The sequence below is a fragment of the Calidris pugnax genome, unplaced genomic scaffold (assembly GCF_001431845.1).
Source record: "Calidris pugnax isolate Ruff unplaced genomic scaffold, ASM143184v1 scaffold123, whole genome shotgun sequence".
Lineage (NCBI taxonomy): Eukaryota > Metazoa > Chordata > Aves > Charadriiformes > Scolopacidae > Calidris > Calidris pugnax.
In genome coordinates, this window is record NW_015090876.1 from 827,295 (window position 1) to 892,353 (window position 65,059).

Here is a 65,059-nt window from a genome sequence, read left to right on the forward strand (position 1 = left end):
GGAAAACACAGAATGTGAAGTCCAGAAGCAGTTGCTAATTAATTTTTTGCATTCTGTATGTTTATTTATTGACCCAAGGTGATCTGTTCCTTTATGAACCTAAAGAGAAGACACAACCTTACTGACATCCACTAAGGTTTTGGAGACCCACTCTGTGGACTGCTGGGTTTTGTGAATTAACAAATGCTCTAAATGAATGCAATATAAATCAGGGATGCTGCTTTGCAAAATGGGCTTTGTTCATTTATTTCTGACACGAATGGTTTAGTTTTAATTATTTATAATACTTCACAGTGCATTGGTAAATGTGCTGCGACGTATTTTGTGAAAGTAATGAAGTCTTTGAAATAGCAGCCAACAGTAGAGCTATCGTACCCATTCTGTACAGCGGGGAGTGACCGCTGCAGGGAAGCAGAGAGAGAGAGGGAGGTCGTGTTTGCTGTAATTTCCTTGTGGTGTGGAAAAAACTGCACCCACAGACTTTGTCTCTGTTCCCACTGGCAGATAGAACTGGCCCATCAGGTACAAATAAGAGCTGAGGGATCACGCTGATGGAGCTGATGGAAGGAGAGCTGCTGCTGGCCCTCCGAGCCCCAGCTCTGAAGCACACTCAGGGGCTGAATAAATCAGTGTCACACCTGCAGATGGGAGAAAGAAAGCAGTAATACCAAAGCAGCTGAGACAGTTCTACTGCTGGTTTTGCGGGATGACTAAACGGAGACAGCGAACACCGCGAGTGAGTGGGCACATACGGGAATGAGAAGTTTGAAATTGCAAAGTGTATGCATTCTCTGGTTTCACATTTTCAGATCGTTGCCTGCTCTCTTAAGTCAACATTGGGAAACAAATAAGGACCTGGGTTTGGAGGCAAAGTTACCTTAAATAACCCCAAATCTCTTTCATATGGTTTTGCACATGAGCTGGGGAGTAGAATTGTCTCTTCTGTGCAGGCCCAGTGTCTATACCATGTACTCATTCCACTACATAACCTGGTACTTCCCTCTATCACCCCTCCTCTCTTCAAGGACAATGAGTTCCTACAAGGTCTCCTGTGCTGATCACGCTTTCCTCTAGGCTTGTGACAGCAGACATTGTGTTCCTGCTTCCCTGTTGTAAAACTGTTGAGATTTATATAAACAAAAGTAGCCATCCCTGCTGCACTGATTCATCCAGCTGATGTAAAGCTAAAATGGTACAGATAAGCCTGCAGTAGTTTTGTGGGGGTACCATGTAATGGGCCGATAAACCACACAGTTACTGCATTCTCAGATGTCATTTACTTTCTCCAGGGCAGGGAAAGCCAATATGGGGTGAGCAGTAATGGTCTCCAGCAACTATAAAAGCAAAATGAAAAGTGACACTTTTCAACTCAGCAAAAAATAAAAGTGAGCTCTCCTTCTCCACTCCCCTGAACACTTGAGTTTTAGCTTCCAGTCAGGGCTGTCAGTTTAGACTAGACTCAGCAAAGTGAAATACCCTGCTGAAAGCATTATATCATCTTCTTACTCTTTCTCCTTGCTTTTTCTTTCTTGTTAATTCATCTCTACTGCGCCTTTATTTACTTACTATCATATTTATTTTGTTTCTTGTACCTAAGGCATCCACAGTGGTTTCCCATATGGAAAAAAGTTTGGCCCTTGATTTTAATGTAATAAGGATCAAGTTGTGCCGTGTCTTATAAGGCCACTTCTGGTTTGCCTGCAGTAATTCTCGCTGTAAATGATGTAAAATTTCAAGTCCTATTTTTTGTCTGCATGTGCAGGTCAATATTACTGAGCTCCATTCTTTGGGAAGAACAGTAACTGTTGAGAACCGCAAATGAAGGGCTCACAGAAGCCTATGGTACTATTTAAAGCAAATGTCTATTTCTTAGTTTTTGCTGAAAGCAGGAACACTACCAGTGTCTTTAGTAATGAAAACTAATTCCTGGTCTGTTTAAAGAAATCAGTACACAATCTTGCCCATTGACCACATATTTGTCCTCTCACTATTACTGGTTCTTCTACACCTGCAGAGCAGCCCATCCCACCAGCGCTTTGTGTCCAAGGTTTAGTTTTCTGTTCTGCCCTTTCACTTCCATCATCTCAAGTGCAATATTCATGTATGATTTTTTTGACTCCCTGCAGATTCCATATTTAGAGCTTTCTCTTTTCCCTTGCTGTCACCTCTATTATTCTCTAGGAAGCCATCAAGTACCGGAGTGTTTCTCATGCAGGTCTCAGGCCAGTGACTACTGTGTAGTTTTGGGACTAGGACAGTGTTCTATTGTATGAAATAGTTATAAGACAATTTCATTACCCTCCTTTTTCCATTAAGTTGTTTTTGCTTCCTTGTCTATACAGAACTATGGAGAGCTATAGCATTTGGCCAGCAGATCTTCATCTACTGGCTACCGATGGCTGGTACGTTTGTCTTTGCAAAGAGTTAAGTTTTCTGAAACTTATGTACCCTTCTTCACTACTCTGCTCACCTCCAAATCCTGCCTGATTCCTACAGTATTACGTAGTTACTTTGCTTATATTTCCATACACAGGCTGTGTCTAAATGGAAACATTTTCTAGATCTTCTGTATTAAAAAATAAATTAAATGGGATTATACCTCAATATGGAGGATTACCCACCCTCTTTCTCATCCTTCATTAGATTCCAGAAAATTGCAGTCTGTCTCTTTGTTACTGTCGTGTACTGTGTTAACTCTATGCAGAGTATTTTACTTACGCTCGCTATTAGGGTAGGATATTATTTACCAACGTTAATTTTGCTTGTACTACAGCACACTTGAAAGCAAATACTTAACTTTTAAAAGTGCATAGGGATCCTCCAGCAATTAGTAATTTTAACTAAGTTACAAATATCTGAGAAGAGTCATACGTTAAAGAGGTGACCAGCAATATCTTGCTGGCCAAAGCTGGGCTCTGATACAGCCCTGTACCAGACCCCTGCTTGTTCCAGGGCTCTCCTAGGAGGGTATCTCCATCCCAGTGCCTGTCCAGGCTTTGTGTAGTGGTTTTGCTTCAGTTTCGGAAGCCGGTCACTGTTCTGCCATCTGTCTTATTCTCCTCTCTGGCAGGCAGAACTAAAGATAGCATCGGTATCAAGGTTTCCAGCCTGTTAGAAATGCAAGCCTTCTTGTTTCCTTCCCGTTTTACCCTTCCTGCTCCTCTTGCCTGCACATGGTCAGAGCGCCAGATGGAGACTTCATGATTTTCTGTAGCGTTCTGCTTCCTGAAAGTGGCCCCTGAGGTGCTTAAGCTCTGCTGAACTCTGACCCCAGTCACAGGCACGAAACCAGTTCAGTTTAATTGCCTCAGGCAACCACCTTGTTTTCCTTTTTATTTACTTACTTTTGAATTCATTCTCGTATGGGAAAGAATATGTGCTTAATATAAGAATGTACTATAACTGAAATAAATTTTTATATAAAAAGACAATTTCTAAAACTAAAAGCTAGGGAAAAAAATCAGATTCTGTGTTTCAACTCCTCCTTCTAACATTTTAGGAGCATCTTACATGTAGCAGCCACCAGAGTCAGGCTCTGCAAGAACAGAATGGGACGCAGATTTCAGAGAACCCTTACCAGGAAACCAATTCCCTCCTGTGGCAGCGTAAGAGTGATGGTTTTCTGAGTACCTCGGCTCTCAGCCTTCATGACAACCTCTCATCAATTTATTGGTCTCTCCAGACCCCAACCACAGTATTGTTCCAACACTTGGCTTTTTCCCTGGGAAGCAAGCACAGCTAGACGTGGATTACTGACCGTTCTTGAAGGAAGTTTTCCATCTTGTTTGTTAAGTGGATGATGCTAAAAAAAAAACTTGACTCACCTATTGGTGAGCTCTTAAATACAGTGAAAGCAAATATTCTCCCACACACACACTCATTTTTCATGGCCAGAGAAATACAGCAACCTGCGGTGTACGACATGCATGACTTCTGCTCAAAAGAAAGGAAGGCAATTCTCTAACAACAGGTATATAATTAGTAGAAGACTGTATGGTGATATATTTGAGAAAGAACTATTTCATTGTAGATAAATCTTCAGGATTAGTGTGACTAGCAGTTAAATTCCTCAATTATATTGGAGTAGAAAAAGAGCTCAACAGATCCATGATAGAATATAGAATATAGTTTGTTTCATCATGTAAGGATAAGAATTTGATGCAGTAGCTGCAAGGGGAATATCTAATTCCCTAAATCCTAATATATCCTATATATCCTCTTTCTGTCAATACTCTTAACTTTATTGCTTCTTTGTCTCACTGAAATTCCAATTTAGGAGTCACTGGGGTTTCTTAAAATGTACGTTTTTTTACTCACTGGAAGTTTAAACCTAAAAGTTTCTAAGCAATTTTTTATATTTAAATGGTAGTTCCCTCTTTCTGTCAATACTCTTAACTTTATTGCTTCTTTGTCTCACTGAAATTCCAATTTAGGAGTCACTGGGGTTTCTTAAAATGTACGGTTTTCTACTTACTGGGAGTTTAAACCTAAAAGTTTCTAAGCAATTTTTTATATTTTGGTGAGCTAAAATAGGATAAATACATAATTTGATGTCTTTGCAGTAACAGACAATATTGGTTCTTTGTTTTGTCCAAGAATTTTAAAGGACACTGTGCAGTGCTGTAAATTTTAGACAATTTTTTTTTTCAGATAAAACTGAAGAGGGATGGACCATGTCCATCTCTGTGTTCTTTCCCTCCTACATACACAATCTAATGTCGCATGCTTCTGGGAATGAATGGGGGTCAGGGACCTCAGCAGTGGTCTTATGTGTTTTACACAAGAATCAGGTAATTTACACATTGAACCAGGTAATTTACACATTGAACCAGGTAATTAGTGCAATATCTTGTAAAATCAGACTTCAGTTTTATTAAAGATCTTTAGCTATTAATGTAATAAATTTAAGAAACTACTACAATCATGGCAAATTGGATCTACAGACAAAAACCTAGGCTTGGCCTGTATATGCTTAAATTAATTTCATGTCCATTACTTATTTTGATATGTGCTATCTGCATTCTATTACATCAGGTGGATCAGAAGTAACTCCATGAATGACAAGTGAATTACTGTTTATTACAAAGTTTATGGCCTGTAATGTGTGTGGGTATATGAGAATTGGAATGAAGTGAAATGAAAGTCCTATATATAGATGTAAGAGTATTTAATATTCTGACACAGAGTTGTCATGCAGTGAGAAAGCACAGCTTTCGGAAATCTATACCATTGTTTCAATGAGAAGTATTAAAAATTCAAAACCAGGTATTCATTTATGGATCAATAAATAGCAGTCATATAGTTTTATGGCTATGTTTAATCTCACATATGTAAAATCGTCAGTGATATATGACCACAATTTATATGCATTTTAAGAGCTCTTCTCCAAGACTGCTTGGCGTTTTTCCCTTGGGAGCTACACAGTTAAAAAGGAAAATGAACATGAGAGCCTGGAAGAACAAATACATCCAAAGATGAAAAAATAATTTATAAGTAACAAGTCATAGAGAAATCATGTGCACTGATCAAGTGTAACATCAAGACTTTTACAAGCTCAGGGCTGTGCTGTAAGACATGCAGCTACTTCAGTCTAACAGGCTGTTAAAAACCACTCCAGAATTCTCCTCTACCTGCTGCTTCTGCCCTCTCTTCCTGGGCTACAACTGCTCCCCCTTCAGTAGCCATTCCTGCCTCTTGCTTGGAACACATCATGTGTTCATAGCCTGCCTCTGAGACCTCAGCTTTCAAAAATGATCATTGCTGTTTTGGCAGAATATGCCTCCATATGACACTGGCTAAATCTTGTTCTGTTTAAAAGAAACAACAAGGAAAAATAAGGCATGACAACATGGGGATACCTCAGTCTGACTGCTGGTCTCTGAAAACTTTTCCATCAAATTACTCTTTTATACAACAGTTTCAGGTTCAAAGGTGCCATGGTTCTGTCTCCAGATGAGGACAGTGAAGCACTCTTAGGTGATGTGAATCCCAGAGGATGTCTGTGTAAGTTTAAAATTCCTTAACTTCCAGCTCTGTGCTGTGCTCACTGGATATTTAAACTATGGAAAATGTTTCCTTACCGTTCAAACTATGTGGATTAATCTATAATTTGTTTTAGCTATTGCATCATTTATATTATTAATTAACACTAATATGCTAATATTATTTTTTCTGTGAGGTATATTGCCTCTCTGAGCACAGCACTTAGTACAAATTTTCCTCCTTCTGACCTTTTAAAGAATAAAAAGGGAGAAAATGTTGAAGAATGCAAGCCATTAAAACTCTGCAGTTGTTTTCAATTTGTCTCTATTAAAAATCTGCATACGTTTTTAATTAGAATAAATGTTGACCTATAAAGAAGACAAGAAACCTTCCAATATAAGACAAACACGCAAGAATGAGTAACTCACCTCTCCTTCCATCTACTAAATTTCAGGTTTGACAGATTATCCTTCAGATTCCAGATATGTTAAATCCTTCACACTCTAATAAGCAGAACACATACCGACAATGCTACTATTGCATAAGTGGGGAAAGATGGTCTTGTGTTTTAAGCAAAAGCTGAGATATGGGACTGTTTAATATATTTATGAATTTTTTTAAAAAGTTCTTGAACTAAAATTTTTTTTTCAGTATTTTTTCTAGTGACAATAATCTGAACTCTGTTTTTTTTTTAAAAGTTGTTGAACAGAAATATTTTTTTTCAGTATTTTTTTCTAGTGACAATAATCTGAACTCTGTTGAAGGGTTTTTTTTTTAATAATAGTGATTAGATTCCCTCCTTTCCCCCTTTATTTTAACAAAAAAGCATTATAATTGTTTGCCTCAATTTTTTAACTTTTGCCAGTTTCTATTTAAATAGTCCATAAGAATTTTTTAAAAGTTGAACTATGTGAAAAAACTGTACTTTTGTCACTTTTCAGGGGAATAAATATTCCTTTCTTATCTTCCCAATACTTAATCTCATCCTCTGTTGAGTGTGGGTATGGATATGAATAGCTAACTCATTGATTGCTGTGAAACTCAATCATTTGTCCAGAAAGTTTAGAGATCCTTGGATTTTAAGCCCTATGGACATATAATTAAGAGCGTAAGGAACAGCACAAGGACCTGAGCTATGGCTCATACCCAGTTTTGATGAATAATATATGTATAATGAAAAGAGAATGGTTGGAATAATGACTTTTCTGACTTTTCTGGAAAGAGTGTCATAGAGTCGGGATCTTCCTTCCCTTTGGCCCCGAGGAGAGGCAGAGTTAATCTGGGTTCTTCACTTCAGTGGAGGGTTGGTCTTTTGGCCCCACACCATCCACTGTGCCGTGGGGTGTCAGCCCAGCTCCTGGAATGGATTTGAACCTGACTTTTTCATAAAAAAGAAAGTGAATATACTAACACAGAGACAGATAAATCCCATAATACTGTTGAACTTGGCAGAGGCTGTACATTTTGTGCAAAAATACGTAAGCCCCAGCGCTGTCAAATGAAAGAGAGAATTTTATACTATCTGTTCCCCACTGATATATGTTTGGCTGTCATCTTATTTCATAGTTCAGGCAATTGAAGCACTGTTTAAATGTGTATCATAAACCTATAGATGAGAACATTTCCCTACTGGATTTAAACCATTACCCCCAAAGGTGTTAAAGAAACCCTGCTGTGTGTCGCTTTTTAAGATCAAGGGGCATTTTTGATGTTAATGCCTAGAAAAGGCAGATGAACACTAACAGCTGCTTATCCACAGGCTGGTGAATTGAATAGGGAAATACTTCTGTTCTGGAAGTCAGATCTCCAGAGAAAAATGATAAAGTGTGAGCATCTATAAGTAAGAGTGATAGTCTCTAAGGATAGTTGAGCAAGGCTGATAATATAAAATATGTAAAACGTGGAAAATATTTAATATTTCTGTTTCTTTGCTCTAAAGAGTTGGAGGGCTTGTGTTGACAATATATACGGTGCTACTGTGCTCAGGCATGCAGGAGAAATGCAATATATTAATTCTCAAATCACTAGTTTGTGAAATGCGTTTCTGGTACCCAGGGATTTTCAGGACTGTTACGCTGATAAGGAGTCAAGGGCAGTCTCCTCATGGGCTGGGATGGCTCTCCTGGGAGAGGAAGGGAATAGAAGAAAAGGAACAGCAGATTAAGAGCTGGACAGTTTATAGAGTTTCTCTGCTTCCTAAAGCTGACATTTTTTCCCCCCAGCTCTTCAGTCTGCAAGTGCTTAAAGCTATCTGGCAGCTTCATTTCTGAGTTATGGCTGCCCATCTGAGCACTGATGGATCAACTCTGTGAAAAGGCATTCTATAGGAAGTCATGGTGTACAAGGAGAACCCTCCATTGGATAAAAAAATTTTACATAATTCCTGTGGGACAAGACAGAAGCTTTCCCTGTAGAGCCTAAGAACATTGTTATTGTAAGGAAGTCACTATGAGCAAAATACTTAGGAGGCCAGCAACAATGTGGAGGAATTTCTAAGATGCCAAGTCTTCCCCACTGTTTGATCCCCCTGAGAGAATCATAGAATAAGCTTGAAATGTTGCTGGCTTTTTAATGCAAGGATCTCAAAGTAAAAGCCTGGAGGAAGGGAAGGTGCAGCACCATCAAAGAGCTTAAGAAGCTCTTTTTATTCAGGTTCTACCATCAGGGCTCAAATCATGCCGGATTAGGGCAATTGGATGGAACTAAATATGCTCCCCTTCTCTGAAGTCTCTTTGAAAGAGGGAGACAGCAAACACTCCAGGTGTGTCCTGCCAGGCGACTTTCATGTGAGGCCGAGGAGCAATTTGTGGTTTCTTCTACCAGGTTTAATAAAAGAAGACAGAGAAGCCATAAGAAAAACAAACGAACGAACAAACAAAGCAAAGAAATAAATATTGTCACCCCTTTACAGGTAGCTAAGCTGAAAGTTCCAGTGGACTTTTGTTTTGTTATTAAAAAAAAAAAAGAAGAAAAAAAGAAAAAAAGATGACAAAGCCAGATATCTCCTTGAGGAAAAAAAAAAAAAAAAAAAAAAAGAGGAAAATTTCCTGCTTCCCAGTGGAATGGGTCAAAAATACCAACAGAGAGTTTAATCAAACTTCCAAGTGTTCTTTTCCTCAGCCAGACAGCGTAGGAAAACTCTTCTTGAACTTTTTCTTAATACCATGTTTCCAGTATATGTTTCAGATGTCTTTCTAGTTTTCAACTTTGTAGCTAACTCCCTTGTTGCTGCTCCCTATCAGGTATGAAATTACCAGTCCAGGTCCTAGACCCTCCATTTAGGTCAGGAAACCCCTTTGACTCAAGTTCTGCAGCCTTTTTCTGCCACATGCACCTGTATATTAGGTGGAGCATCTGGATTTTCCTGAATTTTCTAGTTGTCTAACGGAACATAGTTACTTTCTACACTTACATTGTGTGAAACACAGCACTTCAGCTACCAGCCTCGAGGAACAGTAACCTCAACCATAACATTTTAATAGCTTGAGAGAATTTTTTAAAACTGAAAATGGGGATTGAGATTGTAAATTCTTACAAAAGAAAGGTGATATGCAGTTACTTACGGCTTTGTGATTGATGACTGGATCCTGCTCAGCTAATCTCAGTTTGCCAGTAAAGTCTTTATGATTAGGAGAATTTTAGGTCCTTGATTTTCAGTGATAGATTCCTTAAAGCAGCTCAAGCCCTGCCGGATGATTGCTTCACCTCAAGGGCATCACTTTAGGCTGAGGGAAACGTGGTGTCTTCTTTAAAGCAGTTGTTGCTCTTTTGAAAGCTGTTTATAATCTACAACGTTAAGCAAAACAAAAGCAGAACCAGGAACATACAATATCTCATGACTTGCTTCACTCTGGAGGGCAGTTTTTTAGCCTGTACTGGCTGATATCCCATTTGCTGAAGAAATCAAGGACAGAAGGAGAAATCTATAATAAGACTTGGTGAGTTTTGACTTGAATTTCTAGCATGTTTTTCCTCTCAGGTTAGGATCTTCCTCTTGTGTGGAAGATCCATGGTTTTAAATCCAAGTGAAGGCACAAAGCCTCCTGCCAGCAGAGTTAATTTCTCTGTTCTTAAAATGGTTCCTCTGTTGCGGGCGCAAATCAGCTTCCTCTAGGAAAGCAGTAGAAAGCTTGGCTCAGAAATCACTTATATTGGTTTTGATGGAATAGTTGTAGGCCACAATTCTTAGAGCTATATTTCACAGTTTTTCTCCAAAGTATCCCTGGCTTTGCCCCAGCATGAAGTGGCAGAGCCTCACCCATGCCTTTGTCACACGGACGGACTTTTGGCTGCTCAGAGCAGGGAGAGTTCCTGCACCTTGTCACACGCAGCCCACAGGTTTGCTCAAAGGTGATTTTTGGTGAAGTTGCACAAGAATTTAAGTAGCACATAAAAGTATTAGTCCTCACTGGAAAAGAGCACTGCTGTTGTTCAGTGGGAGAGAGAAATTCCTGCCTTCCCTAGTCTTTGAGCTGTTGTTTTAGAGAACTGGAAACCCTTCCAGAATCCCTTTCAATAGCATCCTTATGGCTAAACTTAGGCCCTCGTCAGTCCAGGTACAGGTGCAAACATGTGAAATCACAGGAATGATATGGGAGAATTAGAGCAGAGCTGCCCCACACATTTTGCTGCCTGGAATATATTCTGGTCCCTCATGTTTTTCACGAGGTTCAGGTTTTCAGTTTGGTAAGAACACTTTTAAGTGTTTTTGTAATGCCACTTTGAGCCATGTATTTTCTTCCTTACATTTCTTCTTTTCATTTGATCATCTCACTTCCTCCACTCTGTATCCTTTGATGCTGCTGTATCCTTCGATTGTTTTTCCACTGTACTTTTATACTGACTTTCCATTCGTTGTGTTTTCCTTTATTCTCAACTATTTTTTCCTCTCCCATTCTCTCACTCCATTACTATCATCATGCTTTTTGCCTTCCCACAATCCTGAATTATCTGTCATTGTTCACTTATGCTTATTACTCCTAGTGTTTCTGCTTTTTCTATTAGTTTCTCTCATGAGATAAAACCATACCCATGCACATATAGATACACAAGTAATTTGGGCTGAGGATCCCTGAGCAAGGTGGCAACTGAGGGATGTTTCTAGCAGTGGTGGTGACTCCTGGTCCTGCAGAACTGGGAGAACTGGAAGGGAGAGGGCTGACTGGCTCTGCTCTTAGGAGGGAGGCTCTTAGTTGCAGCCTGGCAGGGAAATGTCCTCAGTGAGATCCGACAACGGTTGGATTTGCACATGTGGCCTTGAGCCTGGAGTCCAGCACTAAAGCAATACAAGAGCCCTGGCTTCTTTATGTCAGCAGAGACTCCCTTTGGAAAATACATTGTTTAAAGTACCATTCAACTGCAAAATCATAGAATCAAAGAATCATAGAATGGTTTTGGCTGGAAGGGACCCTAAAGATCATCCAGTGCCACCCCCTGCCCTGGGCAGGGACACCTCCCACCAGAGCAGGTTGCTTAAAGCCCCGTCCAACCTGGCCTTGAACCCCTCCAGGGATGGGGCAGCCACAGCTTCTCTGGGCAGAAATCTAATAATCATCTAATGCTGGCATAAAGTAAACTTTATTGACTACCGTTTTAGCAAAAGCAACTATTAATAAAATTGTTGCTTTCTTGAAAAGCCCTTGAAACCTTGGGAAAACCCAGAACTCCTTCTGCCTGGAACTATTGTTCTTGAAACTCTGTTTTTTTCAGTCCTTTCTTTCTTTTTTCTTTCCTGCCTGCTTTCCAGCCTGCATGTGCCCTGAGAAGCTGCTGCTTTGTGGTCGGAGAGCCATAGCACCAGCAAGGCTGGAGTTCAGCGTGTCCCCTTTTGCCTGAGGCAAAGAGGCACTAAAAGTCTGGAGAACTAGAGGTGAGGCAGCTCAGACAGCCTGGGTTTTTTTCTGTCTGAGCCCGTAGCTTGTGCTGCTGCCGACTCTGCCCACTGCTCTTCCTGGGGAAGGGGCAAAAGTGCCTCTTCATTTGCTTACAGTAGCACCTCAGGGCTCTGCTGTCACCTGCGTGCAGAGTCATTTGCAAACAGGCTGCATCGCTGGGGAGCAGAAATGTGTTTTTTTTAAACCCTAAGCAGATTTATAGTCTGATTTCCTGTCAGATCTTTGCATTTTCCTTCTCCGCCCCTCCCCGCCTCTGACACACTTTTTCTTACTTTCTGTGTCGCTCTTTGCTCGTTCTGACACCGGCGCATTTGCTTCCTTCATTCCTCATTCTCCCTAAACTTTTGGCACTTTAGGGGCCGGGGGGTGTTTTGCTGCTTGTGTTTCCTTGACTTTTCAGCATCTGCTGAGCACAAATAACCCCTCCGAGCCTCCTGGAGAGACACCAGCAATTGCATGGAGGCGACATAGGGCGTTTGAGCCTTGCAGCACCCGCAGCGAGACAGCCCGGTCACTCATGAGCACCCAAGGTAAGGAAAGCAGCTGTCAGATCAGCTCCACCTCACTGCTGCCCAGGACAGCACTTGACTCTAATCACTACAAGTTCCACTTTCACCTATTTTGTGTTCATTTTCAAGAGCATGTTTCTTTGAAAATGATCGCGTTGGCGCCTTCCTTGCCCTCAACAGGTCTCATCCTACTTGGCACGCGCCGATACTTGGAGCCCGGGGTTGAGGGAGGTGAAGGGGCTGTGAAGTGCAAATGTCTCCTTAAACAAAGTGTGCACCAGGAAGGAGAGTTGAAATAGAGATCTGGAGAGGGGACATGAAAGGACTGAGCATCAGCACTGGTCTCCAGGGAATTTCTGGTTCTACCCATGGTGTGTTGTGCCCTAGCCTTTTCTTTAAATCTCTTCACTGGGGATTTATGTTTTCTGTTTAATAAAACCTTCGTTCTATGTTTTTTTTTTAATATTTTAATTTGCTCTTCTCACTTCCTTTATTCTTTTCTCAACCAACTAATAAAACCTTCGTTCTGTGGTTTTTTTTTTAATATTTTAATTTGATCTTCTCACTTCCTTTATTCTTTTCTCAACCCTAATATATCTCTTACTATCTTTTTCACCATCTTTTTGTGCTTGTTTTTCATCAAGCATATTTTCTGTGTGACAAATGTTCCCCATGTTCGTTCCTCTCCTTTCCCTCCGCCTTCTCTTTCTGTGCAATAGACTGTGCATCCTCCCCCATGTTCTTAATCTTTCTCTCCTTCCCCTCTGCCAGTTCCCTCTCTGTTTTGTGTTCCCCTTTCCCGTCACTCCTCTAGCTTCTCACATGCACTCCTACTTCCTCCGCTCTCTCGTGCACACAGCGTACGCTGCTGCCCTGCAAGGCTGCTTTTGCACACACACACTGCTGTTGCCTCTCCACTGGACTGTCCTTGCACACACAAGCTGCTTCCCCGTCTGCCCCTTTCAGGTACACATGCAGGATTTGGGGTTGCATCCCCAAATACAAGACTTACACACTTGCACAGCTTCCTTCCAATTCTCAGACTCCTATTTAGTCATTCACAACAAATAACCGCTGTCATCCTGTCTCTCTCTTTCTTTCTGTCTCACAAACAGAATTTTCTAACACCCGTAACGTGCCGTAGCTTCCTCTCCGCTCACAAATGCAGCCTCCCCTGACTTTGTCTTCCATCCCTTCTCTTTCTATCATCCCACTCCTTCCTAAGTCCTTACCGCAACTCTCCACCAGGTTTCTCTGTCTGTTTTATCTTGATGTTGCATTCATACTGGGAGGAACTGCTGATGCAGAAGGTCTTACTCTCCGCTGTCTTAGCATCCCCATTGAGTACCTGTTGGGGAACTGGAGTCTCTCAGCTCCTCTTTCCTTTGCAGAATGTTTAGGCTGCAGCAGTGTAAGACCTTACTGATGGGACTGAAGGTAGATGCAAAAAATGAGGCAGCACAATCCAAAATGGCTTTGGAAAACTGTAAAAAGAGTTCTAGTTTATCATAAACCTTTTGTCATGGTTTAACCCCAGCCAGCAGCCTGGACCATGCAGTTGCTCACACAGTTCTCCCCCTTCACGCAGAGGAGCAGGGAGAGGAGGGAGAAAAAGAGGGGAGAGGGAAAGAAAAAACTTCATGGGTCAAGATAAAGAAAGTTTAATAGAAAAGTAACAGAAAAGGGGGGTTAATAATAATAATAATACTAACAGTAATGATGACACAAGTAATTCTCACCACCCAGTGAATTGTTTCATTCCTGAGCAGTGACTGTGGATTCCCCCCTGGCCAACCCTCATTTACATACTGAGCACAACATCTATGGTACGGAATATTCCATTGGCCGTTCCGTTGTTCTGCGTATATACTGAGCACAACATCTATGGTACAGAATATTCCATTGGCCGTTCCGTTGTTCTGCCTATGCTCCTTCTCAGCTTCTATGGGAAGCTGAAAAGAGTCCTTGAAAGGTATAAACATCACTTAGCAACAACTAAAACAATATGCACTATTGACATTCCTTTAGCAGCAATCACTAGAAAGAAAACTAACTCTTTCCTCACTGAAACCAGGACACCTTTTTGCTAAACTTAATAAAGTTTTAAACTTCCTGCCCCACAGCAGAACTTCTGGTCTGACACTGATGTAGTTTTTGTGCTGTTGATTCCTATGGGATTCCAGATCTCAGAGGTAGAGGTTCTCAACTCTAGTGCTGTAGTGGGAGTAACTTTGCTAGGATCTGGAAACAGCTCATTTCTTTTATACCAGTTATCTTGGTGACTCACCAAGATCAGGCATGGCTAAAAACTGCATCCAAGGACAATATCTGGTATTATTCCTTGCTTAAGTCTATAAGCTTTGAACCAGATATGACAAATAAGTACGTTTCTTTGATGAAGCCTTTTAGCCTCACCTTCTTAAGCAGGACTATTGAGACTGAAGATTTATTTCTAGGGATGTTCTGATGTGGGCTTTTGGGGATTGAATAAGGATCACTTATTAAACTCAGCTGAATTAATAAGAGAATTATTATGTGGGAGAATTCTCTTAGCGATCTGTCCTGCTCTCTCAAATTGTCCATCTCCTTATGAGTGAAAGGAGCTTAAATTTTACGTTTGCAATTATAATATATCCTTTCTGATTCAGAGCTAGCAAACTGTGGCCTTTGAGCTGTGAGCATTCTCTTCTGAATACAGAAGTAGGTACATTAAAATATCTTCGTCTCTTGGATCTTGTGAAAAGTCCACAAGCCTAGAACAATAAAATATGAGGTGTTCGTTTTATACCTACTAATATGAGTCTTTCTTACTCTGTTACAACTCATTTGTGATATGAAAAGTACTTGTGTTCCTTTTAGTCATTCTGCAAAACTTGTATGATGAATTTGTGCTTTGTTTTTTCAGTATTCTGTGCCCCCATTACTGGTTCTTTTTGTAAGGCCTTGATGTCTCCCAGAAATAAATAGGCTGAGACAACAACTCTTCTCTCCCTCTCTCTTCCACTCCCTCCTTTTTTTTTTCCATCATACTAGTTTGCTGTATGTTGAGTTAAAAATGGGCATTGTCAAAGTTGGGTTGTGATGGTTGCAAGGGGACCTGGGGAAACCAGAGCCAGAAATGCTTTGTGCATGTGTGTCCAGGTACTTGAGTCACGGGTCTGACAGAGGAGAAACTTCAGCTGGAAAGAGCCTGGAAACTTTCCATCCTACCCAGCAAATTGCTATAGTGAGAGGGCTGACAGCAGAACACAAATTCAGAACCACGTATTTGACTCCCTGTTCTTATGCAAATAGGTACTTCCAATCAGATTTAATTGAATTAAGAGAAAAATAAGCTTTCAACACGAGTGAAAAGAGGACCATCTGACTACATGTAGACTTCCAATTAGATTTAACTCTGAATTAAGAGAAAAATAAGCTTTCAACAAGAGTGAAAAGAGGACCATCTGACTACATGTATCTATTAAAATTAAAGGCAATTTGAACCTTCTCTAGAAGGATGCGACCCAAACAACTGGGATATGCCTACGAAATCTGAATGCAATATGTTAAATGACCTTGGTTTATATCTAGTTTCTTGGTGAAATTTTTAATCAGATATATGGAATAATTGCTCACAGAGGATGAAATTTATAGGTACCCTTATTTCTCCCAATATTATGCCTATATTATTGAAAGAGAACAAGCATCCCACTTATTAGCAGATGTCTCAACTGTCTCTTTGATATTGAAATGCATGTTATGTGAAATACGAATGATTTGCTTAGATGTGGTCATTAAGGTTGTGTAACTGATGGTGGAACTTGACCTGTGGCAGCTTTCTTTGCAAGTAGCCTCCATAGCAATCTAAGCTTAAAAGAACAAGGAATAGGGAACCAGGTCTTGTGACTTTCAAACTGGAGGGTAAAACCATAAACCTTACCAAGTTTAGTCGAGTTTTGCCACTGATAGCGAGAAATTATTTCTGTCTGGGCTGTTTTGCCACTGCTGTGTGTAGGATTTGCATTCTCAGAACACTGTCCGCTTTGCTGAGAATACAATATCTGCAGCAAATCTCCAATTCCTTTTTCAGAACAAATGATGGGGTTTTCTCAGGTGTATGTGTAATAAGATTCTCCATCTCCTCCCTTCACCCAAACTCGTTCTTAAGTGCTGCCTTTACCCTCTAGTCTGGGTCAGTTATTTAATGGCAATGAACATTTTCAGGAAGGTAACCTTTCTGCTTGTGATTTGTTCAAGGACTCTGGAATTATAATAGTTGCTGTCAAATGTATATAATTGGTCTCTGTGGCACGCATCCAACGAGTGATAAAAGCTCCTTTCTCTCTACTTTTTAGTCAGTATTCTCTCCCTATATTACCCTCTCACTTTTGCTCCTCTCAGGCAAAAGGAGAATACGGTGTCAGGGTGTTTAAAGTGCAATGTGACAAAACAGCAGATCTGCTGTATATCCTGTCACGGTGTGTCCCAGCTGTGGGCAGTGGATTACTTCTTGGCCAGAGTGAAACATAAAGGTCTTCTCTGAACTTTCCTTTTGAGCACCTCTTTTCCTTCATAATCTTCTGCCAAATATTTGGGCTCTGGGAATGGTGATAGCTTGTGAGTACCGCGAATTCACCTGCTTAATGATCTACAGGGGGTGCATTTAACATTTCCTTCTGCCAAATATTTGGGCTGTGGGAATGGTGATAGTTTGTGAGTGCCGCGAATTCACCTGCTAATGATCTACAGGGGGTGCATTTAACATTTTACCAGTGGGTAAGGCCTTTGTACTTTTTTATACAAAAGGCAAACACACAGGGTGGGTTTTTTTTGTCACAGCTCATAAAAGTTCATTTCTAATAGCACAAAGGTTGGCAACGTGTTGTGCAGTGTCTGCTATCACTGCTGAACATGTAGTGAAGAGAATATTCTTGTTATGTTAGTCCTGCAAAACCTATTTTATCTTCCGTGCTGGATGGGGCATTACTTTCTAATGCCGTCTGCTTCAGTGAATCTGTTTAGCAACTCAAGAGGAAAGAGAAATTTGTCAAATCTCACTGGAAATCTATCAGAAATGTCAAATGAAATGCTGTAACATTCTGGTTTTGTCAAAAGGATAAATGTATATGCAGCTGTGTATGTGATACTATTTGGAGTAATTGTTGCCTCGGTGAATTTGTCTGGGTAAAGTACGGCAGTGTAGTATTAACAGATATGTTTGTTCTGGTCCCTGAGGCCGCTTTGGCCTTACACAAAGATACTTGTTATTTGCCCAGGTCTTACAGCCTGCCCTGTTTTTTGTAGTTCAGGGGATGAATACATTTTCCTTGTAACCCATGATTCCCACTGGCCTCCTGAGCACCAGTGGGTTGCTGGCAAATTTTCCTCAGTTTGTAATTGAGGCGCTGACGAGAAAATTTAACATAGGGTTTCTGTTTAAAATGGGACAAGGATTTCTTTCTGTTTGAATGCAGAAAAAGCTGTGTGCTAGCAGTATATATATGGTTATCATTAGCACTTAATGGATTGTTTCCACTTCATTTTTTAGAGCTCTGTATGTGTATAAACATTTCTAATCTAGCTGTGCCCATACTTGAAATCAATATGAGGATGCTTAATAGGTTGTTAGACACGTTTAATATATTTGAGCACAAAAGTAACTTCCTCGGGGGGTTGAAACACCAGTGAAGAAACCTATCAAATGTTTGCCTCTGTGAATTCTGAATCCTGGCAAACTGGGAAAACACTGAACATTGCTTCATCTCTTTTGCTAAAGATTTCACCAAATACACTTCATTTCCAAACTACAGTGCAACTGGTGATTGAATCTTTTCTCCTTGATCATCAACTGAAAGATTATCATATCTGTAAAATCATTTGAAGGCTTTTGGCTTTTAACATCTCAGTTAAAATACCAGTGACATTTGCCATTCCCTGACCAAACTGGTCTGTTGTGTGAAGCCTGTGTTTAAAAGAATGTTTCCTCCCTGGTTGCAATCTCGCATGGATCCTCTCCAAAGTCTGCTGGTGCATCCCAGTCTTTTACAGGAACAGGTCCCAGTGTCTATCCAGCTGCTGCTGTATCTCTGTTTCTGGGATTCTTCTGAATCATGGAATCATTTTGTTTGGAAAAGATCCTTAAGATCATCAAGTCCAATGAACTTCATCTCTTTTGCTAAAGATTTCACCAAATACACTTCATTTCCAAACTACAGTGCAACTGGTGATTGAATCTTTTCTCCTTGATCATCAACTGAAAGATTATAATATCTGTAAAATCATTTGAAGGCTTTTGGCTTTTAACATCTCAGTTAAAATACCAGTGACATTTGCCATTCCCTGACCAAACTGGTCTGTTGTGTGAAGCCTGTGTTTAAAAGAATGTTTCCTCCCTGGTTGCAATCTCGCATGGATCCTCTCCAAAGTCTGCTGGTGCATCCCAGTCTTTTACAGGAACAGGTCCCAGTGTCTATCCAGCTGCTGCTGTATCTCTGTTTCTGGGATTCTTCTGAATCATGGAATCATTTTGTTTGGAAAAGATCCTTAAGATCATCAAGTCCAACCATTAACCTGACACTGCCAAATCCACCACTGAACCATGTCCCTGACTGCCATGTCATGGTAGTTGCCATTCCATATGTTTTTCATAGTTTATAATGACATAGTTAGATTGTCAGACTCATTTCACTAATGGCTTGCACTGACTGAAAATATAAAATTGCATAAGCTTTTTCCACCTTCTTTGCTATTGCTGAGCTGATTTTCTCCTGATGAAAAACAAGCTTAAGATAAGACACTTCTCTGCTGCTACACTGCTAGTCTTCCTTCACAGTTCCTGCCAAACAAGTCAGAATAAACCTCAATATTTAATTGTTTAAGAAGATTTTGGGTGTGTTTCATCCTTCCAATAACATATTCTTGTATTTCCACTTACACATTTTCCAGGAAGACCCAAAACTAGAATGTTTTATTGTAGAAGGTTTAATTTCCTTCTGTCTTTTATTCTCTCATTTTTGCAATTTATGCCATGAAAGATACCAATGTGGTATGAAATAAACAAAAAAAAAATACTTAAACTTTTGTGTTAGGTCAGAAAAGAGTGGTTTTTTCTTCTGCTTCAGTTGTTAGAAAAAGTGAAGGAGTATTACATTTCCTGTAAGCATGGAAACACTGAATCAGTTGGTGGTTTTTTTTTAAATCTCTCTAAGTCTGTGGTCTGAAGGAAAAATGATACTTGGGCATTTTCATATGGAATGTTACACTAGAGATTGGTGGGTTTGTGCCTTGCCCATATCCAGAGTGAGAGCAGGATCCAGGCACTTTTGCTGGATTCAATGCTATTGACAGCGACACCGTCACTGAACCACTGAACAACCCGGGAGGGTTCTCTCTGGCTCCATAATTACTTTAGAAGCCATGTGAGAGTATGGCATCAGGAAGGACTAAACTTTCTCACCTGCGAAGAACAATTAGAAAATTCTAGAACTGAGACAGAAATGATGGGAATTTGAATGCCACTTTGAAGCTGTGGATTTAATGACAAGCTCCTGATACATCGCAGCACTTGTCTGCAATGCAGAAAAATGCAAAGTCCTTGCAGTTGCATCATTATAACGTGGTAATAGTGCATAAATCCAAAGCTATTTGAGTGGGATAGTATTAGAAATATTGGATGCAAACCCATTAAATAGCTAATTCCATCAGCACAGATCTAAATACAGTCTCTGCACAAAGGAACTGGGAACAGTAAAGATAATGAGAACATTCAGCTAGGACTGTTCAACTTTCTCATGAGGAAAGAACATGAGAAAAGGCAGAGGGTGGTTTGTTACTGTTATTTGGCTCCTCACAAGACGTCCCAAGTTCTCTCCACCTTCAGTCTGACCCGTTTTTCTGACTCCCCTCACTTGTCTTGTTTAATATCTCCTTTCATCTTCCTCTCTGATGCTGGTTACCATCCCATATACGGTAGTTTCATCAGGTGAGTGAAGATAACTAACAAACTTCTCGTCAGACTCCGTGGGCTGTGCTGTGCCACTGCCTGGCATTCTCTAGTACACGTCTGGAAGTGGGTTATTTCCCACCTTCTTCTTCCCCTCACGTGGCAGCAGTGAACTCTATAGTATCAGACCAGAAATTCATTCTACCGTGAATTTGGGCTTACACAAGCCCAAGAGGGGACCTGCAGCTGCCTGCTGCCCAAACCAGCAATCCTTATTTCCTCCAGAGAAAAACATAGTGAATTGTGTAAATGTCTTCTGATGGTTGGATGTGGGTTATGACCCACTGGCTGGACCATTCTGTCCTTAAGAGGAAAAGTGAAATTTTTGTCTTAAGTGCTAAAACATTGCATATGAGAATCCAAAAGGAGTATACGATTATTGCTTTAAACTTGCTTCCTCCTTTATAAATATGCTTTAGCAGAATTATCCATTTCAGATCCTGTGGAGTGAGAAAGCTTAATTCCTTTTCTTCCTTGCTAGGGTGAGAGACATCATAAATATTAGAAAGAATCGTAAAGAACTATTCCAGAAATTTGAGCTGGGGTAAGTCTGATGTGCAGAGACTGACGTCACCCCTCCACTGGAGAGACCAGGGACTGTGGGTATCAGCTGTTTGAAGAAAGTCATTTGTCTTTGCCCAGCTCAGCTCAACTCCACCATTCACCTCATCAGCTGCTGATACAATGTGCAGTGTTTCCCATGTCAGTCTTGATGGTAACGTCTCTGGGTTGTGGCTGTTTGCTATTCCAGGAGAATGACAGTGTAACAGCAATGCAGAGTTGTCCTAATGTAAATGAAGTTGGGCAAAATAAAAATGGATAGTGACTTTCTGATATTTTGGGGCTCGCATTTTGAGTAAACGTTATCAGAAGAGAGCAAGAGCCAGAATTCTATTTTTAACAGACCTTCTTTGTTTCTTTTTACTTTTTGAGGTCAGATTTCAACTCACTACAATTAAAGCTTTGCCAAATTTTATTTTTCTGATAAAACTTCTATTTCCTAGTGATTCAAAAACTGTTGAATTCGTGATAAGGTACAAAGAAGTATTGGCTGAATGTTGCAGTGTTTCAACTCACTACAATTAAAGCTTTGCCAAATTTTATTTTAAAACTTTGCCAAATTTTATTTTTCTGATAAACTTCTATTTCCTAGTGATTCAAAAACTGTTGAATTCGTGATAAGGTACAAAGAAGTATTGGCTGAATGTTGCAGTGTCTTTGCTTTTCTTTCCAATTCATTGCAACTGCTGACTCACTGAGTTATGTGGGACAGCATTCTGAAAATACCTGAACAGTTTCAGCCTCGGAGGCTGTGGTTGTGCATCTAACAGTGACCCTGCTGCAGACCTGGCTTTGGCCACTTGTTGCTGCTTTTGCATTAGCCTTTGTGCCCTATTGACACAAGCATTTGCAGGGTCATGTGGCAAACTGGATGAATAAACTCATTCAGATGAAACTTAACCATACAAAACATTATTTTTTAACCACTGGACTAATTCCCCCCATTGAAAAGCAGGAATTGAGTGGCCAGGATTAGGCTAAGGACTCTTCTTACAATTTCTAAAAGTTGTTAAACTCCAAAAGTTGTCAGAATGGAGTCCCTATTCTCATCTCTGTTAATGAGAACATAGGCTCCTGTGTATTTTTATCACTTTTGAAAACAGGACATAGGAAAATTGGGCTCTTTTTGCAGTTTTTACCATTATTTTTCATATGTTGAATATATTTTAAAAGGCTAAGAACATGAGTAGTAGAAAGGTGAAATACCAGTCTTCTTGCAGCTTCCTTGCTTTCAGGCAGGCAGGGATTGTAGGACAGAAAGGGCTAATTCTAAGGGAGAGAAATGGTCAGGATGTCAAAATGAGGTATATGGTTCTCCTTCTGTATTTTCGCTTTCTCAGAGCCAACATTTTTCCTGCGGTACGCATGGAGGAGAGTGAAGGCAGAATCTAGAAAATGAACTGTTCGTAAAGAGAATTCCTGCTGCTTTTCTTCAGGACATAGACTGTTGCTTCTACTGGAGGGCTTTCAGAGAGACAGAGGGAGATGCTCTCAGTGTAGCAGGAGAGCTGGTCATCAGAACCTGTAGACTGTGCCCTTGCATTGGCAGCGTGGAGCATCCTGTACCCACTCTGCCTGCTGAGCCTTGCAACTGGTATGAAAAAACTGCTGTGCTGGTGGCTGTATTGGTGTATTGGTGGCTGCCCTAAAAACTGGATGGTACTTTTAAAGCATTATGATGGGATCATCAAGAGAAAATGGGTCTGACAGCATCCAAGAAAGCTTCACTGTCCCCATATTGGTCCTGCCTTCCTACCTAGAACATTGCTTGATGTATAACTTCTGCTTTCCATTACTGATAATGAAGAAGAGCTGGTTTTGTCACGTTGCAAAGCAGTAAGTTTTTATAGTGCTGTGACCACATGCTTCGATATTTCCAGCTTTCAAGTCACATCAGGGAGAGTACAAGAATTAAAAAGTTGCCCACCCATAAGTAACCAGGACCAGCCCTAATAAAGCCCTTTTTACCCTAGAGAATGTTGTCAGTGAGAGCAACCAAGCGGCGTGCCCACACACACAGCTACTCCAAAAGCTTTTCTAGCAATCCAGGAATTATTAATAATTACTTGCTCTCAGGACAGGTCCTGTAAACACTTCCTCCCACACCAACTTGCTGTGAACAATTTCAGTGTGACTCTAAGGAGAAAGTACAGCTTTGTGGTTACTGTAGTTTATCAGCCCTTTCAGAGCTCTCCCACGGTACTTGCCCACTTCTCACTGAGTCCTCTCTTCCGTGGTGTTCTGTATTTTTTGCTCCTTCACCAAGAGACCTCGTGGAGCAACAGCAGCAGAAGGCCCTTCCCTGCCTTCACCCTCACCAGGTGCTGCCCTGCAGGGAAATGTGTCCTGTAACCCTCTCATACAGGACAGAAGGAGAGCTCCTGTCCCTCAAGAACTCCAGAGAGAAGATGCAGAGAGAATTTCACCCAATAATGCCAACATCAGTGCTGATGTCAGCCTGGGATGTGCATTCTAGAAATGCTGAAAATGAAAAGGCTGGACAAATTTCTTATTTTAAAGAGGCTTTTAAAATTCTCCATGAGCTTCCTCTAAAAAAATGCCTTTAATCTTCCTGATGTTTGCAGTACCCTGGAGAATAATATGAATTCTTTTCTCAGTTGATGAGGATATTGCTTTTAAAGGATCTGAAACACTGACCTGGGCAGGCTATGACAAAATACGAGTTTGAATTCAGATCCAACTCGCTCTGTCTTCCTTCCCTTTCTGATCCAGAGTGAACCTTATCTGTTGGCGTTTTGTATTTTGCACAGTGTTACATCATGCTGGAGTAATTACTGCAGTAGAAGATAGAAGGGCCTTGCCATCAAAGAAGGAAACCTGTAAACACAGCACACAATTCTTAAAAGATCTGAAACCTGAGCGGAGGAAAGCAGGAGTTAAACCGGTTCCTGCATAACTGTTGTTCTGTTTTACGCTTGACGTTCCATCCCTGTGCCTAATTCCTCAGCCTCGTCTTCCGTGGTGACTTCGTTAGCAATGAGATGCTAATTAAATTTCATATTTACGATTAGAAAATAAAATCATTGGACCTTTTTAAAATAGATTTTTATGAGTTTTGGCTCGGTTAGCTGAGTCAGCAGTATAGATTCTGCAAGGCTGAACTTACCGGCTTTGAAAAAAGAAAAAGATAAATAGAGCAAATAATGATGGAAGGAGAGTCTAATCTAAAACCTCATATAATTTCTACACTGTATTAATTTTTGAGCATAAGAAAAATAATTTTGTTTTTGTTCCTTATAGAAAGAAATGTTGTTAGTCATGTAGAAAGAACTCGTCCTTTATTATGTCTCAGAGGGTTCAAAGCTTAAAATTTCATTAGTTCTTCAAGTCTCAATTGTAGTCGGAGACAGATTGCTGGTAGCTGGCAAAATAGATATTTCATGGACTCAGAGGGGTTGGAATTAACACAGGTGAGCACTGACACACAGTGCCTGCCCCCTTCCCTGTGGAATGTGTACTGCTGGAGAGTTTATACAATACCGGAGAGTCAGAACTACTTAAATACTGATGCCAGACAGTTTTATAGGTGCTATATATAGCAGTTTCCTATTCATGTAAAAATTAGCACCTCGCGAAGCTTTAAAGGCCCATTTTTCAAATAGCTTAGCATTTGAAGAATGCTCCAGTTGAGAAAAGATTTTTGAAAGAGCTTGGCTGCAATTTAAGCATGTAAGAAAGACCTGATTTTTAAAAGTGCTTAACACTCAGCAGCTCTGTGATTCATAGCGCTATCTTATCCCACACTCTGAGGCAAGTCTTGCAAAAATCTGGCCATTTATTTTGATGCCTAAACGCCACCTACGCTCTTTGAAAATCTGACCCTAATTACGAGTTGTGCCCTTGAGTAGGAATGAGAAATAGGGGAAATCAATTCTCACATGTGGGAGCCATTTACCGGTGCTCATATTGCATGTAACCCGACTTCATACACAAATACAAGGCCGCATTTAAAACAAATGCTTTTCTGCTCATTCTGCAAATGCTTTTGTTGACAGCCTGCGATACTTTATGCTGCGAGGTACAGTTAATGCAGAGAGCACATAAGGAATTGTTATGCTTCAGGGCATAAGTTAGGAGAATAAAACAAAACTTGCCGTGACTTCTAGTTGGTTGCGATGCCTTTGTACCGCGATTCGTCTGCTCCTAAAGATCAGGGTTTAGGTGCCTGTAAACCTGCAAATCTTGCTTTTGTAATATTGTTTGTAGGTGCTGTTTTAACAGCAGCTGCCCGAACTTAAAGACTGGGACTTAAGGAGAGGAAGTGTAATTCTGGCATTCCTTTACAGGTGCTATTTTCACAAATATTTATTTCCACAGTCAGCAGAGAATTCAATACAATTCTCATACTTCTTGTGTTGACTTATGCCCGAGAGCAATGCTCAGGTGAAGATGGATAGTCAGATTTCTTGCTATTTTAGCACTTTATTTCTTTAGTCTTTAAATAAAATACACATTAACCATAGACTGAACTGGCCAGAGTTTCCTGAGAAGAACAAAGTTTAGTCGCTTCCATTGGTTAATTAATTCTTCTGGGATAAGTTTACCACACAAAAGCTTTACAGTGTTTTATTCTAAGTCATTAGAGCAGTGGACTTAAATATGGAGAAAGTGGGAGAAGATATTTAATTCCTCCTTGCAATGATTTGAAGGTAGGAAATATAGAATTGCCAAGTATTTGGTATTGTCTCTATCCCAAGACAAAGTCATAGGGAGGTTACTACTTGCAGAAATACAGTCCTGTTAAGTAAAGAATCAGACAATTTTTGCTTTAAATTGCTAAAGAAGTGATTTAAAGGAGCCCTTCTGCAGGATGGAAAGTGAATTGTTTCTGTTTTCCAGAGGTTCCTTTCCTACTCTTAATTGCAGACCAGGTTTCTTTGGTGCCATCAGATTGCTAATGAAGCCCAGCTGTGTGGTCTGCAGGAAAGGAGGAGCTGGTGAGGTCTCTCCTGCCCCCTCCAGATCACAGCTCTCTGTGGCTGTGAGAATACTTCCTCTAAGATTTTCCTCTGCAGTCGTGTCGTATTTGAAAGTTACCCACAACCTCTGTTCAGAAGAAAAGGGAAGTAAAGCAGCCCCCAGTACCTTTCTATCTACTATATATAGACTGTGAGTTTGAGAGAGAGGATGGTGGGTGTATGTTTCCGGAGCTACGTGACACAGTCCCGCGACAGTGGTACGAGAAGAGAGAGGACTCAGAGTAACATAAAGAGGAGGTGATCAGAAAGCATAAGTGGGGGAAAAAAGTATTTCCATGTGAAAGGAGAATTCGAATTTCCAGCAGTAAAATAGGAAGCAGCTGCTGATTCCTGGCCAGGTTTTGTCCTTCCAGAGCCAGGCTGTTTGTGCTCTATTTTTTGTAGACTTTTTCTCATCAAATGGCATCCAGTTGTCTTCTGTGTGTTCTGTGCTCTGCTGGCTGAGACATTTGTGCAGCTTTAAGCAAGGTTACGAGGACAGAGGATTTTGTCAATGAGCAGAACATCAAGGACTGTGGCAGTCTGCGCCTAGGAGAGACGCTTCCTTCTTCCAGTGACTTAGAGGTGGAAACACTACAGGTATTTATTATGTAAAGCATGTAGGTCATTCTTCAAGCCGTAGCCAAGCTGGCATGTGCAAGACAGCAGTCTGTTCTTTGAAATTAGAGTCTGTTTTAAAAGAATCATTACAAAGAGGTCACAAAATGGAATAAGGTATAGATACCTGTCTGTCTATGTGAAGTTATGCGTTTACATAAAATGAAGAAAATGCATATGTGAATCCTAACAGTTGCCACCCTTAGCAGTCTGGACAGTGTTTGTTTCAGCAGAATATATTGTTACCAATTAAGAGCTAAACATGAACGGATAAGTCTTCACAGAGCTAGGTGGGGAGCTATTATATCTTTGCATAGTGCATTTAAGATATTTAGCTGAATCATATTCTCACCGCAATCAGTGTGTGCTGCTGCTAGAATGCAGTAAACAGTTTGCAAGTGGGTTATTTTTCATGCATTTGGAGGATTATTGTTTGTGAAGGTTGATCTTTATACGAGGGTTATGAGAGTTGGCTTCTTATTTGTTCATTCCTTGCGTTTCGTGTATTTTGAGGATTTTTAATGTAGGGTTCTGTCTTATTTTCCTGCCATGTTATAAAGCCTGCTATATGAAATATTATTTTCAAACTTTCTTGGGCCATGGTGAATTACAGTGAGATTATCTGACAGTAGTCAAGATTGGAGTGTAACCTTTCCTGCTGTAATAATGGCCTATGCATTTACTATCAGCTGTTTCTGCTCTTGGAGATTGTTAAACTGGAGGGAAATCCTCCCATCTAATGTGTTCTGCATTATCCCTTGACTGTTTGGGGATGAGACCATCACCTACAAGGAATGGTTATCTGACTGCATGGAGGACGTTCTTCTCTGAGTATTTTTTGTTACTTTTTTAAGTTGGTGTAACATAAGAGTTTGTAGAAAGGGTCAATTTTTCAAATAAACAGACCAAGTGGCAGTTTTGTCCGGCCGAGCTACACTTCTCTCTCTTTTCCTGTTTCATGTGACTTGTATGAATAGAAGTGAGCGTTAATACCATTGATGAGAATCAGGCTCTCTGTGCAGGGGTTGTGTGAGTTTCATAGGTACATATCAGCTAAGGAATCTTTGTCCTTACCATGTTCTTACGTAGTTCAGTCTGTGCAAATCCCTTGTGAACACCTTTTGGTGTGTTCTCTGCCCCAAAGAATGTGCTGGTTTTCATAATGTGGGTGCATGTTTACTGGAACCCAACTTAAGATCGTCAAATCCATTTGCATGTTTGGGCAACTTGAATTTTTAATTCAGGACTCCTCCTAATCACACAGGACTATAAGCTTGCCCCCTGCTGTGCCTCCTCCTTCTAAACTAGTGAGATCTCATTATCAATTGTAAAAACAGAGTGAATCATTCTCAAGAAAAAAAAATTAACCCAGGACCCAGTAATGGTTTCTGAAGCATTTGTTGGACCAGCGTTCTCACGAGCCCTCAGCAGCCTAAGGATGACAGCTTCTTTTTTAGATCTTGGCTTTTAGCACACATTAGTGGGAAGGAAATGCTCGTGTCAGTAGCTAATGCTGCACTCAAGAAAAAAAGGCCAGCTATATAAACGTATTTGTACTACGTTAGCACAGTGATTTCTGTTGTCCTCCTCATCGTTATGTGTAACAGGATGGAGGATGTGTAGATTTAAGCATTTATTAAATGTCAGGCTTTCAGCCCTCCACTGCTACTTTGCAAATCCTTTAAAATAGATGCACTAAATTCCTGTAGTAAATTATTTATTTAAATTATTGTGCCATTATCTTGATTTGCATGCCTAGAACTAACACTAATTTCTAATGTGTCAGGATCTGTGGCAGAGCCTTCCCTGTTTATCCCTTCATTTGCTTTACACCCCACATTTCTTCCCTTTGCCTTTACTGAGTCCTTTCCTGGTCTCCTCTCTATCTCACTTCTGTTCCTCGCTTTCATTCTGTTGAGTTCCTCTTTCTCTAACTTTCTTTTTCTTTTCCTGTTCCCTTTTTATACTTCCTTTTCCCTTGACCTCACTATTTTTCATTCCCAGATCTTGTGTTTCTCTCTGCTCTTCAGTTTTTTTGGTCCATCTCTCATTGCTCACCTCTCTTGTTTCTCATTTGCCTTCACATACATTAATGTACTAAGAGCAGTACTAAGCGTTTCTGCAATCTGTGTGTCAGATTCTTAAACAATATGGGAAAACAGAATAATATCCATCTAATTACCAGTGTAGATGTTGCCAGCTGAAGGGAGAAATCTCTCTCCATTGACCCTAGAGGGAACATAAGCAACTGATAGTGGCTCAAAACTGATCTTTAGAGGGCATTTTAAGGTAGAAGTATGAAATGGTGGAAAGTTTTGAACAGACCATCCTCGCTAGAGAGGAACTAAATTTCTAAGTTAAACTAGATTCCTAATTCAAATTGAATGAATCCTCCCTCTAAAAGCACTCCTCTGTCAGTAGTGCTCAGGCGGTGTGTTACTGAGGGAGCTGGAAGCGTCATCACTGTGGGTAGAAAATAGTGCCACAGAAAAATGACGGTCGTCAAAACATCATTTAAGTTATAGTAGAGGAGGATTTTTCCATTTTCTTTGTTTATTATTGATAATATATGTTCTATGACCAAATCTGATTGGATGTTGCATGTTTGAGGTAGCACAATCTGCTGTCGGTTTGCTATTGAGGCAAAATTAGTCATTTCCTTCCTGGGTGATAAGATGATAAGAGCTCTGAAGTTCTAAAGCTGGCAGACTTGAGGAAGATGTAGATTTTAGATATTCTCACCAGCTGGAGTGCAAAACGGGAAAGCATAGATCTCAGCCTTTTATGAAAGAAAGGTCATTACAGGTTAATATAAGTATTACTGCACTGATTAAGGTCTTTTGAAACGATATTTCATTGAGTAAAGCATAATTCTTAATGAACAAATAGTTTTTTCCTCCGGAAAGTGATAGGTAGGTATTTTATAGCCTTTCATATGCAATTTCAGAGCAGACAAAAGCTCAAGCGTGGAATTCAGTGCAAGGATTGTTCAGCTCTTAAGCAATACTGTCCTGCAATACTGAAAAACACATGTATCTTTGTTGCTTTCAGCGCTTTCTGGTGTAGGGGACACTAAACGAATCGTCGAGTGCGCTGCCTAACAATACTCATAATTGATCTGTGCTTTGTGTGTGCGATATCCTTTCTTTTTTTCTGAGATGGAGCTTTATATGGATCTGTTCTTAGAGGAGTAAATAAAGGCAATGGAAGAGATAATTAAAGAAAGTTCCTATACTATTAATTCTTCTGGCCCTCATCTGTTAGGACAGGAATATTGATTACAGACAAATCTCTAATTTATTCTGTTGCTTTTTTTTTTCCTTTTCATAGAGCAGAGATACTGAATCAGAGTAACGTGATAGAATCCTTTATTTCTTTTTTTCTCACTTGGTTGTTGAGCTAATAGTTATGAAAATGAGGGGAATTTTCTTTCCCTCGTCTGCTTGTAGAAGCAAGATGAATATGTTTCCAGGGCTCTTTGAACCAGTTTGCGCGTGTTTTTTTTCTGGTTACCTCTGTCTCTCTTGTGTTCAGAAAATGGGAGCAGTATTTATGACTATGGCTATCGTCTGGCTTCACTGAAGATGTAGCTTTACCTCACTGAAGCCTTGCAAGTCTGCTAGTGTTTGGGAGTTTTTTTGTACATTTTGTGTAACAGGAAGATTGACTCAACAGAATTGAATAGAATACCTTTGTGTGAAAATAATCCTATTTTGTGTTTAAAGCTTCCTGCTCTTCTATTACTTTGGTATCTCTTACTCTATATTTCACTTTTATATTTTGTTGAAATTGTGGCATTCAGTCAGCTAGTTGAACCTTTTCTATAAAGAGGGGGTTCTGATATATACAGAATGGCTCTTTCCATATACAGCCAATGGGACCTAAACCAGAAACACAGCCCAGACCATTCAACAGCACTGCTGTCTCCAGAGAGCATTCCAAGGCCTGCAAAATATGAAGTAATAAAAATGCACTAATAATAAGTGTTTTTCTACAACCTCCCCATCTTGGTGGTTCCAAGTGTCTTGCAGTCGCTAATTAATGAGTCCTACCTTTGGGAGTCCAGATTTAGGCACCTGTTTGGAAAAAAAAATTCAAGTATAAGTAAACAAATTTAATCTTCTTAATCAATGTTTAAGCCTTTTAAAAGTGGTTTTCAGTACCACAGATCATCCAGCCGTGCAGGCAACATAATAAGAAACTGCTGGTGCTCAGCATTTCAGAAAGCTGGGGGTGCCCATTGAGCTCTCCTGGAGCAAAGGAATATAATTTCCTTATCACACTTTAAACTGTGACTTTGCTCTAAAATTAAAAATAGCTCTAAATCCCTTTGTGGTTTTGTGGTTCTCTGATATTGGAAACCCGTGCGTATCCCTACAAGCAGCTTTTGAGAAAATCACCCTGTTGTTGTACCTTATCATGTGAGATGCTTCACAAACTCGAGGGAGAAAGGGTATTGCCCCATGAAATCTAGAGATACACGTAGAAAGAGGATGTAATAAAATATCTTCAAAATACTGAGGATAATTATATACACGGTTTTAAAGTGCTATTTTCACCTATATTTTTGCTTTAAAGTGTGAAATTTATAGTAATGCTTTTCTAGTTTGTATACGCATATTTAGTATTTAACATCAACTTCTATTCTTACTAACTTACAATTTGCACAAACATTTGTGTGTTGTGGTTCCTTTTTAAATGCTGCCAGTCTGTCAACATCTGCGACAAATGCAGAAGTCCACAACATTAAAATAGGTGACCTCTTCCAAAATGAACTTCCTCCTGCTTTTCAGTATGAGGAAAATACCCTTTTTTTTTTTTCCTCCGCATTTCACAAAGAAATCGGAAAATCAAGAAATTGGAAAACGTAGCTGAAGCCCGCATTTGCAGTCTGCTACACGGCAATTTCTCAGTATTGACAGGCTGACAAGAATTCAGAGCAAGGGGATGCCAGTAATTAAATGGCTGAAGGGTTAATTTCTGCACCATCATTAAACGAATCACAAGAAAGGGAGCTTTAGATGTGACCTGGTGATGAGCACTTTGTAGAAGCCCGGGTTCTGAAGCCTGCAGGCTTTATTCCCTTGATCAGTGGAGAGTGTCACGAACATATGAGAGTGTGGAGTCGGAGTGAGAAGAGAGAACAGCTTTAACTGCAAGGTGATTTGTTCGGTTGAAAAATATAACAAAAAAAATAGCCAACACACAGAAAGATTCATTTGTGTGTAGCAGCCAAGAGAAGGATAGTCCCCGAGAGAGAAAAGGCGATGAGGGGAGTGTTTCTTTTAATGTAAAAAGGCATTCTCTCTTTTATTTGTCTGCATCTACAGGGACCTTTGAAATGGATGGGACTGGCTGAGATTATTACTGGATTAAGAACTCCTGCAGTTAAGAGCCATGTTGTGTACTACCTACTGGAAGGAGCAGCAGGAGAACAATTTTTTAACTGCAGTGGCAATTCTTACTTCTTTTTGGTTAACGTCTGTTGAAGTGAGTCCAAGTGTGTGACTTCACACCTGTGATTTGTAGTGGATGCCATAGTATTTCTATGACACATCACAACTTAGGAATGTGTTAGGTTTCAACTCGAGAGGTGCTGGAATCAGAAACTAGATAATGGTAATAAGGAAAATCAGATGAAATAAGTGATTGCACATTTGTAAACTTTTTAAACCTGTCATTTTTAATTTTGTAATTGGAAACAACTTTTCTGCGCTATCATCGCAGGAAGGAAAGACAGAAACAGGGAATAAGGTCTGTTAAACACTTAGAAAATACATGTGCTGATGAAAATCTTTTAAGAGTAAAGCCACTGATACTACCCCTGTATTGGTTTCCCACTGAGTTTCAGTTGCCATATCTGTTTTCTGATTTCAGCCAATCCCAAGCACTTTATGACCTAGTCAACATGATATTAATTACTAAATGAAAGCAATGTGTGCTCACAAGGAAGGGCACTGCACTAATCCCAGCTGATCACTCCTGTCCCTGGAGCAGCTCCACAAGGGAGCGGAGCTGCCTGGGGGTTACACCCTTAGACCAGTCTGGCCCCAGAAACACAGAGACACAGGAGCCTGAGCTGCAGGAAAGAGGGGAGTCCTGGTCCCCAAAAGGGGACATCAACTCTGTGAGTGAGGAGAAAGCTTGGCCACGCTTCCTGTGGGACCTGCTGCCCACTGCTGCTCTCCCTGGAGCAGCTCCACAAGGGAGCGGAGCTGCCTGGGGGTTACACCCTTAGACCAGTCTGGCCCCAGAAACACAGAGACACAGGAGCCTGAGCTGCAGGAAAGAGGGGAGTCCTGGTCCCCAAAAGGGGACATCAGCACTCTGTGTGAGGAGAAAGCTTGGCCACGCTTCCTGTGGGATATTTCCAAGGTGGAAATCCAAAGAAGAAAGGAGATTCTGAAATTCCTACACGGCAGTGAGGGACCACTCCACTAAATGTTCTTTCTATGGACTTGTCCCCGATAATAGACCGTGCTTAACAGGAGTTTGCTACCAGAAACCTCCTTTTAAAATTCTTAGCCACTCATGCAATATAGTTATTACTTCCCCATTAAACATTATGTCCCCAAAATAACAGTATGGACGTATTATGCTCATACACGAGGGGCTATTTGATAAAGGTATTTTTAATGTCAGGTGAAAAAATGTATTCATGTTGAGAATTACACGATGAGTGAACTCTTCTTTGAATCATTTAATGGAGAAATCCCTTACTAATGTCCTGAGGGAACTGCTGACAGTGTGTAATAATTTCTGGTTCAGTGCAGCAGATTACAAGATATCTTGTGTTTTATGAAATTCAGGCAAGTGCTTCTTTTGCACTCTGGGGTTCATCTGTGAGTTTCCTGGTACTCTCCCCGAAATTAAAGGGCCTGCAACACACCCTTTTTTTGAGATGCCATCAATAGCTGTGGCTGTAAGATGACTCAGGTACTTGTGACCTTCTGCTTTACTGCCTTCTGCTCCTAAAAGTTAAGCTTCTCCAATTATGTAGTTTGTTATGTTCACCTTTGAAGTGAAATACAGTTATTTCCAGAATAAGTGGTGGAGAGTAAGGTTCATGGGAATGTATGTGTACTTCAGATGAAGCTATTTCACCTTTAGCATTCCTCCCACTGCTACCTACCTTATATAGCTTTTTCTATTATTTTACCTTTATACTGTTCATTACTGCAGTGTCATCTTGTCCACACGTAAATACTGGCATTCAGTAAGGATTTCACCCAGTTTGTGAGGAGATCATAACACCAGAGAGATCTCCAGCCATGGCCCCGTGATTCTGGATCCCGTTGAGCACACCTTGGTCTTCCTTGCCCTCTGAGGACTCTTGTCTCTCCCAGCCCATTTAATAGCAGTCACTGGAGTAATGAATTCTACATGCAAACAGCAGAAAAAATGTGAAATGACCGGTTCCTGAGATGTGAAACTACAAAGAAAAGAACTCTGGGGAGTTACTGGATTAGAGGAGGAGAACAAAAGCCCTGGGCTTACTCTCCTTACTGTCCAGAGTATGAGGAACCCAGCCAAATTTTTCTTGTAGAGGTATTAAACCCTAGCGTAGGATTTTGGACAATTTGGGAAGGCCTGTGAAAGCATCAAGTATAGAACACACATTTTTGTAGGGCTAATCTGTATTTCATTGTGCTAGAACATTGACAAATGCATTATTTAGCAGAACAGTGCTTTTGGTTTTAGCTTTCAAAATAAGGAGTTAATCGCTCCTGGCTATCCAGATTAATAACTGGTTTTGCCCAGTGTAACACAGGCTGCTTTGCAGTTCCTAAAGCTGGAAGCTGAGGAAATTCTAACAATGGAGAGAACTCTTCTGGTTCAAGAAAAACAACCTGTTGCTTTTGAGCTCTTTAGTTACTGATTACCAGCAAAGCCTCATAAAGCACAGCTGTCATCTCATACTACCTAACAACTGCACGATCTTCTTATAGCATGGTCTCTGATGGGGTAAAATAACTCTGGAAATAGAAACTTATCTTCCTTGTGCCACCATGATCACAAGATCTTGAGAAAGCTAGAATGCAAAAATGAGACTTGTTTCAAGGGTTTATTTTATTACACAATTAAGAAGGAAAGATTTTTACAGTTTCTTTACTCTTAAGTTCGGTACAAGTTTTTTGACCTCCTTGTTGCCTGCCTTGTAACCTTCTCTAATGAGCTGGTTACAAATGAGGAGCTGGCAGGAAACTGCTTAGCAAGCACTCAGAAACCATGTGATAACATTTGCATGAGTCAAGAACGTTTTCAGGCTTGGGCGATACCGCGCTCGTACTTATCCACTCATGTGGAGAAAGGCAAGGTCTGAACTCAGAAGTACTTGTGTTCATGCCCACGGATCAGTCAATCCTTAGGAGTTAATTATTCTTGTGGTGTGGTCATTTACAGGTGTTGGCTCGTCACAGGTATGCAAGGGAAAATGCAGATTCAAATTGGTGCAACTGAGAGGAAGGAAGGAGGTGGGAATTCAGTCCTTAGCTGCCTGCAGCAGGGATTTGTCTTTGCTCGGAGCTCGGCGCGTTCATTGCCTTTCTTGCATTGCGCCGTGTCCTCTACCCTTCCCTCTAATACGAAGAGGGATTCTCTGACTTGTAGAGACCTTCGTGGAGTTGGCTGAGCTGCAGATTCATCACTAGAGAGCAATATGCAATAGTTCATAGGCTCAAGATAGCACTTCTCCGAACTGTCACTTTGCGGATGAGCTGTGGACGGGCTGCACTTCGGTTCAGGCGGTTTCAACACGGGGCACATCCAGCATCCGTCAGGAGTGACTCTAAGCTCATCCTCTGTGACATGGAAGCACACAAGAGTAACGGCACAGAAACCCTCCTGTTTGATGTTCATTTGCCAATTGTTTCTCTTGTTAAGGGGGAGAGCCAGAGATGGATGACTGCCTGGAGACGCTGAAAGATGAGGAGGAAGCTTTGTGGGAGAACGTAGAGTGCAACCGGCACATGCTGAGCCGGTACATCAACCCGGCCAAACTCACCCCCTACCTACGGCAGTGCAAAGTCATCGACGAGCAAGATGAGGATGAGGTGCTTAACTCACTTATGCTGCCCTCCAAAATTAACCGAGCAGGTAATGATTTTGTGAATGGCTACCTCCGCGTCCCTGTCTCAACGGCATTATTTTGCTAAGTCCGGATGGAGCCTGCATCAAATTACAGATTATTAAATCACAGATTATCAAATGGAAACCCTATGTCTCATTAATGTAAAGGGGGGACTCTGCTGCTGCTATTTTGGTAACAATGATTCTTTACAGTGCTGTGCAGGTTGGTGCTCATAGGGTTCGTATTCCCATCAAAGCCTTGGTAAATATTTCAGTTAGCACAGGCAGCAGCCACTGCCCTTCCAAGAGCAGGTTTCAGCTGTCTTGATGTGCTTCATGGTTTGTCACTGAAGGGTCTGCCGTCCTCACGTTTCAGTACTGCGTCGTAAGGGCTGCACTGAATAATGTGTCTTTTGAAATTTCTGTTCCAGAGACCAATTTGCCCGCACTCCTTCAGAATAACAATCAGGGCAAACTTAAAGAATACGTGGCGTTACTGTAGGAGTTGAGCTGAACTCAGTTCATCAGCCAGGTTTCCCACAGCATGTCGCTGTGGTAGGGACAAAACTTAAGCAAATCTGACTCAGAGTATGTTTTTTATCTCCAAAAAGGGTGAGAAATAGCCAAATATCTCTGACTTAGAGTATGTTTTTCACCTCCAAAAAGGGTGAGAAATAGCCAAATATCGATTTGATTTGGCAGATTCCACTTGCAGAAAATCTAAAAGTAGTGCAAAGTAAGCTTTTTAACCACGGGGTGTAAGGAGGGGAGAGACAAGAACGTAGTGAAGCTTGGAGTCCCCATCCCTGGAGGTATTTAAAAGCCAGGCAGATGTGGTGCTGAGGGACATGGGTCAGTGGTGGTTTGGGCAGTGTTGGGTTGATGGTTGGACTTAATGATCTGAAAGGTCCCTCCCAACCCAGACAACTCCATGGACTTCAGGGATACTGTACTTGCTGACCTGTCACCTCTCTCTGTTTTTAGGGCGACTGCTGGACATTCTCCACACCAAGGGCCAAAGGGGCTACGTTGTTTTCTTAGAGAGCCTAGAGTTTTACTACCCTGAACTCTACAAACTGGTGACAGGGAAAGAGCCTACGCGGAGATTTTCCACTATTGTTGGTGAGTAGAATCAATCCCACAGGAACAAGGACTATCTTGAAGACTGGGTTTGACTTTTTTCAGGCAAGAAATGGAAATAAAAGCTAATCTTGTCTTGGCATCCTGCAGTTCTTCAGTCCCCTTCAGTGCAAAATGTGCCAGCAACAGGTAATGTATAAAGCAAAGGAACATCTCAGTTATCTGAATGAAGCTGAAGAGCTTCAAATTGAATTACAAGAAATCTCAAGAGAAGAAATGTTGGAACAGTGGACTAAATCACACCAATGACCTACACATGAGCATGAAAATTTGAAGCATTCAGATTAATTGTACAGATTCATTTTATAAAGTTTGTGCTATTTCGGCAGACCTGTCAGCTCAGCTGAAACAAGACGAATGCAAAGGCTTCATATTCCATCCACACAAGCTGTATGCACGTATATTGTGATTCTGGTGATAGTGTGCTGTGTAAGATTTGTGCTGTTGCCAGTTAGATGTACACATGTGTATACATGTTGTATATTTGCATACTCTGCAGCTCTGTATGTATTCTGAGACATTTGTTTCTTAGTTCTGCTGATCCTACTTAGTATAAAGTTACTTTACTAGATGTTGATAAGCTGTTCAAACATTTTTTCAGTGGAGGAGGGACACGAAGGCCTTACTCATTTCCTAATGAACGAGATCATTAAGCTTCAGCAGCAAGTAAAGACAAAAGATGTGCAGCGCTGTGAGCTCTTGGCGAAGTCTCGACAATTGGAGGATGAGCGAAAGCAGCTAAAACTGAACAAGATAGAGCTGCTGACCTTCCAGGAGAGATACAACAAGATGAAGGAGGAGAGGAACAACTACAATGATGAGCTGGTCAAGGTGAAGGATGAGAACTACAATCTGGCCATGAGATATGCCCAGCTGAGTGACGAGAAGAGCATGGCTGTGATAAGGAGCCGAGACCTCCAGTTAGAGGTGAGATAAATGCTCTGGGCTGCTTTAATCAGGAGCAGCACTGGAAGATGCCAGTGGCATTTGGCAAAATGAGACCTTCTCTGACACTAGGAAGGTGGAGAGCTCTCATTTGCTTTGCTTATTAGAGGCATCACTGTACAGAAACGCCAACTGCAGTGGTGTTGTTAGTGGCAGATAATTTACATACTTGTAATGGATTAACAGAACATAGCATACTTAAACAAATTTTTAAAACCATAATTCTTTGCTAAAAACATAATTTTAGCTTTTCAGACTCAATAATATCTTGGGGCAATTATCCGGGTTTGCAGTACAGCTGCTGGTGATTTATTCAGAAAGTCTCACATAGAGCATTGGAACAGCTTGAGGCCATTTAGGAAATACATAGAAATGCTTCAAGTGCCATAAAATTCACGCTTGTGTGTGCGTCGCAGATGAGATGGAGTAAACAACTACCCGTAGTGGATCTGGACAGTGAGGTCCTTGGGCATCCCCTGGCACTTATCCCTGTGCGTCCCTCTCATCTCTGGGATATTTCTCCACTTCTAAATCTTTCCTCCAGCCATAATCATCACCTCCTTCTTCCCAGGCCCCCTTCTGCCTGATACGACTTTTTCTTTGGGAAACCCCTCTTTTCTATCCAGAACTCAAAGCCCCTGTTTTTCCCAATCCAAGGAGTCTATGTGCAAAAACACAGTGCGTGGTCAGCCTCCGAAGTGTTAGTTCTGCTCGTGTCTGTCTGTTTATTGGAGGATGTGCCATTGTATTTTCAGTCCAGATGTTATAAAAATTCACAACCAGCCCATAGCAGTTGTAGGTAACAAATAGCAGGCTTCTGCCTGAGACTTCAACACTTCAATTGTGGGCATTCAACACACACACACACGTACACCCAATTATCTGCTGCGTATTAGCATTCACTGTTGAAGCTATTTTTTCCACCTATGACAGTATGTTTTCACCTGGCAGTGAGAGTGTTTTCAGAGCAGTAAATATCAGAGCTAGGGATGATTTATTTCCTTCCTTCTTTCTCCTTTTCACTGCTCCCTGGCTGCTGTAGATTGACCAGCTGAAGCATCGCTTGAACAAGGTGGAAGAGGAGTGCAAGCTGGAGAGGAACCAGTCTTTGAAGCTGAAAAATGATATCGAAAACCGACCCAAAAAGGAACAGGTTCTGGAGCTGGAGCGGGAAAATGAGATGATGAAGACTAAAATCCAGGAGTTGCAGTCCATCATTCAGGTATAAAAGCAGATTGCAATATTTTAAATTCCAGCCACTGCAGCTAACCCCTCCAGCTTGCCCAGATGATGGATTCAGCAGGCTTTGACTACTCCTTGCCTTCAGGCATCCATGAAAGCACCCACTCTCCTCCCAGACTGTCTCATGTAGCCCACATCTCCTCACAGCTTCCCTTCAGGATCTAAGTGTCTGGAGGAGGCTGGGAGAATGGGACAGAGAAGCAGTGACAGCTCCCATGTGTTTCCAGTAAGGGACGGGGAGTTGAGTATATAATGGGGAAACTGGTAATGATGGGCAAGAGGAGGTGGCATGGTCTTTGCTACCGCTCCTCACCTCAAACTCAACTCATACTCCTGTTATAACACCAGGAAGTGTTGGGTGAAACCTCTATCTGAAAAGCTACAATAAGGATAAGCACAAAATTTGGAAAACAGAAGGCTGGTTATATAGCTCCCAGCTGTCTGTAGTACTCCTTGTACAAATGCACGCGTGAGGAGGAGTTCTACACACAAACAAAAAAAAGTCATCTAATAAATCAAGCTGTACATGAGAGATTGGCTCCTTCAAGGTGCAGAGTGCAGCTGTTTCATTGCTGAGCATTCAGCTCCCTGTTTTAGCCCCGCTGTGGTTCTTTGTACCAGTCTGTCACTACAAAGCTGTGTTAAACAGCCAGCCCAGAAATCTCTGCCCGGGATTCTGCGTACCCTGTTTGAGCCTATTGTCATATCTGTGCCAAAAAGTCTCAATGAAGCAGCAGGTAATAAAGGTTTCTGTACTTGGGTGGTCACTAGTGACCAGAATGCCCTATAGAATGCTGCTGCAACTTCCCCAGGGATCTCAACTCACCTTTGTTTGGACAGACAGGGAGAAAGGATGATATCCAGCAAATTTAGCACTGTGTTGCTCTGGGAAGAGTTTAGCCAAATATTAGGATATATGTGAGAGTGCTGGAAAAGGCTTGTGGCATTTCAAAATGACACTTAAAAAGTTATCAATAGAATAACTGCCTCTAGCAGTGCCTAACGACTCTTAGTTCTAATACAAATCCAACTCAAAGGTTGGGAAAGGGTGTAGTATGGAAGGTTCTGGGAGTTCTGGTCCATGTGGAATCTCTTCTGTTAATTGAAATGGTCTTATAGCACCTAAAGAAACAGAGAAATAAGCAGGAAATAGCTAAAAAGAGGATTGAAATTTTCTTAACTGAAAGTATAAATAAACAGAAGGCAGTTTGTTTTAGAAATACTTAGGTATAATTAGAAATATTAGGTAACCAAAATGTCACTGAAATCTCCAACTTAGTCTCGGCATTTAAAAAATAAATAGGCATATTACTTGCTTGCATTTTATCCCTTTTCATTTTCCATTTATGGTCAATTTTGGATGGCAATTTACTTGTTGGAACCTGCTCTGGTAATCTTGTTAATTTTAAATCTGAAAGAAAAAACATTGCTGGACACTATAGAAAATGAAGCAGTGGTACAAGCTACTCCAGGCACGTTTAATATTCTCTGAGCACAGCCCTGCAAAGCCTATGCATGCTTTAAAAATTCCCCTGAATGTTTTCTTAGGCCCTGCTCTTTGGCAAAGGGTGATTTTTTGTGCTCAGTGAGAGCTGATTAATAGAGAGGGGTTTTGAATGCAGGGCTTGGAGTGAAGAATTGTCACTGCATCCAAAATGGATCGAATTATAGCCAGTACAATAAAACAGTAAAACAATTCTTTCATCAGACTATTCTGACAGCAAGACAGCCTTTATTCATCTTTTCTGACACTATTTTAAAATATGAACAAATGTCCATCTCTTCTTCTCCTGCTTTCCCACTGCAATACCATGTTCATTTTCTATTCCTCTTGTTTGTTACTGCGTTTGCTACTTTTCTCCCTGCAATACTATTTTCTCTCTCCCTGGTCTGTCCCTCAAAAATGTCTCTCCTCAGGCTGACAAGCGGAGTTTGCCAGATTCGGACAAAGCCATTTTGGATATTCTGGAGCATGACCGTAAGGAGGCACTAGAAGATCGTCATGAGTTGGTCAATAAGATCTTTAATCTCCAAGAAGAGATTCGTCATGTGGAGGACTTGAGAGACAAGGTAAGAAATGGAAGGATGGAAAGGTGGAATATCTCAGGATAGTGTCCAAAAGACTTGTGAGAGCAGTGGTGGTTTAACGGTGTGTCATTTCCAGTATCTTGAGGAGAAAGAAGATTTGGAGTTAAAGTGCTCAACGCTAGGAAAAGACTGCGAGATGTACAAGCACCGCATGAACACTGTGATGATACAGCTAGAAGAGGTGGAAAAGGAGCGAGACCAGGTACCTAACTGTTAAAGTGGGGAAAATTAGTAGCAAAAGCCTGTATCTCATGTGTGTCACTTCGGGGAATTGTGGGTAATTGGACCCACAATACCATTAAAAAATAAACAGTTACAGGAAATTGCTACTTGTTGGAATTTGCATTACAGTAATTAAACATAGGATAATATTGGGTTGTTTCCTCAGCGTAGCATCTGGCAGGCAGTGCCAAGATCTTAACGACAGCTACTGCGGGCTCTATATTAGTGTCAAGTCATCCCGTTTGCACTCTGGAGCATTTTGCCACCAACCCAGAGGGAGCTGGAAATGAACCACCCTCATCATCATAATTTTTAATGGTACTACTGTGGCACATCCTAGTCCTAATTGCTGTGTTAATTGGTGAATGGTTACCGGTTCTAGAGTCCCCGTTCCAACCACCTTACAAACAAAACCGGCAGGAGAAAGTGTTTGGTGCCCAGGTGCAAAACGGGTTTCTTCTCTCCACTGCAGGCGTTCCGCTCGCGCGATGAGGCTCAGACACAGTATTCACATTGTCTGATTGAAAAAGATAAATACAGGAAGCAGATTCGAGAGCTGGAGGAGAGAAATGATGAACTCCGAATCGAGGTGGTTCGGAAAGAAGCTTGCATCGTTAACCTGGAGTGTAAACTCCGACGGCTCTCGAAGGACAATAACTTCCACGACCAGGTAGGGATAAGGACGACAGACTTGACCTTAAAACCATTTAAGGGGGTACTCATCTAATTCCCTCTGCAAATTGACTGAAAAAAAATAATCTCTTTCTACTAAATGTCCATTTAGTGAGTTCTTGAGTGAGAATTGTGAGTTGTTCAGTACAGGGGTTCAGGTTGTCCATCTCATGCATGTGGCTTCTCAAAGGCTGGCACTCCACAGCTTGATTTTAAATGTAAAGGGAAGGAAGTGAAGAAAGACAATGAATTTCTACACTGGGGTAGAAACCACAAATAATTCTTTTGAGGAATGTGCCCCAGTGAACAGAAATCCCCACAAATGTCACTCTAAGTTACTGATTTAGCTCTGGAGCCACATTCTGTGTGAGCAGAATTCTGACTCACTGCAGTCACAGAAAGTTCAATCAGATTACTCTAAAGGGAGGTCACAAGGAGTTGTACCAAACTGGTCTCAGCAGCAAAGTGTTTCCTTCTGATCTTTAGAGTTTGCCACGGAATCTACCCATTACCGTTATCTCCCAGACCTTTGGGACTTCTAGCCCAAAAGCCAACGGTCAGGAAGCAGATGACTCCTCCACTTCTGAAGAGTCTCCAGAAGATAACAAATTCTTCTTGCCTGATCAAGCTCGACTCAAGAGAAGAGTGAATCTAAAGGGAATCCAGGTGTGTCTTAATATGAGGCTGGAATGATATAGTGCGGGGACTGTTAGAACTAAGAGACATAATCCGTGTTGCGGTCATGCCTCCAAAAGAGCTGAGGTGTAAAGATAAGAACAGATTTGTGTCTGATAGTGAGCCATCAGGTTTTGCCCTGCAGTGATTTGCATCTTGAGGAGCAGATATAATCAGGCTTCATAGACCATTTTCTGCCCCTTCTTCCCATTTTGTGTATTCTCCTTGCTTCTGCTGTTCATTCACATTCTTGGAGCGTTGTCAATAAATTGATTCTTTGCCTCCTTAACAGTAGTGGAAAAAAAAATGACATAATGCCCAAAGCCCAGCACACGAGTAACTGAAGGTGGAAAGCAAGGGACTGGTGGAAAAGCTCACATCAGCTGGAAGGAATAATAGAAAGAAATGGACACAATCTAGAGCAAAATTAACTGCCTAATTTAGAATTAAATTATAGCAATTTCTTTTCAGTTAAAAGTAAGGGGTAGCATGAGTTAGGTCCATGATTTCCCCAACTAGCTGCATTCATACAGGTATTATCTGATGCTATATTCATGAATTGTAAAAAAAAAATACAATCTAACATTTGGGGGTTTGAGCTTCTTTTCCCTTTCATCTGCATTTGAATTCTCCCTGCCCTTCATAACCTTTCTGAGCTCTGACTGGCATTATTACTTATGGCACTAGAGCTGCATTTTTCACATTGCACGCTCCAAAAGGATGCCTGTTGTATTAACAGCTGCCTGAAACCAGTCCCAAGGCACCCACTTCACCTTTTGTCTCTTTGTTCCCTCAGCAGAATCTGGAAATTGCAATGCATCTGGGCCAGACTTCTAAAAGTAGTTAGGCAGCTATTTCTCGTTCACTGCAGTGGCATTTAGATACCTAAATATCTTCTAAATTGTGGGTCCTGTTGTTCGAAGGAGGGCAAATATATTGCAGCATGACAGTGAAAAAGGGGGTGAAACTATCTGGTTTACAGTGTGTGGCAAACATTCTGCATTTGTGTTGATTTTTGTCCTCTTTCTTTTAGATAAATACAAGAGCTAAATCCCCTGTCAGCATGAGCAAAACATCAGAGTTTCAAGGTCAGAAAGAGCACCCATGTCCTTATTCTTTTTCTGTTGCTTTGTCTCATTCACTTAATCTCTTGAAGTTATTTTAACGAATATGCCAACTGGGGAAATTTTTAACTAAGTCCAAGTCAGTAAAATAGACAGTTTCTCTCACAGTGAATGATGTCATAATTTTAAAGTAGCCAAGTGTTCTACCTGAATGTCCTCTCCATCCAAAGATACCTCCACAGACACACAGTGTTTCACCCCAGAGCTTACCTGAATTTTCTGTTTACTCCATTTTCCTTTTAGTTTAAAAATTTTTTGAAGTCAACAGTGTAATACCTGTACTAAAAGTCATTATACTATTCCCTTTTTGCTGTTGGAAAAAGGCTGAAAGGACCCTAATCTAGTGATCATCTAATGAGTTCCTTTGTCCTTCAGCAAAAAGGAATTAATTTTAAATTTAAAGCACTGCAAAGGTTGGGGAGAGGGGGGCTGACCCACCCATCAGCCAGCTGCCAAGTTACCCAATTAGTTGCTGTATACTCATGTTCAAGCTGCTCCTAATTCCTCTTTATTTATGTAACACTGTTCTTGAACCAAACACCATCTTACACAGCACTTCCCTTTTTTTGTCATGTGGGGCAGCAACGCTCACTCTTGTACAAAATACGGTGGGAAACAGGGTTCCTGCCCCAAAATGTTACACAGTATGTTTGGTATCGGGTAATGTGTGATACTGGTACCAGTTTGAGGTGCTGGAGAAGGGAAGGAGCCCACAGAGACATTGACACTGTTCTATCTGGGGCTGCTGAGGGATCCGAATCTTCTTGGTCCCCATTGTAATTATTTTTTTCTTGTAAAAAGAGTGAAATTCAGCGAGCCAACCTTATTGCAGGCTACCAGACCCAGGTGATGAAGTTAAAATATAAATTAATAAAACAGCCCTTCTTTAATTTGTCAAATAGTATTCACAGATCTAATAAAAACATACAGGACAGAACTGAAAGAAAAAGCTGGCAAGAGGCTGTGCAGAGGGGTGTGAATTCAGTGCTTTGCTGGGGAGTGGACGGGGAAGGAAAAGGATCTGGGGCTGCTGGGCACAGGGGGAAACAGCCAACCTGACACGGAAAGATAACCCTAAGGGTTGTTGCAAATCTGTGAAAAGCTCTGTATTGAGATGTCTCTGATGTAATTTTCCCCGGTGTCTGCATTTCTCTGTGCCATCCGTGCGCGCAGCAGTCAGAGCGCAGGACGAAGAGGGGGCGGACGCCAGCAACGGCCGCACGGACACGAGTTCCTCTAATTCCGTTTCCATCAGTAACTCCATCAGCAGCTGCGAAGTCAGCAAAATTGTAAGAACACTTCAGGTGCTGCTTGCCTGTCTGACCGTTCAGAGCTCTCACAACCCAGTATTAGCCCTTCACCAGCATCCCAGCTGTGATCGCATTCAAGGCCCCTGTCAAAGGCTCCCTTAATCCTTTTGATAGAACCATCTTATTAGCCTCTTCCAAAATCACAGAATGGGTTTATGTTTATTTAAAGTTATTTCACAGGTACTTATGACCTCTTGCTGTTTCCTTATGCCATTTTGCTTTTAATGTTAGAAGGAAGTGATTTTCTTTAAAAGCTGATTTGTGATATATTTAAGAAAAACTTCAGGTTGGTTTTGAGTTCTTTAAAGCTTTTCCTGTCTGTAAGTAACAGTGAATGAGAAGAGGGGTGCAGATCACAGCTGGAAATTTGTGCATACCATAGGCAAACCATTTCCTCCCTGCTTGCTGTATCCCCATAATCTCCCAAGGTAGATATTCCATTATACGTACGTGAGCACTGACACAGCAGGACAAGCAGACAGAGAGAGTGCTCTTGCAGAGTGTTAATAACAAAGAACAAAACATCTTTCTAGAACACCGTGAAAAATGCTGCCCCCAGGAAATTAAAATTATATCCAAGAATAGCCAGGAAAGAACTCCCTGCCACTCATAATACGCTTAGCTGGGTTAGGAATATTCTTTGGAATATCTGTTGGATATTTAGATGACTTATGCTGTCTTCCCTGTAGTACAATCTAGAATTCAGTTTCTAATATACTAAATTAATAATTGAATGTATAGAGATCTGTATTTTTCTTCCTCATTCCTACTGCTTTTATATATATATGTATATATATATAAGCATACATCCATTCTTCTTTTCAGTCTGTATTTTTCTTCCTCATTCCTACTATTTTTATATATCTATGTACATATATAAGCATACATCCATTCTTCTTTTCATCTTCCTATATGTCAGCTGTGCAATGCATAACCCACACGTCAAGGGGAAAGCTAAAATTCTTTGGTAAATCAGCCAGTCGTGTGGTCACAGAAGAAGGTACTGTGCCAGCACACAAGCTGTGCGTATTGCTAAAGTTCTGGAATATATGAATATGAATGCTCTCGTAGGTAGCATCCTGCCTGTCTAGGAGCAATTTTTCTTACTGTTGTGTGTGCTTCCCGGCGCAGAGCACCACTGGCACGCTAGCAGGCTAATGCTTCTGTAAGTTAGAGGTGATAGCCCGTTTAAGACAGATAACCTTTCTGTCACTTTATTTTTTCAAAAGCAAACCCTGAGAAGTCGCAACGACAGTATCATGTCTACCACTCCTGAGCCCCCAGGAAATGATTCCATCGTCCGACGTTGCAAAGAGGATGCCCCTCACTGCAGGTAGGACCTCACCGGCCACGCTGGTGAAATACACCCGGGACCTGTAGTCACAAGGAGGTGGCAAACAGGGCCACTGAATGATATGGGGTTGGATACGGATATGGAAGGGACCTCTGGAGATAAGTTCAACCCCCCTGCCAAAGCAGGTCCACCCAGAGCAGGTTGCACAGGAACGTATCCAGATGGGGTTTGAATGTCTCCAGAGGAGACATGTCCTTGTGTGTGTCTCTGCTTGGAGAGCTGCGATTAGGCAGCAGTAATGACTTTCTGCACTTCTCAGGGCTGCAGACCTTCATCCATAATTTTGTCCAAAACACTCAGGAGTCTCTGATAGTTCAGCTGATACAAATACACGCCCTAAAGGTCCCAAGCAGGAGAAAAGAACAAAGCCCAGGCAAATCCATCTAGAAGCAAGCAATACATGTGGAAGATTTAGATCTTTATTAGACCTATTTTTTAGATCTAATCTTTATTAGAATTTCATTTAGATTTGCAATGCTTTTCAAAACACACTCCTCTTTGGCAGACTCCTGCTTTTGCCTCTCTCTCTCTCTGTGTAAAGCTTTGCAAAACAGCTTTCCACTGAGGGCATCCTCAGCTAGTTCTCCCACACAATTTTCGAGGCTGCTAAGGATTTAGGCAGAGTATATTCTAGTCTCCCTTAGGTTCTTCTATATTGTCCTCCAAGCCCCTTTTTAAAATGTGTTGTTTTAATTCAAGATGGAGAAAAAGGGTTGTTTTGTTAATGATTTGAATGCTTCATGTTTCAGGTGCTTAACTTGAGAAGCCTTTGGCATACCTGGACTTTGAAATGTTTGCAGTATATTACAGAATGCAGGAAAGATTACATGGATATTATTCATCTTGTGGGCTTATTTCACCGCAGCTCTGACTGTATCCTGTTCCATATGTTAAGGCATTGGAAGACTGAGCTGTATTGAAATCTGAAATTTTTCCTCATATTAGATGCTCCTTCCCACTGGCATGTGGAAGGAAAAGTTACCCTGGAGCAAGGTCTGAATGTGGCCTTGCTTTATTGAGCTAATAATCACTGAAGTCAAGTATCTCAAGAGCATGCCCAAAAGTTCACTGTAGTGTATAACTTTATAATTAGCCTGCAAAGGTTTTTTAACTTGTTTGTGAACATAATCCAAAATAATTGCTATTTGCATGCCAAGTTGCAGGTTTCACAGTTCATCTGATCTTGATTTGTGTGGAAAAAAAGTGAGATCATAATTGAATATGTAAAAAAAGGTGTATTATTTCCCTGCTTGTGGATGGTGTAAAAATAGCTGATTCTCTCCAGACTGGCTGTAAAAATTCACCCTTCACCTGAAGTCAAATAGGAGGCATATCAGCTCCACAGGAGACCTACAAATCATCCTGAATGGGGAAAACAACAAGCTGTTCTTTCAACAGCTTTGCAACCAAAGGACACACTTTAATGAAGTCCTTCTAGTGAAGCAGACAGATCACTCGCTTGGCCGGACATCCCCAATGTCCCTTTAAAAGCAAAATTTTAGTGAATTTTAACTGTTTGTTTTTAAGGCCAATCATGTAATCACCCTTAACAGGAAGGGTTGTGTCAGTGGGAGCTGAAGTGGGACCAGAGCTCTGGCAAAAGCATGGTACACCTTCCCATTCTGGTACTGTAGGTATCTGAGCAACCATGCAAGGTGACTGGGACCAGAGCTGTGGCAAAAGCATGGTGCACCTTCCATTCTGTTACTGTAGGTATCTGAGCAACCATGCAAGGTACCATTAAGCTGTTATTAAATGCTTCAAGTACTTTAAATCAAGCAGGTAAATTACTCCTTTACTGCTGCACCTCAGTCACTTCCTTTGCCTTCACTCTGTCCATCAGTGAGCTGCTGACATTTTTGATTTATTGTGGAAAAAACCCTATATACAGGGTTATATATACCCTATATAATATATGCAACCATTTGTCACCTGCAGAAGCAGGTGTGGTGTGTCACACGTATGAGATCATCAGTCAGTGGCTTCCCTTTGTCTTCAGCAAATCTTCGTTCCCCTCACTGCTGTTAGCAATTCTTCCTTCTGAATCTTCTTGCTGCTTCACCTGCTTCCCACGTTGGCTGACACATACTGTCTTCCTGCCATCTTCCTACATCTTCCCTTGGCCCACAGGTATGATACTTGCTTGGTTTTTTTGCAGCTGTACCACCGCCTGATGCAACGCCTCCAACAGCTTTCTTTTTCACAGAAAAAGTTCCTCCAGAACTTAATGAAGTCTGGTGAAGTTTGAAATCTGCTGAAAGCTGGAAAGTGAACAGCTGTCTTGCTTTTTTTTTCCTCTTCCATTATCTCATGCTTTGTTTTTAATTCCAGCCTGGTTGAAGAGGACAATGACAGCTTTGTATATGATGCTTTGGAGCTCGATGGTAAGCGACAAACATCCATTTTCCTCTTTTCCCTCTTTGTCGCTTTGTCTAGGATTCATTTTCACTCTTGTTACTCCTTTCAGATGACAGTCATGACAGGCAATCGCATGGAGCTCCTTCGGTGCACTCTTCCTCCTCTTCTCATCAGTCGGAAGGCCTGGATCCCTACGAGCTCGAGCATGTCAGCTCTATATTTAGAAAGTTCTCTCTGGAAAGGTATTTGCAATGCCAGTTTACCTGCCTTAGAGACTGAGGGGAAAGGCTGCTCTAGTAGAGATCCTCCATTTATCTATTAATTGCTGAAAATGGCAGGAATATGGTGTCACAAGCTGTTATTTGACACAAATATCTCACATGCTAAGTCTTTAATTCTGTACGTTGGCAGCAGTGTAACTTGTTGTTTTGGAGCCCTTTCATATCCACCAAACCAATAAAGGTCATCCTAAAATTTCAAAAACTTCCAGGTAGACAAAACGTTCTAGAGGCTTAAATTTATCCTTGTGATCTTGTTATCTTGCTGCAGAGGTTGCCAGGGGAGGTGCTATTATACATCTGAGTTACTCAGTCACGCCAGAGCACTTGGGGCTATCCAGATGCTCTTCTCCAAACCTTAGGGAGTGATGAGAAGGATTTCTTTTTGAGTCCTTAGATCCTAGTGCTTGATACTGCTCAAAGTTTGTTTATGTGTTTCTCTTATCATTTAGCTCTGGAGTGATAGTTAAAAGCTGAGATAACTGCCTAACTGTGACTTCCTTTCATGAACACAGACCTTTTCGTCCCTCTGTCACGTCCGTGGATCGCGTTAGAAACTCCTGCCACGCAATCCAGCGCGTGATGCTGAACGGAGAGAGCCTCAAGTCAGAAATCACTCTGGTTGGGGGTAACGATAAAGGCAGCTTTATTAGCTCTGTGAAGGCAGGATCACTGGCAGAGAAAGCTGGCCTTCGGGAGGGACACCAAGTCCTGATGGTGAGCATAAAATAGTGACCAGTATTGGATGTCTGTCCACCTACATGTGTGCACGCTCCTTCCCTTTGTTTCTTCTTTCAATTTGTATTAATGACAAAAGCACACAACTCGTGCAGGAGAAAATCTGCTATTGACTATTCAAATCGTGTTTACAGTCACCCAACACACACACAAACTCTTTTGCCCTTTATAGTAGCTCTGGAAGGAAGAGATTAGAGCTACTGAGGCTTTCTTTAATGCTGTATGGTATGTTACAGCCCCGTTGAATGGACTCAAATGGGATTTGCTCTCAGTTCTAAGTACTCCCCTGCCTGCAAGGATGGATGCTCATGCTCCTTAGCTTAGCACGATGACTCCTGAAGTGTTCCTTAGAGTGGCCCATCCTGGGACCAGGCGTGTTACAAACAGAAACAGCTACAGCTGCAAAACAAATGGGAAGAAAGGCCTCACACTGTCCCCAGCATCACAGAGGCAGGAGTTTAACAGCGCTTCTGCTAAACTGCTCTTTGCTTAGTTTTCCCTCCATTGCCGATGTTCCCAAACCATTTTCAGCCTCACACCTGCATAGCTGTCCCCAGCATCACAGAGGCAGGAGTTTAACAGCGCTTCTGCTAAACTGCTCTTTGCTTAGTTTTCCCTCCATTGCCGATGTTCCCAAACCATTTTCCTATTAAAATATCTCCAAGGGGAAAGACACAACTCATATTTCTGCACCATCTATTATTGGGAAGCCTTTTTCCTATTAAAATACCTCCAAGGGGAAAGAAACCCACAACCACAACTGATATTTCTGCACCATCTATTATTGGGAAGCCTGGGATTGTCAAAGAGCTGCAGTTCTGCAGCATTCCTAATTTGAGAGAAAATAAATTAAATAATTAGAACATAATCTGCATCCTGGTAGCAAAGTATCTGCCTTGTTTAATCAGAAAAAGATTATGCCACTAAAAAAAAATGATATAATTGACTCAGAGATTGAGCCTGCACTGGAGAGTAATATTTCTTTCATATCTAGTTGGAGGCCTGCATCAAAGAGGAAAATCAGAGTGTTCCCTTGGATACTTGCACAAAGGAAGAAGTTCACTGGACAATTCAGAGGTGCAGTGGTCCAGTAACACTCCAGTATAAATCAAATCACGAAGGTAAGAGCAAAAGTATTTCTAATCTCCCATAGTCCCGGGTCTATTACACTGACTAGTGTGGATGAGAATGACAGAATCAGAATATTCTTTGTATCGGTGTCCATCTGAAGCGTGTCCACTGCTGCTAATTATGGGTGCTCTGTGCCACTGCTCCAGCTTTTCCCTTTGTGACTGAGAACAAAAAAAAGCCCATATGCTCGTCGCTACAGGACTCTGAAGAATTTACGTGGTGGGCCAATAACAACATGACTCACAAAGCACTTTGAGCTTATTTTTATGTACAGTTTTCTGTAATACAATGTGGTGAGCTTGAATCATCTTTATCCAGCTGAAGTCGATTTAGCATTTACCTGATGGAGTTGCCCTGTTTATTACCTTTGTGGCTTTATCTTATCTTTAACAGCTGGAGTTCATGTGTGGTGAACAGAATTTGATTTTAGTGTTCATGGCCTGAAATGATAATTTCAGGTTATGGATCAAAAATTACACTTCAAAATCCATTTTTTACTGGTGTATATAAATTTTCAGGCTTTTTCTTTTTTTTTCTTTAATGCTGGTTATAGAATTTCAGCTGCATAGATCACAGGAAGTGATGTCTTTGATTTTCTTTGATGTTTTCAAAGGTAGGAAAGACTATTGCAATTTTTTTGAGCACCACTTAACTGCAGGTAAAGCATGTTATAGATTGTGGGAGTGCCAATTAGAGCTAATAATAAAGGGAATGGCTTGCCATTAGAATTGGTGGCAGAACTCAAGCTGTACTTACAGGACAGAGCTATAGCTGTGTCTGCATCTTTCCTGAGAAGTTCTCCTTTTCACGGGTCATGTGTGGAGTTACCTAAAAGTACCATCATAATGAGAGTATTCTCACAGATACCAGAGTCATGAGCTGTTTCTGAATCAGTGCCCCATTACTGTCATTAAGGTTCAGGCCCATAACAGTGTTGTAACTGGTGAGTAGCACTCTAGAAGTATAAAACCTCTCTTGGAGGAGCCTCGGAAGCGTGTGCCGTGTGCTTCTCCCAGAGGATGCTCAGGGATGCAGTAATCCTGTGGTCTGACCAGCAGCGATGGTGCTTCACCCCTTCTTTGGCTGCCACAGGTTACCGGAGGCTGCTGGCAGAACTGGAAGAAGGGCTGATCACCTCGGGGGACTCGTTTTATATCCGCTTTAACCTGAACATCTCCAGCCAGCTGGACGGCTGTACCCTCTCAGTGAAATGTGACGAGATCGTCCATATTCTTGACACCATGTACCAGGGGAAGTGCGAGTGGCTCTGTGCCAGAGTCGACCCTTTCACGGACAGGGACCTGGAAAGGGGGACCATTCCCAGCTACAGCAGGTGAGCGTGATGCTGAGGGACCACCACTGAGAGCGGGGGTTCTGTAAACAGGGACACTTGTAACTGCGCTAAGGAAAGAGGTATATGCCTTATTTTTTTGAGATAAAGCCAGGCGATGTTAAACTGCGATGTGAGCTATAAAGCTTTAGAATGGAGACTCCAGGTGTTACCTGAAAGAATAAATGTGGCGTTTCTCAAAAAGTATCATAGGAAAATATGCCATGGAGATTCTTTAATCCGTAACTGCACCGCAGTCCTGCTCGTTATTTTGTTCCTGCGTTTGCTGTGTGGTTCAGTCAGTCCTCACTGCTGTTTCTGTTTAATCTTTTCTGTAGGCACAGAGCCACTGCGGCCCAGCTGCCTTCTGAGTTTCAAAGGTGTCTTGATCTGTGTGATTCCCTCCTTTCTTTCAGGGCCCGGCAACTTCTTTTGGTGAAGCTGCAGCGGCTGATGCACAGGGGAAGCCGGGATGAGACAGAAAGCTCATATAATACCCTTCGGGGGCTCCGGGTGAGTATCTACAAACAAGGTCATTCTAACACCTGTTACTCCACTGCCGCTTGCTCGTTATGTTAATCACAGAATCACAGAATCGTCTAGGTTTGTTATGTTAATCACAGAATCACAGAATCTTCTAGGTTGGAAGGGACCTCAAAGATCATCTTGTCCAACCGTCAACCTCACTTTGACAAAAATAGACACCCGCACAACAAACAAAAAGCATCACCATCACTAAACCATACCTCCCAGCACTACATCAACCTGTCTTTTGAACACCTCCAGGGATGGGGCCTCAACCACCTCCCTGGGCAGCCCATTCCAATGGCTGAGAACCCTTTCTGTGAAAAAATTTTTCCTAATATCCAGCCTGAACCTCCCCTGGTGTAACTTGAGGCCATTTCCTCTTGTCCTGTCGCCTGTGACTTGAGAGAAGAGACCGACCCCCACCTCTCTACACCCTCCTTTCAGGGAGTTGTAGAGAGCAATAAGGTCTCCCCTCAGCCTCCTCTTCTCCAGGCTGAATAACCCCAGCTCCCTCAGCCTCTCCTCATAAGACTTGTAATCATAATCTTATGGAAAGTCCTCTTTACACTCTGTGTAGGTTTGGATTGTCCCAGGCAATTGGCACCTTACATTTGCTTTAGATAATATTGTCTCTGGTCACGGACCTACCTCCTACTGTGAACAAGCATCTAATCCACAGAGCTGTCATGGTCCCATGTTAGAAAGACCTGTCTCTTCCAACCTACCCACTATGGAGAGAAGTGGGATTATCAGGTCTTCACACACAACAGCCCTGCCGATTTCTCCTTTTCCCTCAGTGAAAGTAATTTGATTTTTTTTTTCTTCAGACCCAAGAATTCCATCTTTACATAACTAGTACACCAGGAAGTTAGTTTTAATTACCAGAAGTTATTTTTAGAGCTTGGGAGATGTAGATGCTCCTAACATTTGCAGAGACACTGTAGCCAGTGCTTGCGTTTGGTTTCAGTCAAGGTAAAGTGTCACACATTCCTTCTGTGCTCCAGCCCCACTGCTCAAAGGGACAGAGATCACTGACAGCGATGCCAGTGAAAGCAAAAGCTTTACGTGCTGTTTCTTTCATAGGCTGTGGAGAGCAGGCTCCTGTGAAGGGAGGGATGTGGCAGAGCAGTACCAGAAGCAGAGTGTCCAAGCTTAGGCCATGCGATGGCTACAGTTTCCCTGGAACATTGTATTTGGGATAGATATGAATCAAGCATTATCCCTTCTGTATTGGAAATATAAAATATCTGCTTTTGCTTGTTCTGTTTCTTGAATGCTGTGATTAAAAAAAAACAACCAACCACAAAACATCAACAAACTGAAAAAGAAGAGGGAGGGAAATAAAAATTCCTGTGTTATTTTTTACCAGAACACATTGCAGCCAGAGGAGCACGTCCCACAGAATGACCCGAAAGCCAGCCCTCGCCTCTCCAGAGCAAGCTTTCTTTTGGGCCAAATATTACAGGTGATAAACTTAAAATCCTCAATGTGATGTCTGAAATGGTGGATCTGCACAGCAGATGCTCTCAGGCTATCCTAATTTCCCCAGCAACCTCAGGTACAGAGGTTGTATCGGGATTTCTTCCTATCAAAAAGAGAATTAATATAAGAAAAAGATGAATGGGTTGTGTTTTCTAACTGCTCTTGTGATGTGGGGTGTTTATTTTTAAGAGTCTTCCATTACTAATGAGGCCTGATGAGTCAGTCATGTCTGCCATAAGAGGCTGAAATGTGTTTTGCTTAAAGCAATAAGAACAAATCCATTGGGCTAGACCCAGTCCCCAAGTCTGTGAGATGAGGTTCCATCAGAAAATAGTCCAGAAAATAGTAGGTCAGTGACTCTGAGCCTGACAGAGACTGTGCAGGAGAAGGGTAAAATAAGTCTGGTGGAGGGAGATGGTTGTGAAGATTAGCAAACATACAGGAGGAGGAATTAATAATATTTGGATAGAGGAATAGTTGGGTGGATGGGGAATGATAGTATGAAGCCTATTTCTCAGTATAAAAATGTGCTATTTGAGAGGTTTAAAATCTCTCTGGTACAGCAAAGAAGAGACAGAGTTTTGGGTACATTTGAGCAAATACTCGAGTGTTACTTTGCTGTGGACACATCAGTGCTTGTACTGGTGAGAGCAGGGAGCTCTGCAAAGAACAAGAACATGCTGCTTAAGAGCAGAGAACAAAATAAGAAATCCCAAAGGGGATTAACAAAGGCTCTGAATCAGATCTATGATATTTAAAGAGCCTTAGAATTCAGTCAACAGATCCATGGAGCCTTGTCTTTCACAGACACAGGTAATTCAGATCTCAGAGATAACAAGTGTGGGCTGATGAATATATGGGGGAAATAAAGAATGTAAGAAATGGAGGTCAAATCTCTTTCTTCACCTTTTCAGTTTGTCAGTAGGTCTGAAAACAAATATAAGCGTATGAATAGTAATGAGCGCGTCCGTATCGTCACTGGCTGGCCCTCTGGTCTGGCACGGACCTCTTCTGAAGCAAAGAAGCTGTTGCCTGATAAACTGGAAGGTACGGATATAAAGTAGTAATAGCTTTCACACACAGAGCAGTGATATAAAGGCCACCAACGTAACAGCGTGGTTGTGAAAAAATGTCATAGGTTTTTCCTATTACTAACTTCTGTGGCCCACTCTGTGCAAAAATTCAACAGCATTTGTGACCAAAACACTTCATGAACAAGTTTAGGACATTGAAAACTTGCTGTTTGGTTGGTAGTTCTTCCTAGGAGTTTTCTTGCTCTTTGTCCAAAAACATTTAGCTCAAAGTAAGTCAAGTTAATAAGCAGAGAGATTCTTCAAGCAAGTGTCCTGTTAAAGTATGAAATAATCTTTTGAAAGCAAAAGGCACTTGAATTATTCAGTATTAAGTTGGACATCATACTACTAGATAAATAGTAAAGACAACACCGGCAAAAGAGAAAGGAGGACCAGTATGACTAACCATGTCCTTTCTGGTTCATGTGTTTCTTCTTCTTTTTCTCCAAATACTGATGGAGAGGAAACCAGAAAATAAACGTCTTGTTCTTTACTCAGATTTGGATTCTGAAAGCGAAATCAATAAGAGGCTCAGCCTGATCCCTTATAGCCTGGTGAGACCAATCCACTGTGAGCGCCGGCGCCCTGTACTTTTCTCTCCCACCATGCTGGCCAAGACCTTGGTGCAGAAGCTTCTCAACTCTGGAGGTGCCCTGGAATTCAACATATGCAAGCCAGGTAATGAGATTAAAGAGGACCAGGACTATTAATCCTCAGTGTTGGAAATATGAACATATATATATGCGCGTACACGTAGGGGCATGCACATGTGGTAGTTGCTTGAGGTACTTCAAGTCACATCAGCGTGATGTGTAGCTGTAAATCCTGCTTTTTGGAAATATCGGAGATATTTGAATGTTTTTGAGACAGCCAGCGCACATGGTTATGAGATTCTGTGTCTATGAATGTTATCCCTGTGTATGCTGTGTGGTTGCTAGGATGCCCCTCGGAGACTGAAATGCTGCGAGTGCTCTTTCTGTTTGCATACTGTTTGCATACTGCATATCTAGGCAATGTGAAATTTTGATTAATTTGTTTCTAGTATTTGCTATTATGAGGAATATCTTCCCTAGAGCAACTTTAGGGTTTCTGTCTCGTCCGAGGCTGTGAAGATTGCGCATTTGATCTACTTGAAAGACTGATTTTCTTCCATGCTAAGTATTTACTATTAAAGCAATATGCGGTGCTGTGATTGCTGTAGGGCAGGATTGTATACAACACAGCATTAAACACAGCTGACGTTTCATTTTTACACTAATATTGAATACCCACCGCATAGTACGCAGTCTTACAGTTACCCAGACAGAGAAACTGAAAAGTTTAGTATTATAATAAATATCCCCTGTCTTGCAACATAAAACAAAAGCTTTGATGTAGAGCTGCAATTCACAGGGGGGCCAGTACCACACATTGCAACCTAAGCCAAATTTTTTGAAACTTTAAACACAAATGTTGGAACACTAAATCCTTGTTTTAGGAGCTTATGCTGAAGAGCCCTTTTTATGGCATCCTCCTTTTCTCAGCATCCTCCAGCCCCGAAATGTTACTGTATAACATTAGGTGCTGGAATTGTATTTACTGTTTTAATTTAATGCCTTCGTAGTGTTGTAGTAATTGCCCAAGGACTCATTGGTGCAGGATATAGCTGAGATGCTCAGCTGTGATCAGATTAGGCTTTAATTGAATGCAATGGAAGAAATGAGGCAGCTGTTAAGACAATTCATTGCTCGTCTCCTCTCCCTGAACCATCCTTACATCCTGTGTGAAGTACTGTTGCACAGTTTTCTAGGTGTTCTGTTGTTGTGGTCTTGATTTTTGTCCTCATCCATGCCTCTTTCCAGATATTGTAACAAAGGAAGAGTTCTTAAGGAAGCAGAGGACGGAGACTATCATCTTCAGCAGAGAAAAGAATCCCAACACGTATGAATGTATCGTACCTGCCAACATCGAGGCTGTCACTGCCAAGGTGCTTAGAGGGCTCTGTATCCCCTCGGGAGCCTGGCTGTCAGTCTGTCTGTGATGTGTGTTTCTTCTTCAATAAGAGAATGACCAATTAGAATTGCATCTTCTCTCTCTCTCCCACCTTCAGTCTCAGATTTTTGTTTATATTCCCAAATGGCTTTTATTTGTGCTCTTCCTTTTCCTTTTCTTTTTCATCCTCAGCCCTATCCTTTTATATTCTCGCTCATTCCCTGTGATGACCCACATTGATGTAGGAAAATACCCTTTCATTTTCCACTCTCCATCCCTAATTCAGTTCCTTTTTATATCATAAGTATATATGAATGTGTGAGAGAGTAAGAGATACAAGGACCTAGACAAAAGAAAGGGTGCCCTGGAACACAGACACGGGGTGTACAGTACAAAGATAACAACGTCAAAGACAGAGATCTTCTATCAAGTAGAGCAGATCTGATGCACAGCATGGAAAAAAAGGAGAACTAAAGTGGTGTTTTTTTCTCTCACAAGTAGTCGCAGTAGATGCTGTCTCTGAACAAAGAGCAAGGATGTGTGTTTGTGTTTATATGCAAAACTGGTATTTTATCACACTCTTCATCTTTAGATCAATCCATTCCTATTGTAAACCTTCTCAGAAAGCTATGAAGCTGTTATTTCACTGACTAGTTGTAAACCAGGAGGAGGAGTTTGGACTTTAAATGTGTGTTTGATTAAAAAGTTTTAAATTGGTAAAATGGTAAAAAGTGAGCTTTTCAGCTGACCCCATAAGGTATGGATACCTTTGTCTGGAGATTCCACAGCAGTGAATGTTCCTTTGTGACACTGTTATGACTTTGTTTTTTAGAACAAGCATTGTCTCCTGGAAGCTGGAATAGGCTGCACAAAGGATTTAATCAAAGCCAAGATATATCCTATTGTTCTCTTTATCAGAGTCTCAGAGAAAAACATCAAGAGGTTCAGGTAATGTATCAAACCTTTTGCATATTTGATATTCTGTCTTATGCAGTGAATAATTCTCAAGTCCAATAATGTTCTCAGTGAGAGAAATAAAGAACCTCTTCCCTCTTCATCTGGTGCCTCTGTGCGCTGTTTCCTCCCGTGACTTCTCCCTGAAATATTACAACCAGGGAAAGCAGGAATTTCCCAAATCTAGCACTTTTTCACTGTCGCTAGTAGCAATGAGCATTGTGGGAGGATGAGACTGAAGAGTGTGTGGGTTTCTCCACGCTCAGCACTCCCACAGCATTTTGAAGGTAATGCTAGTTGGAAGAGGAAAGGTCGTAAACACTTGTGCTCTCCTGCATTCAATCCCCTTGTATTGTTTCCCCATAGCAAATATTTTTCCTTGGGGGCAGCAGGGAGGGAAGGGGAAGACAGAGCTGGAATTAGCCGTATTCTCCACTGCTTTTATTGCTTGTATATAGTCAGTAGAAAATAAATTCTTGATGGCACAGCTGGGACTACAGGATTAACTTAAAATGTAAGACATTTATTTTTGGTCTGCTTATTTGATATAGGAAACTACTGCCAAAGCCAGAGACTGAAGATGAGTTTTTACGGATGTGCCGGCTGAAGGAGAAAGAGCTGGAAGCGCTGCCGTGTCTTTATGCCTCTGTGGAGGCCGATGCGTGGAGCAGTATTGAAGATCTTATTCGGACAATAAAAGACAGGATTGGGGAAGAGCAGCGTAAAACCATCTGGATCGATGAAGATCAGCTATAAAAAACAATATGCGAAACGGAGCTCTTTGGTGACAAAAAGGACAGACCCAGGTGGAGCAGGGGCTCGCAGAATTCTCTGATTCGGTGTCCAAAGCTCACTCCTCCTTGACCCTCGCTGGCTGGGGACTTCCTGCTGGTGGAATGTATGTATGGAATGGAACCAGAGCTGTGTTGGACGGCCAACGTCTCGGATGCTGGGGATCAGACCACAGCCACCAGCACAACTTCTCACCCACCGGCATCTCCTAAGGGACAGCAGCTGCTCAACACATGAGAAGGACAAAAATCTTGAGAGGGAGCTCAGGGTAATTTATTATGTTGAAAATATGGATCTCATTGGGTTCATTGAAAGCTTCTGCCAAGACCAGATAAGTGGAATCTAAGAGAAATAAAGCATGGGGATTGGGCTAAAGGATATGGAATTGAGAGATGCCCCCCTCACACTCCGAGGTGAGGTTCTGAACATACACAATTAAGGAAGCTGAAGGCTGGTTGGTAGCAACAGCAACACTACTGCTGGTGGCCATAGCAGCTCTCTAAGCCTGTTTTTCCATAACCGTTTTAATCAGAAGAGAAGAAAACAGTTATTATTTCTGGCATTAATTTAAATGACTGTTTCCCCTTCTTTTTTAAACCCCAGTTTTATTTAACAGTTTTGCAGGTTTCCTCTGTAGTCCTGGCACTTAGAGTGCCACTGTCCCAGTGGCACATCAGATCTTTCCAGATCTGCCAGTGTCTCATTTAGTTTATCTCTGTCTCTGCGTTGTATTTGTTTGTACATCTCTCAATTTTTAACATTTTTTTACTCATGGAAAATACCATGATGCCTTCTCCAGACGATGTTTCTTTATTTCTCCACTGAAATCTGTATTTCTCTACAAAATCGTCGCCTGCCAACGTGCCTGCTCTCAACGGGAGGGACTGTTCTGAGAAGAAGAAAAGGAGAATTTCATAAGCCAGTAATCGCTGCAGCCACTCAGTCCTTGACCTCTCTGCTGTGATTGACAGCAAGGAGACCAGCAAGCGTCACACTGTGCTGCAGCCAAGTAGGATAATATTTTCACAAGTGTGTACAAGACTCAGAAGACCACGTCCCGTTTTCAAAAGCGCTTAACTTCTCAGAGAGTTTAAGTTCCACTGATGATGAGTGTGACTTAGACTCCTAAATCTCTTCAGTCATTTAAAATTTTTCCTCTATACGTTAGACATTGTACTGAGACTGCCAAATTGATTCAATAAAACTGACCAGACAATAATGACTTGCACAACTGCTGATCTGAAATGCAATAAAAATTGACCTACAGATGGAGAGTTGTACATCTCATTATCCTTCCATCCTTCATTCCTTGCCGGATTCCTCTCTTTTAAGATGCACTTAATGAGAAGTTTACCTTTGCTTCTGTGTTCATCCCAGGTGCCCCGTCTCGGTGCTTGAGGCTGGTCTGCAGCAGCTGGCAATAAAAAGTCCAACAGAATCTGAGCAAAACATCTGGCCGGGTTGCCTTCCTTAGAATAACTGCTAAGTTGTCTCCACAGTGATGTTGCGGGTGTCTCTCAGGTAGACCGGGACGCTTCACATTGGCTTGTGGGATTGTGCTTTTCTGTTCTTCTCTTTTATGCACATCATTTTTTAACTAATGGTATCTTCTAGAAGTCGTTTGTGTCACTTTACATCTAACTTTCTGCTGCTGCTTTTCTCAAATTATTAATGTTTGAAGGACTGTTCATGGCTCATGTTTCGCAGAGAATAGCTCCTCACCTGCCCAGTGCCATCTGTTTGGACTCTGCAAGCGGGGGGGATGCTGCTCTTTTACCGTCTCTTTACAAAGTCCAGGCTGCATACACAATTTGCAACTCCCTCCAGGGCAAAGAATAACAACCAACTGGAATATATATAGAACAAATCGGATGATTCTTCAGAGCTCTTCTGTAGCTCAACCATAAACAAGGAAGTATCAGTTGGAAAAGCTTTTCAGGAGCATTTTACATTCATTCCTAATGTCCTGATCATGCAGCTCCGTGTAACAGCTGCCTGTGGTTTGTTACTGCCCCTCGTGTGATGGTTTTGAGCCTGCAGCCGAGCAATGGGAGGGACCCTAGAAACATTTCTCAGCTGCTTCAGCAAAAAGTTCAGCCAGGTCAGGCTCAGATCCCTTCAGGAGCAGCCAGCTGACTGCTGGACAGGATGTCCACGTCCCACTGGCTGTGCCACAGGGACCAGTAACATCTGGTGGAACGGCTGGAACAGAGAGCTAGTGGGGTGGAGGGGGTGAAGTACCTCAAACTGTCCTGGCTGGTTCTGCAGTGAGCTCCTCTCCCCACGGCTTTATTTCTGTGCCCTCTTTACAGAGACAACAGCTGGGGATGTGATTTATCTCACTTAACTGTAGACATAGGAAAGGTATATGCCAAAGTCTAAAGGAGGTTCCTTTTGCAGTGAATGGAGATACACCTCCACAGGGCTATTTGTCTGACTTACTGTAGATGGCTATCTAAGCATGAGATAAATTGCCCTCTGAACTGTCTGGGTTTGTTTGGTTTTTTTTTTTCATGGACTATACAAAGAAACTAGAGAATTAGCCCAGCCTTTAGCATTTAGCTTTTTGATCTGTAATTTAGGACAGCTAAACCACCTTATGGGAAAAGTGGAAGGAGAGATTGAGGCAGAGAACAACAAGAGATCTAATTATTTCTGTGAAACAAGAGAGGAGTCAATATATGGAACAGGCTTTTCTTCTTGGTATCCGAATACATGTCCTGTAAATTCCCAGCTCTGCAGACAGTAGAAGGCATTGTGGTTGGCTGCTCACCTGCTGCAAAGCAACCAGACTCTGCTGAGCAAAGTTCCCTGACAGAAGCTTCATAATCTTCATCTCTCTGCGACTCCGTGGAGAAGGGATGAGAACTCTATTCCTCCTTCACTGCTGGATGTGAACCCAAAGAGCAAAGCTGTAGCTGGAGCCCGTTCCCAGAACTGCAACAGAGCGAAAGGGGCCATTATCATTTGGAGTTGATTCTGATGTAGACCCAGATGCTGTCCATCCAAAGGGGAAGAAATTACCCTCCGCATCTTCTGAAACGTGTTCAAACCTATAGGCTTGAAAAGAGGCCGTGAATTTCCCTAAATGCCAGAGCACTGGAATCAGTGTGAACTGGCAGATCTGAAGTGTAGCCTTGGCACTTGGGCTGGAGATGGTTGCAGTGTTTTTCATCCTCCCAAGTCTCTCTTGCCAGGCATGGCTTTAAGCAACCGACTGCTTCCCTCCTCACATACATCTCATATGGACCTACCTGGGTCCTCATCACCTATACAAAGGCCCACATAGGCACAGCCAGCTCCAGGAGTGATCTTATGGGTTAAAAAAAAATGGAAGAAATTAGTTAGAAAACAAGGTGATCTCATGGGTGAAAAAAATGGAAGAAATTAGTTAGAAAACAAAATGGAAGTTGAAAATGTTGTAAATGTTTGTTACAAACAGTGTCAGAGCTGAATCAGCAGCAGACTCTCAGCCTGATCTCATCAAAGTGTAAAGATGTGATGAGTTTTATGTTGGGAGTGTTCTTTGGATGGTTTTGTGTTGTTAAACAGCACTTGGTTTAAGATTTTTCAATAACTGGGCTTGCAGGTACCGTTGAAATTCTGACAAGTTCTCTAACTGTCGTGGTCCTCAAACTAGAGCACTAATTCTAGTCTATAAAGAGGAAAAACTCAAGCTGCAGAACCAAGTTGGAACTAGATGCCGTGCTTGGACACCAGAGTTCTGACCAAGCTGCCTGGCAGATGGCTTCCTGGATGTCTGGACCTAAGGTAAGCAGCATTTACAGCAATCCATTTTAAAATCAAATCACTCAAGGTTTTTAATTGAAGTCTGGGAACGTTTCTCAGAAATTTGTATTCTATGTTAAAAAAAGAGTTAACACAAAGTCCAGGCGATTCCCCTACATTTGGTATGTTGCTTTTTTTTATTTTTTTTGTAAAAAGGTGTAAAGCACAGAATAATAACTGTCTTTCAAAATCTATTTTTGGAAAACTACTTCTTCTTTTCTTTAAGAGCTCACAAGAGCTCGTTGAAAAGTTTTCGGATGTAGATTGTTCTTTGGAAAATGTCGTTGAAAAATTGGCCACTAGAAAATGCAACTGGAAAATTTTTCAATGGAATATTGTTCTCTGTTAGAAAATGTGTTTTCATCCAAATCAATCGTCTATGGAAATGTTTCCATTCTAACATTTCATTTTTCAAAAATTAAAGTATTTCAATAGTACTGAAGCAGTCCTTTTTAATATTTAATGTACCTTTGATATTTTGCCTAAAAACATTTTTTGGTTTTAACTTTTTATTTTTATAATTGAAATACTTTTAAAAGTCTACATTTAAATATTTGATTTGATTGAAACACTTGTAGAGAATTTTGTATTTGATATTTATAGACTACAGAAAAATGGCTTATAGCTATCAGATGGGGCATAATGTCTATGATCACAAGAAAAGAATTAAACTGGATCTGACTTTGCATTTTGTTTAACTCTGCTGCTAAAGTGATGTATTATATAAGTCAGTATCATGCAGTTCAGCACGTCGGGGAATTGTTGCAGGTAAAAATTTCATGCAAACTTTATTACAGAGAATTTGCTATCCCTTTGAATGGGGCTTCTGGCTGGAGGCGAAGCTGTCAATCGGTCTGTCTGCAGCACAGACAGCTCTGGCAGCGCTTTGCCAGGGAGTGGGAACACACACAAAGCAGGCTTTTCCCTATGAACTTTAAGTGGAGATAGTTGCCAAAGCTGGAAAAGTGCCTGTAAACCTGTTAGAGGTGTCTGTATTTTTTTACGCCAAGCTATTTTCATGGCCTAGGGTTCCAAAAGTCTGTAGCGAGGATGAAGTCAGAGAGATGCGATTCCATCAGAGAGACTTCAGCTCCGAGGGGTTCAGGCTGCAGGAACCCCAGAGCTCCAGGAGGGTCTCAGCACTGTGTCAGACTGAGATGTTTAAGCAGCAGCGATTATGCCATCCCCTGGAGACTGGAACAGACAGACACAGTCAGGGGTTTGGGACTTCTGGGAGAGCAACGTTCTAGGATTTGCAATTATTTGAATTGAGTGTGCCGAGTCGCTCAGCATTAATCAGCTTATACAGCAAAGCCCATCAAATGTGTTCCCCTCTGGTGCAGTTACTGTCTCCCCTGTCTCCTTCGTTCTCAGAACTGAATAGGATAGCAGGATTTTGTGCTATCTATCATTAAAAGGTACACAAGATTTCAATGAAGAGGCCATGATTCCTCTCTCGTAAGTTACTTCATTTTCCCCATTTCTCCTGTTTGCCCAGGTTCCAGAGCTCTTGTTTGCTCTCCAACTCCATGTACTCCAGGTTTGTAGCCCTGAGATCCTTCGTCAGAGCATTACTCTGTGCCGTGGTCTTGTGCACCAAAAGATTAAGAAAAGTGTGTAAATTGAAACTGTAATTCCAGAATAACCTTGTGCTTTACCAGACTTGTCTGCGGGAGGAAAAGGATGCTCTGCCCTGGATCAATGCAATGTGTCTTTTGATTTTGGAGACCAAATCCTGGTGTGATTTTTGGTTCAAGCACAGTGAATATGGTTCTTTCACGATGGCAGTAGAGCATCCCATTGCCTGGGACAGCCCTCCTGGCAGAGCAGGAGTTACGCTGACACGGCTGTGTGGGAGTCCTGGAGGAACTGGGGTAACCATTCCGTGTGACACTTGCCTGCACAGAAAACCAGATTCAGCCAACGCAGCCCTGAGAGACTGTGACACAAAATTTCCTCCCCTATCTTTCAGGTACTGCAGAATTCTGTCTGCCCTTCTCCCAGAAATCACACCTGGTATTTCTGCAAAATTATCTCTAGCCCCTAGGGATAAGCCCGGACCCAAACACTGAAGAATCTGTGCCGTTCTCACGGGCTTTTCCCTGACTCTTTCTAGTGCAAATTTTGCTCTGTGTCTCTGAGCCTGCAAAAGCAAACAGAAGTCCTCCCATCCCTCTGATTTTTGTCTGTAGAACTAACGCTTTTCATCAAAAAGGTGTTGTTAACATCTTTGTACAAGGAGGAGCAAGCGGACAGAGAGCTGATGA

General features: G+C 41.5%; 1 protein-coding gene across 4 annotated transcripts; it reads left to right on the forward strand.

Annotated features, from left to right (window-relative positions):
* Nucleotides 1-10,669: 10,669 nt before the first annotated feature.
* CARD11 (caspase recruitment domain family member 11) lies at nt 10,670-60,275 on the forward strand. 4 transcript variants are annotated; one of them, XM_014946175.1, is made up of 25 exons: nt 10,670-10,768; nt 12,277-12,406; nt 35,411-35,623; nt 36,581-36,718; nt 37,338-37,663; nt 38,724-38,903; nt 40,841-40,993; nt 41,088-41,213; nt 41,706-41,903; nt 42,392-42,571; nt 43,614-43,668; nt 44,878-44,993; nt 46,244-46,347; nt 48,700-48,752; nt 48,836-48,968; nt 49,520-49,721; nt 50,737-50,863; nt 51,966-52,206; nt 52,620-52,716; nt 54,101-54,196; nt 55,128-55,260; nt 55,785-55,964; nt 57,128-57,252; nt 58,090-58,205; nt 58,763-60,275. In XM_014946175.1, the coding sequence occupies exons 2-25, from the start codon at nt 12,394-12,396 to the stop codon at nt 58,965-58,967; spliced, it is 3,510 nt and encodes a 1,169-aa protein (XP_014801661.1). In that variant the 5' UTR covers nt 10,670-10,768; nt 12,277-12,393; the 3' UTR covers nt 58,968-60,275. The 4 variants fall into 4 exon arrangements, with proteins under 4 accessions (XP_014801661.1, XP_014801662.1, XP_014801660.1 ...); XM_014946176.1 differs by lacking the exon at nt 10,670-10,768 and having other exon boundaries at nt 12,084-12,406; nt 44,881-44,993; XM_014946174.1 differs by lacking the exon at nt 10,670-10,768 and having other exon boundaries at nt 12,160-12,406.
* Nucleotides 60,276-65,059: the final 4,784 nt, after the last annotated feature.

Coding starts and splice junctions, on each gene's coding strand:
- CARD11 (XM_014946175.1), top strand. Junction 52,207..52,619: donor ACCATTCCCAGCTACAGCAG/GTGAGCGTGATG, acceptor CCTTTCTTTCAG/GGCCCGGCAACTTCTTTTGG. Junction 55,965..57,127: donor ATTCAACATATGCAAGCCAG/GTAATGAGATTA, acceptor GCCTCTTTCCAG/ATATTGTAACAAAGGAAGAG.